We start from the raw sequence: 67,625 nt of genomic DNA, 5'->3' as shown, positions 1-67,625 counted from the left end.
GGGAGGAAGGGAGGAAGGGAGGAAGGGAGGAAGGAAGGAAGGAAGGAAGGAAGGAAGGAAGGAAGGAAGGAAGGAAGGAAGGAAGGAAGGAAGGAAGGAAGGAAGGAAGGAAGGAAGGAAGGAAGGAAGGAAGGAAGAAGAGAACACTGAGCCTTGAAAGATTATTGCTACACCAGCCCAGACAGCAGAAGGCAAGTCATTTTGGGAGGAGAAAGTGGGCCAAGCCTCAAACCTGCTGAATCCACGCTTGCTGCCTCCATCACCCACAATCACCATTTCCAAGATGGCCCTGCTTCATTACTGACCCTCTTCGATTCCCTTGGGGATACCAATCTGACCAAACTTCAGGTATGCCAGTGTTTGGGGCTGATATCACCAGGGCTTTTTGGATTGAGTGTGGGCACCCTCCCCATGCATCTTCTTTTCTTAATAATCAAGGGATATGTACATTAGCAAAAAGCATACTCCTAAGCTTATATGCAGCCAATGAGGGAACAACAAAATACTTAAAACAACTGCTAATAAACTTGAAGAACATCAATAGCAAAACAATAATAGTTGAAAAACTGCAATACTACTCTATAACCTCTTGAAAGATCAACCAATCTAAGACTCAGCGAGGAAATACTGGCTTTGCAGAAAGAAATGGATAGGAGGTTTAGTACACATATATAGATATTTTCATTTTCCAAAAGCTGAATACAAATTATTCTAGACAGATCACATGCTGGACTACAAAAAAACGCCTCCATAAAATTAAGAGAATATAAATTATATCAATGATCTTCAAGAGCATGAGACACTGAAAACAGAAGTGAATTGCAAAAAAGAAATGGAGAGGGGCCGGGCGGTGGCACTAAAGGTAAGGTGCCTGCCTTGCCTGCGCTAGCCTTGGACGGACCGCGGTTCGATCTCCTGGTGTCCCATATGGTCCCCCAAGCCAGGAGCAACTTCTGAGCACATAGCCAGGAGTAACCCCTGAGCGTTACCGGGTGTGGCCCAAAAACCAAAAAAAAAAAAAAAAGAGAAATGGAGAAATAACCTGGTAATTACATGGTTCATTATTGAAAAACCAGCAGGTCAGAAAGGAAATCAAAAGATTTTTTTGGTAGGGGCCAGAGTAATAACACAGCAGTAGGGTGTTTGCCTTGCACGTGGCTGACTTAGGAAGGATCGCAGTATGATCTCCTGGCATCCATATGGTCCCCCAACCCAGGAGCTATAGCCAGGAGTAACCCCTGAGCATCACTGGGTGTGACTCAAAAACAAGCAAACAAACAAAAAAGATTTCTGGTAACAGGGACCAGAACAATAGCACAATGGGTAGGGTGCATTTGCCTTGCATACAGCTAAAAAGGTCTGATCCCCAGCATCCCATACACTTTCCCAAGTGAATGCAGAGCCAGGAATAACCCTGAGCACCACCAAGAGTGCTCCCAAAACAAACGAGTACAAAAAGATTTCTAAAAACAAATGAGAATAAGGATAGGAGCTATCAGAATTTGTGGGAACAGCAAAAACAGTGTTAAGAGAGGAAAGTTTGTAGCTTTGTAAGTATTCATCAGGAAGAGATGAATACCACATAAATAGTTTGACTACACAGCTTAAGAAATTAGGAAAATTACCAAAAAAAAAATTAGCCAAAAGCAAGCAGGAGGAAGTAAATAATAAAATAGAGCAGAAATCAATGAAATGGAAAAAAAATATCCAAAAGATCAATGAAAGCAAGAGTCAGTTCTTTGGAAAATAAACAAGACCATTAGCAAGACTCAAAGAGTGTCCTAATAAATCAAATCAGAAATGCAGTCTGGATCCATTGGTGGAGGAAGGTTGACACTGGGAGTGGGAAGGGCCCTGACTCATTGTATATTTGAAATTAAATTATGAAGAACTCTGTAGTTCACAATTGTTTCAATAAAATAAAATTTAAGGGCTGGAGCAGTGGCACAAGTGGTAAGGCGTCTTCTTTGCCCATGCTAGCCTAGGACAAACCACAGTTCAATTCCCCCAATGTCCCATATGGCCCTCCAAGCCAAGAGCGATTTCTGAGCACAGAGCCAGGAGTAACCCCTGAGTGTCACAAGGTGTGGCCCAAAAAACAATAAATAAGTTAATTAATTAATTAAATTTAAATAAAAAGAAAATGGGGACATCACAACATACTCTACAGAAATTCAAAAGATAATCAGATTACTTTGATAAACATTATGCCACAAAATGAGAGAAAAATTGAATAAATTCTTGGATTCCTATAACCTCCCATGGTAGAACCAAGATGATTTGGAATACCTGAACAGACATATCACTATTGGGGAAATTGAAAAGATAATCAAAGGCTTCTCAAAAACAGAAGTCCAGGCTCAAATGGATTCACTAGTGAATTCTTTCAAACCTTTAAAGAAGACCTACTGCCAACAATCTGGGGACTTGAGGGACAAAGTAATAGTACATGGGTTCTGTTTTATTTTTCTTAATGTTCTTTGGCTGAAAGTTTAAAATTAAGGTGTCAGCAAGGGAACTTCTTCTGAGAATTCTGTTTATGGATGATCGTCCTTCCACTGTAACGTTACCTTGTCCTCTTTCTTTGCATCTTTGTTCTCATAATTAAAAATAAAAAATTAATAAAAAAAAAAGAAGATCTACTGCCAATATTTTTGAGGAAGTGGAAGAAACAAAAACATTCCCAAACATTTCCTATGAAGCTAGCATCACCTGATACCCAAATCATAGAGGGACCCACAAAAACTAAAAAAAAAAAAAAAAAAAAAAATCAGGCTGATATACTTCATGAACGCAGATGCAAAGATGCCACCAAAATACTAGCAACAGTATCCAATAATTCATCAAAAGATGATCTTGACCAAGTAGGATTCATTCGGAAGATGCAAGGATGATTTAACATATGCAAGTCAATTAACATAATACACCATATCAACAACAAAAGATAAACCCATATACTCATATTAATTAGATGCAAATAAAGCATTTGACAAGGTTCAGTACTCATTCATAAGAAAAGCTTCAACAAGATTGAAATTGAAGGAATTTTTCTCAATATAGTTAAAGTCATTTACCACAATCCCACAGCAAATATTATACTCAAAGGGAAAAACTAAAAGCCTTTCTTTCAAGTTTTGGCACAAGTTTGCCCACTCTCACTACTTCTATTTAATATAGTACTGGAAGTACTTGTTATAGTAATTAGGCAAGAAAAAGATATCAAGGGCACACAGATAGGGAAAAAAAGGAGTCAATCTCTCAATATTTTTTGGATGAAATGATACTGTATTTAGAAAAACTAGATTCTATAAATTAATTAATAAATTTTATGCTAATTTGGCAGGCTAAAAAATTAATATGCAAAAAATCCATGACTTTCCTATCACAAATAATAAAAGAGAAAAAAAGAGGTATTAAAATAAAATTCATAATGTGTCTCAGAAAATTAAGTACTGGGGTCACCGTTGTGGCCCCCAAACAAACAAACAAACAGCAAAGGGGCCAGAGTATAATGGGTAGGGTATTTGCCTTATTACATGTAATTGAACCAGGTTTGATCCCCAGCATCCCTCAAACCCCACAAGGAATGGAGAGCCAGGAGTAATCCTGAGGATGCCAGGTGTGCCTAAAATAAAATAAATAAATAAATAATATAGAACGGATCGTTCAGCCAAAAAACAAACAAACAAACAAACAAAAAAACCCAGTAAAGTCAATTACTATCTTTTTTTTTTTGGGGGGGGGTGTCCAAGGGTGTCTCCTGTCTCAATGTTTCAGGCATGGTTGGCTGGGCCAGTGAGGGCCAAGAAAGAAGAAGGAGGAAGAAGAGGAAGAAAAGGAGGAGGAGAAAGAGGAAGAGACAGGAAAGGAAGAGGAGGAGGGGGGAAGAGTAAGAGGAGGAGAAGAGGAGGAAGAGAAAGAAGAAGAGGAGGAGGAAGATTATACATTGAGTCGACTCAGTGACCTAGCTGTTCTAAAGAGTTGCTTGGTTCTTCCAACTACCAGGGAAGCCCTGCCATGCTACTTGCCTACACCATTCCTGCCGTCTTAGATACTGTCTCCAGGCAGCAAATGGGACACACCAGTGCATCTCCGGGCTCTGCAGAGTTGGCACTGTCCTATAACAAAACTGGTTCAATCTTTGTTCTCCTGGCTGCCCAGCCCTAGCAGGGAAGGTGGCACGAAGCAAGTCAATGTCATCAGTCTCTTAGACAACCAGGAGGGGGACTGGAAAATGACCCAATGCCTGGGTCTTTCCTCCCCATCGCACTGTAGCTTCTTCTCCTCCTAATTCTCATCCAAAAATGTTGGCACTTCTGGAGAGATAGCACAGCAGTAGGGCGTTTGCCTTGCATGCAGCAGATTCAGGACAGACGGTGGTTTGAATCCCAGCATTCCATATGGTCCCCCGAGCCTGCCAGGAGTGATTTCTGATGTGAACCATAAACCAAAATAAATAAATAAATTGGCACTAAAAAAAAGATATATTAAAAAAAAAAAAATAACAACTGCTCTCCTCCATACCCAAAACCTGCCTTCTGTGTATCTCCCCAGGTTTCCCTTCTTAGTTTCACTCTGTACTTCTCTATACCCAGTGGTACACTTAGTGTAGCAGTGTCTAAACTGGCAGAAAGGAAACTGCACCTGAAGGCTGAAGCGATTGCTTGTAGGGTGCTGAGCTTTACGCAGTTGATCCACATTCATGATCTAGACGATCCCCTGAGCACTGCCAGGAATAATTCCCAGCCAGGAGTAAGCTCTGAGTATCACTAGATATGGCCTGGAAGTTAAAAAAAAGAAAAAGAAAATCAGATCATATGCTTTATCTTACTTAACTCTTGCAACATCAAGCCCAAGGGCTTCTTTTTCTGGACTCTTTGTTTTTGTAGCCCGTCTATAAAGAACTACTCAATCCCCCAGGCACAGTAGTTGATCAATAAGCATTACAGGCCAGTGCTGTCCCAATTCTGTTGCAGGAGAGCCAGGCTGCCCTTCAGCAAGTGCTTTGGGGCATTGAAATCTCCAGATGAAGAAGCCTTTTAGATGATTATGGCCATGACCAAAAAAAAGTAGACTAAAAATGGGTCTATTAAAAAAAAATGGATCTATCATTTAGTGTAAATCTTTTTTATTTTTTAATTTATTTAAATTATTTTTATTTAAACACCGTGTTTACAAGGTTTATACTACATTTTCCCCCACAGATAAAGTTGTTTATAATTGAGTTGCAGACATATTATAGATATACAACAACTTTATCAGTGTACATTTCCCACAACCAATGTCAAAGTTTCCCTCCCACCCACCCTCCTCTGCCTGCTTCTGGGGCAGGCATTTTACTTCTCTGTCTCTGTCTCTGTTGCTGTCTCTGTCTCTGTGTTTCTCCTTTTTTTTTTTTTTTTTTTTTTTTTTTTTTTTTTGGGCCACACCCGGCGTTGCTCAGAGGTTACTCCTAGCTGTCTGCTCAGAAATAGCTCCTGGCAGGCACGGGGAACCATATGGGACACCGGGATTCGAACCAACCACCTTTGGTCCTGGATCGGCTGCTTGCAAGGCAAACACCGCTGTGCTATCTCTCCAGGCCCGTTTCTCCTTTTTTGACAATGTAGTTTGCACTACTGTTAATGAAGAGATGCCGTTCATGTCACTTTATCTCCTTTCAGCACCCAGTTCTTGTAGGGATATACCCTTGAAACACAAAAACACAATACAAAAATACTTTGTGCACTCCTATGTTCATCGCAGCACTACTTACAATAGCCAGAATCTGGAAGCAATCCAGATGAATGGCTAAAAAAACCCGTGGTGCATCTCCATGATAAAAAGAAAACTATGCAGCTGTAAGAAAAATGAAGTCATGAAATGTGCTGATACATAGATGAACATGGAGATTATTATGCTGAGTGAAATGAGTCAGAGGAGAGAGATAAACATAGAATCAACTCACTCATCTGTGAGAGTTAAAGAAAATAAAAGACTGAGTGGGGATGATATCCAGAGACAATAGAGATGAGGATTAGGAGGACCAGTCCATGGTAGGAAATTGCCATAAAAATAAATTTTTAAGGGGCTGAGGAGATAGCACAGCAGCAGGACATTGCCTTGCAAGCAGCTGATCCAGGATGGACTGTGGTTAGAATACCGGCATCCCATATGGTCCCCTGTGCCTGCCAGGAGCGATTTCTGAATGCAGAGCCAAGAGTAACCCTGAGCACCGCTGGGTGTGACCCCAAAACAAAAATAAAGGGGCCAGGAAGGTGGCGCTAGAGGTAAGGTGTCTGCCTTGCAAGCGCTAGCGTTAGGACGGACCACGGTTCGATCCCCCAGCGTCCCATATGGTCCCCCCAAGCCAGGGGCAATTTCTGAGCACATAGCCAGGAGTAACCCCTGAGCGTCAAACGGGTGTGGCCCAAAAACAACAAAAAAAATAAAAATAAAAAATAAATAAATACATACATACATACATTTTTAAACTTCAGATTCTGAAGTTAAAGTGTGCACTGATGGGCTGTAGACACGGTCCTTACCCCCAGAGGCCAGCAAGGTGCTGGAGGAAAACTGCCACATAGAATTATGAAGAAAAAAATAATAAAAAACAATATTATGCCTTCAATGTTAAAGGAGTTACATAAATTTTGTGGCTTTAGATTGCTTTGTGTACTGCTAAGAAATGTTATAATGTACTACAATCTGGGTACTTGAGGGACAAAGTAATTGTGCATGTGTTTTGTTTTATTTTTCCTTAATGTTTTTTGACTGAAAGTTCAAAATTAAGGTGTCAGCAAGGGGATTTCTTCTGAGAATTTTGTTTATGTGTGATTGTCTTCCCACTGTAACTTTACCTTGTCCTCTTTCTTTGCATCTTTGTTCTCATAATAAAAAAAGAAAAAGAAAAAGAGAATAATGAAGGAATCATGAAATTATCATTAAGAAATTAATATTAATAATATATATTTATTAATAATATATATTATTATTAAAAATAATGAAGGAATCATTCTTCATCATTCTAATCCATCTCATGCTCAAACTACCCTGTGGCCCTGATGGCAAGGTGTCAGGCCAAACCCTGCCAAAGGAGGTGGGGAGGACTGTACTGGGCCAGCCAGATCTTGCTTAACAGGAAAAGCTGTCTATCCATAACAGTGAGGTCCCAGAGGCCTCCCTCAGAAAATCCCAAGTTCGCTGAAAGTTCAAGGGTGCTGCCAATGGCAAGTGGAGTGAAAAGGGCAGGCTCCCCGCCTTGGCTCAGCTAGCTCAGAGGCCCTCGGCGACCGAACTACAAGTCCCGGCATGCCTTGCTGCAGGGCGGGCGGGAGGTGGTGCAAAGGATGCTGGGAGGAGGAGGAGCGGGGGCGGAGCCTCCGAGCTGTCAGGGGCAGCCTGGGGTGGGGGGGCAGCCGGGAGAAAACGGAGACTGCCATTGGCGGAGAGGCGGAAGAAGGCGGGACCTAAGGCGGGGCTTAAAGCGGTACGGCCGCTGCCATTGGCGGAGAGGCGCTGGTGGACGGGGCTTCAGTCGACGGGGCGTGGCCTCAGGCGGCGCTGCGGGTTCTGGCAGGCCGAGCGGGCGCAGGGCAGGCAGGCAGGCAGGCAGGCAGGCGGCGGGCCCGGAGGATCGAACCTTCCACTCGCGCGCGGAGCTGCTGCGTTCCAGCCTGGCCATGGCCGCGGCGCCCCTGCAAGTGTGCATCGTGGGCTCCGGCAACTGGTGAGCTGCGGCGGGTTGTAGCATGCGCTCTGCCTCCAGGAAGCCCTCGGGAGGAGGGCCCGGCAGCGTTGCAAGCTCCGGGCACCGCCGGGCACACGGGCTGGCTAGAGCAGCTCCGATCGGGCCGGGCATTTGCGTACCCCGAAAGACCGTGTCGAGGCACCAAACCGGGAGGCTCCAGGCCTCAGCGCTAAAGAGGAACCTGCCACCCACCCACCCTCGGGCCACCTGTCTGCAAACGGGCACCTGCCTATCTGCCCCTCCCCCCGCGCCCTTCTATTTTTTTAAGCTTCATGCACCCCCAAATGTGTGCCTCCGCCTTCTCCTCGCAGTTCCGGATCCCCGATCGCCGGTTCGAGCCATGCCAGGCCAGGAGGGTCGAGCACAGCTGTGGTGATAGTTGCCAGGTGGAGGAAATCTGGGAGTTGGCTAAAGACAGCTTTGTGCACCCCCAAAGTCGCGTGTCAAGGCGTGGGGTTTCTCTCTAGCTTGGGATCCCCATAGTGTCCCATCCTAGTAACGTTGTAGCCCTGGAAGGGTCAAGTTTCCTTGCCCAGGCCCGGCCCGCAGGAGGCACATGCGCTAGCAAGATGTTTGCAAAGCTTTGCCTTGCTACCATGCCAGGCTGCGTTTTGCTTTTGCATTTATTTGTCTTATACTTTATCCATATACTCGTGTTCCCACTGGGTAAATTCCAATCCTGTGCGTTGCACTTCTCAAGTGGAGTCAAGTTCCTTTCATGCCCCCAAACTCTTATTGATGGCTTTGCATGAGATTCCTGAAGGGATGGCAAGAGAGTGGGTGCAATAGGGCACAGGGTGCTGCGGGACTCAGTTTCTCCAGCGTTGCTCGGCTCTGTTTTGCCCACACCTCAGGCTGGTAGTAGAATGGTTGAGGGTTTTTCTTGCCTGAGCCTCAGTTTTCCTGACACTGCACACCCCTGGCAACATTGGCATCCCTGCCTGGGTGCCTGCAAGCTGGCCTTTTCTCTTTTAGTATTAACCTAGAAAACCTTCCTGGAGGAAATCTTATCTCTTTCCCTTCTCCCTCTCTCTGAAGTGGGTGGCCGTCCTCTGTGTTTCTGTGACTCACTTCTGTCTCTGCCAGGGAATGGTTTACTTCATCGGCTGTTTTTTCTTTCTCACCCAACTCTTGAGAATGACATCTTGCAGATGCTAAGGAAATACTCAGTGAAAATGAATTTTAAAAACTAATCTGACTTGGGCCTGAGCAATAGCACAGCGGTAGGGCGTTCACCTTGCACAAGGCTGACCCAGGACGGACCTGGGTTCAATCCCCTGCATCCCTTATGGTCCCGAGCTGGCCAGGAGCTATTTCTTTTTCTTTTTTTTTTTTTTTTTTTTTTTTTTTTGGGGGGGGGGTTTTGGGCCACACCCAGCGGTGCTCAGGGGTTACTCCTGGCTGTCTGCTCAGAAATAGCTCCTGGCAGGCACGGGGGACCATATGGGACACCGGGATTCGAACCAACCACCTTTGGTCCTCCGGGCCCCCAGGAGCTATTTCTGAGCGCAGAGCCAGAAGTTAACCCCTGAGCACAGTCGGGTGTGGCCCAAAAAACAAAGGGAATAAAAGGAAAAGAAAACTAATTTGATCAGGTAAACATATTTAAGACGTAAGGTTAAAGTGCTTGCTTTGCAAGTGGCCAGCTCAGTATTTGATGTTCCCCAGAACATCAGGAGTAATCCTGACAACAGAGCTAAGAGTAGCCGCCAAACCAAAATAAAATAATAAAAACTTTAAAAACCAAAGGGTGAGGCCAGAGCAATAGTACAGCGGATAAAGCTCTCGCCTTACAAACTCCTGGCCCTGGTTTGATACCTGGCATCCCATATGTTTCCCCAAGCACTGCCAGGAGTGATTCTTGAATGCAGACCCATGAGTAACACCTGACCACTGGGCACTGCTGGTGGGACCCAAAATTAAACAACAAAAACCAAAAAGGAGCCAAAAAGAAAATAGAAAAGAAAAGAAAAAGGATTCAAGAACTCAAACCAGTAAGACATCTTCGCCCCCCTCTTGGCCCCTGTGGTGCTTCCTGGAGAAAATCCTGTGTTAGAAGTTTCTTCTGGGCCCGGAGAGATAGCACAGCGGCATTTGCCTTGCAAGCAGCCGATCCAGGACCAAAGGTGGTTGGTTCGAATCCCGGTGTCCCATATGGTCCCTCGTGCCTGCCAGGAGCTATTTCTGAGCAGACAGCCAGGAGTGACCCCTGAGCACCGCCGGGTGTGGCCCAAAAACCAAAAAAAAAAAGTTTCTTCTGTTCCTTCTGGGAGAAATCTATGAAACTAAGAGCGAATGTTTTTCATTTATTTCCTGTTTTGGGGGGCACACCTGGCGGCACTCAGGAGTTACTCTAGGCTCTGTGCTCAGAAATCACCCCTGGCAGGCTCGGTGGACCATATGGGATGCCGGGATTTGAACCAGGGTCCATCCTGTGTAGGCTATGTGCAAGGCAAATGCCCTACCACTATGTTAGCCACTTTTCTGAATGCAATGTTCCCCTCCGATGGCTAAATTTTTCTGCACATGCAATGGAAAAATGTTTGGGCATTCAACTTGGCTGTTTCTTTCTTTGGGGTGTGTGTGTGTGTGTGTGTGTGTGTGTGTGTGTGTGTGTGTGGTTCGCGTGTGCTTGCATAAATGCAATGCTCAGGGGTTCTTCTCCCCCACCCCACCCCCATTTTTTTGACATCTGTCAGTCCTCAAGAGTCACTCTGGATTTGGGTTTGGTCACTTGGTGCTTTGGTCACTCCTAGCGGTGCTTGAGAGACCGTGTGGTTCTGGCGATCAAGACAAGGTCATGTACATGGAAGGCGAACACCTTAACTCCTCGACTATCTATCTCTCCTGCCCCAGGCTTTGCAACAAGGTTATTTGAATGAAATGTCAGCTGCCTTGTTGGCCACAGAAGTGGAAAAGCACCTTTTTAGCACGTGGTCTCATGCCATTGACACAGAAGCACCAAGGATGGCCCCTTTCCTTCTTTGCAAGGTGCCCAGAAGGTGTCCAGCTCTGCTGCTCTGGACGCCAGCAGCAGCAATAGTGAGGTGACCCGCCTGTCCCACAGCTCAGCTCTGAAGATCTTGGCTGTTTTCTTGGTCCTCTCCCACCTCGTGCAATGCAAGTGAACCTGGCTGGTGACATGGGAGCCTGTCAAGTGAGAATGTGCAGGCGGTTTGGGCAGCTGCCTGGCTTCATTAATTATGGGCTCTGTGAGAACACTTGCTGGCTTTCTTGCCACTGCTCCAGGGACAGCCACTCCTGTCCTAGAGAGGATCAGGATCTCCCCAGATTTTGGGGCCATGGACACACTCTGAAGAGACTCCTTCAGGGCCAGTCTATGCTCTGGCGGGCATTTAACTGTTTTTCCCACATAGATATTAGGGGATATAGACATGACAGGACACTGTCTCTGCCTTTATGGCATTTGCTCAGGTCTAAAATCAATAAGGAAGATTGATGCAAAAGAAACAAAGATACATCGATCACAAGATTAAATGATCCATTTTGTAGTTGCGTTGCAGGCTGGTGGGTTCCCCAAAACCACACATGGTGGGATGGTGGGCATGTGTACCAGGAATCCTCCCTCGGACCTCACACTTGCAAGGCTCTACCACTTGAGCCATGTCTCTGATCTCTTATAAATAGTGATTCTTGGGGCTGGAGTGATAGCACAGTGGTAGGGCATTTGCCTTGTACATGGCCAACCCCAGACGAACTCTGGTCCCCCGAGCCTGCCAGGAGCGATTTCTGGGCAAAGAGCCAGGAGTAACCCCTGAGCATTGCTGGGTTGTGATTCAAAATGCCCCCTAAAAATAATAGTGATCTTTGTGGGGTGCCACACCCAGTGGCACTCAGGGGTTACTCTTGGCTCTGAGCTCAAAATCACTCCTGGCAGACTCAGAGCATTATATGGGATGCTGGGGATCAAACCCAGGTCTGTCCCAGGTCAGCCATGTGCAAGGCAAATGCACTGACTGCTGTGCTATTGCTCCGGCCCCTAAACAGCAATTCTTGGGCTAGAGAGATGGCTTTGCCTTGCACATAGTCAGCCAGGACTCAGTCCCCTGTGCCCCATAGAGTTCCCCCACCCACCCACACTAGTAGTAATATTTGAGTTTAGAATCAGGTGTAAGCCCTGAGCACCCTAGTTGCTCCAACACCAATAATAATTTTAAAAATAAGAATGAATGAATCAGTACTCTTTCTTTCTTTCTTTCTTTCTTTCTTTCTTTCTTTCTTTCTTTCTTTCTTTCTTTCTTTCTCTCTCTCTCTCTCTCTCTCTCTCTTTCTCTCTTTCTTTCTTTCTTTCTTTCTTTCTTTCTTTCTTTCTTTCTTTCTTTCTTTCTTTCTTTCTTTCTTTCTTTCTTTCTTTCTTTCTTTCTTTCTTTCTTTCTTTCTTTCTTTCTTTCTTTCTTTCTTTCTTTCTTTCTTTCTTTCTTTCTTTTTTTTTTTGGGTCACACCCGGCGGTGCTCAGGGGTTACTCCTGGCTGTCTACTCAGAAATAGCTCCTGGCAGGCACGGGGGACCCTATGGGACACCGGGATTCGAACCAACCACCTTTGGTCCTGGATCGGCTGCTTTCAAGGCAAACGCCACTGTGCTGTCTCTCTGGGCCCAGTACTGTGGGCCCAGTACTGTTTCTTTCTTTGCAATCCAAAGTCTGCTTGCATCAGTATACCAGTGAAGCTCCACTTGCTAAATTGTTTCAAGGTTTTCCCTATAGGACTTTAGCCTTTCTCTAATCTTGAAAGAGATTATGAAGCCCTGGCTCTATGCTTGATAAGGGCTCTCTCCTATGGAATGTGATGTTGCCTAAGCGGTATTTGTGCTTGGAACTTTGAAGTAGTTCAGGATAAATAAAAATGTTGCCACATCTAAACTTTAGGCTGGTACCTGAAAGGAATCACACACACACACACACACACACACACACACACACACACACACACACACACACATACACACACGTAATATGATCATCAGTTGGAATACCCCTACTCAGATATAAGAACACCCAAACCAGGCAGTTGTGTTAAGTGCCCTTGTCCCATTCTTTAGGCCTTGGCATGGGTCAGCTTCTGTGCTGGGTGGCACAGGGAAGTACTTCCTAGTTGGCCTGGCTTTTCTTTTTTTCTTTTTTCTTTTTTTTTTTGGTTTTTGGGTCACACCCAATGACATTCAGGGGTTACTCCTGACTATGCACTCAGAAATTGCTCCTGGCTTGGGGGACAATATGGGACGCTAGGGGATCGAACCCCAGTTTTTCTAGGCTAGTGCATGCAAAGCAGATGCCTTCTGCTTAAGCCACCACTCCAGCCCCTGGCCTGGCTTTTCATGGCCCCAGTGATTAAGGAAAAACAATAGAATGGAGGGGAAAAACTCAAAGCTGAATAAAAGTTTTTCCTTCATCTTTTTTTTTTTTAGAGGCAGACTCAATTCTTAGGGATTGCCCCAACCAATTCTGTTCAGGGATCACTCCTGGCTGTACTTAGGGGACCCTCTACTATGCCAGGATCAAACTTTGGGTTGGCTTCGTGCGAGGCAAATACCCTACTCGTTGTACTATCTCGCTTGTCCCTGAAACAAAGTTTCTTCACCAGAATCTTGGGGTGATCATCCAGACAGTGCAAAATTTAGTTCTAGACTGAAAAATCTCAGGACTTTATTTATTACTTGCCAGGGAGCTATGCCCAGAAACCCATCTCCAAGCTTCTCTGGAGAGAGGGGGAGACAGTGGCGGAAGGAGGCCTGGAATTCCCTGTGCTGGACCTCTACCTAACATGACTGAGGCATGGAGCAACCTACTTCTCTCCAAGAATCAGTGCTTGCTTGTCCTATGGCTCCTGCTATTTCGGATTATGATTAGAATTTAATGAGCAGTGATGGCAGCCTGGGATTCTCCATCTCAGTTGCTATTATTATTATTATTATTAGTTTCATATTTCTTTTGGGTTTTTTTTTGGGGGGTGCCACCCCCGGTGACACTCAGGGGTTACTCCTGGCTATGTGCTCAGAAATTGTTTCTGGCTTGGGACCATATGGAACGCCAGGGAATTTAACCGTGGTTCGTCCTAGGTTAGTGCATGCAAGGCAAACACCCTACTGCTTGCGCCACTGCTCCGGCCCCAGTTTCATCTTTCTTGACCTACAATGTATTACTGAGTACTAAGTTGATCCAGGCAAAGAAGGAAGACAGATAAGGGACCAAGACCACAACTGATGTGCAGCTGGGAGAGTTTTAGCAGTTGTTTGTTTATTTTGTGTCCTTGGTTTCACCATCACCCCGCAGCTTGACCCTTGAGACTCAAGGTTGGAGAGTGCATGATACATGAAGTACAGAAGCTGATGCATAGGGAAGCTGATGTGTGAGACTTGTTCCTTCAGTGGGGGTCGGTCTGCTGGCTCCCTTGGAATACTTGTCTGTGCTGCTCCCTTCTCATATCCTCCCACACAGAGAGCTCAGAAATAGTTTGTGTGTCTGGTAAATTAGCTCCTTGAGGTCAGAAATAGTCCCTTCTCTGTGACACCTACATCTGCTTTGGAGCTGAAGGGAGCTTTAATGAGAGAGAGGACAGAGGGTTGGGGTGGGACCAGGACAGGATCCTGAGTTCCCTGCCCCCAGGGTCAGTCTGAGCTAGTTCCCTAGATCTGACAATCCAATTGGTGCCTACTTGATGCCTAGTCTCCAGCCTTTACTAGAAAGAAAAGTCAGGACTTGTATCATGCTGGATTTTCTCTTCTTTGTTTTAGCTTTCTTTTATCATTCTCCACTTACCCCCTCCTGAAGGGGGAATCATCAAAATTACAATGACCCTAAACTGCTCTCTTTCCTTTCTTTGTATTCTCTCAGCTCCTTCCATAGTCAGGTATTTGTCAGTTTAACTCTCCTCACAGGTCTTTGTGGTGCTTGTGGTTTTATGCCCTCTTCTACATGATGGACTGAGACAGAGAAAGGGTTCCAAGGTCAGTGGTTAGAAAGGGAGCTGTGGAGCCCAGGTCTTCCATGCTCTAGCACCCCTGCAATCAGACACTCTTATTTTTTTGGTCTCAATGCCACAGCCGGCAGTGTGTGGGCACTTCTCATGGCTCTGTGCTCAGGAACCCTTGCCATGTCAGAAGGGAATCTAGGTTTCCTGTATGTGTAGCATGAGCTTGGACCACTGAGCTATCTCTCTGGTCCATGTGTACTCTTTTTTTTTTTTTTTTTGGTTTTTGGGCCACACCCGGCGATGCTCAGGGATTACTCCTGGCTGTCTGCTCAGAAATAGCTCCTGGCAAGCACGGGGGACCATATGGGACACCGGGATTTGAACCAACCACCTTTGGTCCTGGATCGGCTGCTTGCAAGGCAAATGCCGCTGTGCTATCTCTCCGGGTCCCTCCATGTATACTCTTAATCACCAATTCTAGGGAGAGACCTGTTTTTATTTAAAGGACACTTCACATCGCCAGGAAAGTTTTTCCCTTAGGAAAAATCCAACTAAGGGTTGTGAAAATATCACCATGGACAGCTATTTCCAACTCAGTTTTGCATGCAGGAATCCTAGGGTTGCTGACACCTTCAAAGAAGTAGCCCCAGGTAGCACTGAACCAGAAGTAGCAAAGGGAAGGGGAAAAGGAAAGAAGAAAGAATTGATTGAAATGGGTATTTAAAACTTGGTGAGTTCAGATCCCTTGCAAGCAAACTCAACAGAGGTCTATTTTTACAGCAACTGATCCAAAGAATAAGGGCGCAGGAAAATTATGAGAAAAAAGCTTATATTTGAATCCAAAATAGAGGGCTGGAGCGGTGGCACTAGAGGTAAGGTGTCTGCCTTGCAAGCGCTAGCCTAGGACGGAACTTGGTTTGATCCTCAGGCATCCCATAGGGTCCCCCAAGCCAGGAGCAATTTCAGAGCACATAGCCAGGAGGAACACCTGAGTGTCATCCAGTGTGGCCAAAAAACAAACAAAACAAAACAAACAACAACAACAAAAATACCAAAAATCTAAAATAGTCTTCTGCTTCCAACCTCCACTCTTTTGGGGGATCACACCTGGCAGTATTTAGGGGTTACTCTTGGCTCTGCACTCAGGGGTCATTCCTGGCGGTGCTGGGGACCATATGGGATGCTGGGGTTCGAACCTGGGTTTGACAAGAGCACAGTCTTGTCTAAAGCATTGTTTCCTAATGAGGGACCATCTTACAGGGAAGTTACAGGGGGTACAGGAAGGAAAGAATCACAGCTGGAGAAGGCTGAAAAACACTGTTCTAGGTCTGGGACCTTGGGAGAATTTTCTGTGCCCACTCCCTCTGGGCAGGTGCTAGGAGGTCAGTTCTGGCTCCTTCCCTCCCCCCTCAATCATTCCTCTCCCTTTCTTTCCTCCTCTTTGCCTCTATGCTTAGTTACTGCAGGAACTGGGCTCAGTGAACCCCTTCAGGCCATGCCTCGTTGTCCTCATTCTTTGAGGCTCAGAGCTTTTCACTCCTGGGACTGGCAACTGCTTCTTCGTCTCTTGTTCCTCCCAGATCTCTTCCAAGGGAAATCAATCATCCAGCATTTGTCTTTTTGGTTACTGGCTTATTTATTTTACTTAGCATAACATCAAAGCTCCTTAGTGTTGTGTAATCTATGTAAGAATGGCCTTCTTTTAGGGAACAGAATGATAGTACAACCAGTAAGGTGTTTTCCTTGCACAATCCAGGTACAATCCAGGTTTGATTCCCCTGAGCCCACCAGGAGTGATCCCCGAGCATAGAGCCAAAAATAAACCCCGAGTAGTGCCAGATGTGGCCCAAAACAGCCTAATACCACTGCTACAAACAGGGCTCTATTCTGGCCCAGCCTCTAATTCTTTTTTTTTGTTTTGTTTTGTTTTGTTTTTGTTTTTGTTTTTGGGCCACACCCGCTGGTGCTCAGGAGTTACTCCTGGCTGTCTGCTCAGAAATAGCTCCTGGCAGGCACGGGGGACCATATGGGACACCAGTATTCGAACCAACCACCTTTGGTCCTGGATTGGCTGCTTGCAAGGCAAACACCGCTGTGCTATCTCTCCGGGTCCAGCCTCTAATTCTTTAAGATGCATACACTAACGTGGTATTGTAGAATCAGATGATAATTCTATTTTTAGGTTTTTTTTCGACCACCATATTGTTTTCCGTAATAACATTTACATTCTCACCAATAAAGCTCAAGATTCCGTATTTTCCCAGACATTCTTAGAGCACATGATTTTTCTCTTCTTTCTCTCTTTGCCTCTCCTTTCTTCTCTCTTTCTCTGGAATTCTCCCATATTTCTCGCCTATTTTTAAAGCCATATCTAGGGTGCTCAGGGACTACTCAAGGCATAGTGTTCATGAGTTCCTTTCAGTGTTGCTCAGGAGACCATGCAATGCCAGGATCAAATCTGGACTTTCAGCATGAAAACAAACAAACAGAAACAATAACAAACAAAAACATTTGAGCAACCTTCCTGACTTTTGGAAATTTTTTTTCCCCTCTTGAGAGGAACCATCCTAACAGCTATGAAGTGGTTTGCATTTGTGATTTGCCTGCCCAATTTTGCGTCCTGATTGTTAGCTGTAACATGCTATCTTAAGCTTTTTCCTCTGAGGTTTGAGTTTTGACCGCCAGAAGTCTTTGTACAATTCCACCCTCATCTTTCTTTCTAGGAAGTTGTTCCGTTGATCTTTTTGCCTCTGTGATTTCTTTCTTTGATTTTAATCTTCGAAAGCTTCCCTATCTAGAAATCAAACTGATATTCGCCAAGTTGAACCTATTTTTAAAAAACTTAATTTCTGACATTTGCATCTAAATCTCTGGCCTTTGATTGTACTTTAAAAGCCCTTTAACTACAAAAGAATTAGTACAAAATGTTAACAATGGCTCTCTCTGGGTGGGGTGACTATTCATAATCAAAGTTTTCTTTTTTTATACTGCTCTTATGAGAAAGTGGATATTTATTACTTTGTTGCTTTGGGGGTCACACCCAGTGATGCTCAGGAGTTACTCCCAGCTCTGCACTCAGGAATTCTTCCTGGTGCTATCTATCAGAGAATTCAGGGATCCCAGGATTAAACCCAGGTCTGCCATATGCAAGACAAACTACCCCCCTACCTGGTGCACCAACTCTCCAGCCCCCCAAAATGAACATTGACCAACACTCCCACTCAAGATCAGCTTCTGAGTAAGACAATCTATGTACTTAAGATGGAGATTTTTTGGAACCAGAGAGAGTACTGCAGGTAAAGCACATACCTTGCACGTGGCTGATCTGGGTTTGATCCCTAGCATCCCATATGATAACCTGAGCACCATTCCCTAAGTGTAGAGTCAAGAGTAACACCTGAGCATCGATGGATGTGCCCACCCCACCCCCAAAAGATGGAGATTCTGGTTGAATCCTTGTTCATGTTCTTCTCCCTGAACCTCAGGTTTTTTGTTTTGTTTTGTTTTGTTATTTTTGTTTTTTGGGTCACACCTGGCAGCGCTCAGGGCTTACTTCTGGCTCTGCACTCAGAAATCGTTCCTGACAGGCATAGGTGACCATTGGGATACCGGGGTTCGAACCACCATCTGTCTTGGATTGGCTGCATGCACGCAAACGCCCTACCACTGTGCTGTCTCTCTGGCCCCCTCCCTGAGCCTCAGTTTTATTGGTAGAAAGAGAGAGCCTGTGGGGTCCTGTTCAGCTCAGAGAGATTCTGCATAGCATGAAGGTTCATTGACCAGGGTATGGACTACTTGCTGGGTAGTTATTCCCTGGTGCTGCCATTGCATCCCCTGGGATTAAAACAGGGTCCCCTTTTAGAGTTAGGATAGGCAGCTGTGGCAGAGTGTGCCTCTGGCACGGGGAATGGGAGAGGGAAGGCAGATTGAAGTTTGGACAACAGAGCTGAATGATGGTGCTCAGGAGATCAAACCAAAGTTGGTTTGTATCTTTGTGCCTTTGTTTGAAAAATGGGGCACAAAAAGTGCTGAGACTTTGAAAAGTTGGAATTCAAAGCCCTGCTGTCCTATGCTAATCAGATCCACTATTTCAGTGTATCCAGTGAATTCCTTGAACGGCTTAAACTTCCACAGTGTTTTATGTCTTGAAAACCAGAGTGGGCCTCCAAGCCAGCACCAGTCCTTGCCTCATCCTCTCCCTCCCCACTTCTCCACATCACCCTCTCTCCATCTCTCTACAGGGTTTAGGAGCCAAAGCAGGAGCTTCTCTTTCCTGCACCATTGGCTCCCTTCTCTCTCCCTTGAAGCCCTTGCAACCTCCCCCATCCCAAAAAGCTGCACAGCCTTTAGAGTCCAACCCTAGTGGTGCTGACTGCCTGCCAGTTCTCCCCTAATATCCACTGAGCGTCATCTGCTTCACCACTTTGATCACTGTCGCCCCATCACTGTCGCCCCACTTCTTCCCTTTGAGTGTTTGTGGGGAGGCAGCATCCGGTTTCATTTCCTGGTCTCCCTGTGGGCAGGACCTAGACAGCCCCATGTGTATTTGTTGATGACTGTTTGCTCAGGTAATTCTGCTCTGCCAGGCAAATTCAAGGAGCCACACAGTCTAAGCTCTGAGCTAGATACAACTCAGTCTTCGTTTTCTTCTGTAAAGTGGGGACAATGGGCACATTCCTGACACATACTGGCAGCATTGACGTCTACCAATGTTATCCTAGAAAAGCACAGAATAACTGACTAGAAAAAAGTGTCAGGTCTTTCCTGGCAATGAAGCCACTTTAGTAGGCAAGAATGTCGCTCCACATGAGCTAGAGATGAACTGCAGGGGACATGGGTCCGATTTTATGCTCAGCGGAGGTGAAGTGACGTCATAGCTTAAACACATTCTAGTTGTTTTCTGGGAAATTTGAACATGTTCCTGGGGGAGAAGAGAGAGCATGCTCGGTTGAGGAGTATACAAAGAATGTATTGCATATACAGAAAAATGGCAGAGAATGGTTATGTATGTTAGTAACTAAATGGCAGGCTAAGGAGACTATAGAGGTCAAAAGTCTCCACAAGCTGGTACCGACTAGCCAGGACCTAAGCCCTTATCGGTGCAAAATAATTTGTAAGGTTTCACTTTGGTTCATCTGAGCCAATAGAATGCAGTGGGGCAGTTTGCTCCAGAGGAAGTTAACTGCAACCCTCAGGCCAGCTTTTCCTAATCCCAGAGAGTCCTTCAAATTTTTGGAATGGGAAATGGAAGGAAGAAAGGGGGACAAACTTAAAGTTTTGAGTCTGTCTAAAGTGTGAGGCCCGAGACTTTCCCAGGAGAGACATCCAACAGGCCTCTCCCAAACCTGCCATTCCTGGTTGCCAGACCACAGTTCAAACAGCCTACCTGTTGTCAGGAGTATTGCATTCATGGAACTTGTCTAACATGGACACTGTTAGGACCCTGACATGTGTTTGGGCCACCCTCTGCACACATGGACAGTGGCTATTAGGCTTCACCACTGAGCTAAAGAAAATTTGATGTAGCTTCAGTTGGTCAACCCTGCAGAAGGCAGACACTGCTACAACCTGGAATGAAAAGAACTTAGCACCCTTTCTTTTTTTCTTTTTTTTTTAAGTAAAAACTAGTTTGGAAATGTGGAGGAAGAGGAAGGAGAGGATAAAAGCAAGTAACTCATTCAAGAGAGAACATAAGGTGGAGAGAGTGTCCCACTACACATCCTAGCATGAAAGTAGTAAAGTGTGTAAATCCACATCTCAAGAGAAGAGATGTGGTGACATGTGCATGTGGACGCCATATGCATGGGCCCAAGGAACACGTGTGTGCCAAACTTAGAACATTGTTACCAGATTTTCTGCTGCGCTCAGCCTCTGAAATCTCTTGTGCTTGGTGAAGGAAGCTGGGGCCAACACAGGAACCCCCAGTCACCCCAGTTGCTCTCCCCCTGGCCCCCACTGCTCAGCCACACAAATGAAAAGGTGGTTGCCTTTGAGTTTGCATTCATTCCATTTTTCACACTTGACTGAGGATACCATGTTTGAGGCATCTTGACAAGACCAGTGATACGAAGCCCCCCCCCCCCCTTTCTTCTTTGAGTTTTACAGCATCAGATCATTAAAGACTTAAGTTTTTAATTCATTTTGAGTTGATTTTTGTGCATGGCATGAAATTCAAATTCAGTTTCACTCCTCAGCTTGTGATATCCAGGTTGTCCCAGCACCATTTGTTCTCGAGACTGCCCTTTCCCCAGCTGGATTCTTGGCATGCTGTCTTAGAAGATCAGGTGGCTGAATGTGCATAGGTTTATTTCTGGGCTTTCTATTCTGTGCCAATTGGCTTATTTGTGGTTTTGTGCCAGTATGACTGTTTTTCGTTTCTATAACTTCTTAATCCATTTGCCCTTTGAAAAGCATAGTTTTGAGCAATGTGTATACATTTATGTGTATATCCCCCCAATAATTACACTCCATAGTCAGAGGTCCTGCATTTACATCGTTAGGTTTGGTTGACTGAAGCTACAGATGGGGTACTGGGGAATTCAGAGGATGAGCATAAGAATTTTCTTCAGATTTTGCTGTGGGAAGGTGTAGCCTGAAATCAGCTGCCCTCAATTATCAACAATGGCACTAGTTAAATTGGGAAGGAGCCAAAGTTCGGTCTTTTTTGATTTTTAGAGAGAATAAGGGGACATACCCCCACCTCCTCTTCTCTCGTCTTTTGAGAGTCAGGTTTGTGGGGCTGGAGCCTTAGCACATGAGCACACAAGCCTTTGCCTTGCACATGGCTGACCAGGGTTTGATCCCCAGCATCACGTATGGTCCCCACGCCTGCCAGGAGTAATTTCTGAATGCAGAACCAGGAGTAATTCCTGAGTGCCAACCAGGTGTGGCCCCTCCCTCCAAAAAAAACAAACTCAGGTTTATATTTTGAAAAGAAGCATATGACCTTTATCATTATTTCTTGAGGTTCTTAGGAGTATCTGTTGGTCCACATGAATTTTAGCATTTTTATTTCTTTTTTTTTTTTCTTTTTTTTTTCTTTTTGGTTTTTGGGCCACACCCGGTGACGCTCAGGGGTTACTCCTGGCTATGCGCTCAGAAGTTGCTCCTGGCTTCTTGGGGGACCATATGGGACGCCGGGGGATCGAACTGCGGTCCGTCCTAGGCTAGCGCAGGCAAGGCAGGCACCTTACCTCCAGCGCCACCGCCTGGCCCCGCATTTTTATTTCTTTCTATTTAAAAAAGATATTGGGGGGAAAAAACTATATTGGGAACTTGAAAGTTAGTAAGCAGATAAAGTTCTTATCTTGCATGCTGCCAACCTGATTTTACTGCCTGGCACAACATATGATCCCTCAACCCAGCCAGGAATAAGTCCTGTACACAGCTTGATATGGCCCCCAAACAAGCAAACAAAAATCGGAAGACTGAAGATTGCAGCAGTTGCACGCTGCTGACACTTTTGCTATCCTGAGCACTGTCAGGTGTGGCCTCCAAGTCCAATGTCCCAAAAAAATGTTATTGGGACTTTGTAGGGGATGGTATTGAGTTTATGGTTCACTTTGGGTAGGATAGACATTTTTGTTTGTTTTTGTGTGGGGTAACATTTTCCTGGTGGTGGTACTCACGGGACCACATAGGGTGTCAGGAATAGAACTTAGGTAGGACATGTGCAAGGCAAACACCCTACCTGCCATACTAAAGATGGGCTTTTGTCATTTTTTTTCTTTATGGTTTTTGGGCCACACTTGGTAGTGCTCAGGACTTACCGCTAATTCTGTGCAGGAATCACTTCTGGGAGAGTTCCAACTTGAGTCAGCTGCATTCAAGGCAAGCATTCTAGATGCAATACTATCTCTCCAGTTCGGGTATGTTTTTAGTAATACTCAATCTACCAAGCCCTGCGTAAACAGACTTCATTTACTTGCATTGGCCCTGATGCCAAGTTCTGTAGTCCTACCAGTCTTTTATCTTCCTCGTTGAGTTTCTTCCCGTTTTCTTCTCTTTGATAGTTTTCTTTTTACTGCTACTATAATAGACTGTTTTCCTCAGGTGCCTTGTGGAATAGTTCTTTGTCAATGTATAATAATGCAATCGATCATTATAAAGTTGTATCCTACTACCTCATTGGATTTTGTTAGTTCTAACAGGATTTGTGTATGTGCACACATCTGTGATTGTAGGGTATTGAACATACAGGATCATACCATCCACTAAATGAGTAGTTTCAAGTTTGTCTTCCTGGGGCTGGAGCTGTGGTGCAGTGGTAGGGTGTTTGCCTTGCATGCAGCTGACTTAGTACAGACCACGGTTCAATTCCCCATGCACACACCTATATGTGTCCTATATGGTTCCCAAGCCAGGAGCGATTTCTGACCCCAGAGCCAGGAGTAACCCCTGAGTGGCATCGAGTGTGGCCCAAAAACAACAATAAAAAGATTTTTGTTTTCCCTATGTTGTTGGTTTTTTTTTTGTTTTTTTTTTTTTTTCCCTGCTTGGATTATCTGCTAGGACTTTCAGTCCTGTGTTGAGTAAAAGTAGGGAGCCTTGGTATCCTGGGTGTCTTGGTTTCTGGTATCCTGGTTTTCTTGTTCCTGATCTGAGAGGAAGAACTAGCTTTCAGTGTTTTGATCACCTGGTAGGCTAGCTGGGAGCTTGTCATTTGCCCTCTATTATGTTGAGATGGTCAGACTTTTTGAGGTCTTAAAAACACAGAAGGAAAGAAGAAAAAAGATTGGAGAGAGAGCATAAGGGTTACAGCACACTTGCCTGACCTGGGTTTGAGTCCCCAGCATGACCAGAAGTGATTCCTGAGGAATAGTCCCTGTGAATAGTCACGGGGTATGACTCAACTGCCTCCCCAAAGGTAAATAACAAAGAAAATATTTGATTCAAGATTAAGGTCTTGGGGCCAGAGAGATAGCATGGAGGTAAGGGCGTTTGCCTTGCATGTAGAAGGACGATGGTTCGAATCCCGGCATCCCATATGTTCCCCCGAGCCTGCCAGGAGCGATTTCTGAGCATAGTCAGGAGTAACCCCTGAGTGCTGCTGGGTGTGGCCCAAAAACCAAAAAAAAAAAAGAAAAAAAGAAAGAAAAAGATTAAGATTATGCTAAAAGAGATTAACAGAGAAGAAAGGAAAGATAATTATTTCAGTTATTTCATTCTTTAATTTTGATTTGGGCAATACACCAGCTGTACGCCTAGCTGTTTGCCCAGGGATTATTCCTAGTGGAATTTGGGAGGACCTGATGGGGTGTTGGGGGTTCAACCCATTTCACACGCGTGCAGGCTAAATATCTTTCCTACTGAGTTATTTCTCTGGCCTTGTTTTTGGTTCTATTCTACAAAAAAGTGGGTTTTGGGTTTATTTTCCAATGTGGTGGGGTTCATACCTGGCATGCTTGGGGGTCACTCCTGGACATGTTTAGGGGACCACGGCGTCCCAGGAAAATGAAGCTAGAGTTCTTGGTCCAAAACAAGGGCTTCAGTTCTTTGAGCCACTTCCCAAGCCTCAGAAAAGATAATTATATAAGCTTAAAAAAATTTTTTTTCCCGAGGTTGGGCTTTGGGTACTAGAATGTTTTGTTCCTTTCCTTGCTGGCTTTGCCTTTATTTCATGCTTCTTTCCCCAAACCTACTCCCTGTTGCTCTGAGGTTTATTGTGCATTCCTGTTCCTTAACTGTGGATACTCTTTTTTTTTTTTTTTTTTTTTTTTTGGTTTTTGGGCCACACCCGGCGGTGCTCAGGGGTTACTCTTGGCTGTCTGCTCAGAAATAGCTCCTAGCAGGCACAGGGGACCATATGGGACACCGGGATTTGAACCAACCACCTTAGGTCCTGGATCGGCTGCTTGCAAGGCAAACGCCGCTGTGCTATCTCTCCGGCTGTGCTATCTCTCCGGGCCCAACTGTGGATACTCTTAGAGTCCGAATCTCCTGGTTGGCTCTTGGCCTGGCTTGGCCCACTGGTATGCCTACAGGTCAGTCAGCTCTCCTGCTCCTCCTGACCTCCAGCCCTTCTTGCTTCTCAGGAGAGGCATAATGTTTTTTGTTTTGTTTTTTGTTTGGGGGCCACACCCAGTGGTGCTCAGGAGTTACTCCTGGCTCAGCACTCAGGAATTACTCCTGGTGGTACTGTGCTTTTGCTCTGGCCCTGAGGGGCACAATCTTCTCTGTCTTCTTCCCATGCTGTTGGACTGTGGTCTGGCCTTTCATTCATTCCTATCTCAAAATGAAGGCCCAGAGCTGCTCCTGCAGAACCATCGGTGATGGCCAAGTCTTGTGTCTTAAATTCCGTCTGAATTTAGCCTACCCTTTCTCTTCCCCCTGACATCATACACAGGACTAGAAATTAGAAATCTCTGTTGTCCGGTTTCTTTCTCTGAGTGGGTGGTAGGCTTGTGTGAGCAGCAAATGCTTGGCCTTTTTTATTTTTTTGTCTTATCACCAGAATCTTGCTCAATGCCCGAAATTCCTTGGGTACTCTGGAACTTGAAAACTGAGATAAGTGAGTGAGTGAACATTGTTAACTGATGAAAAAAGCTTCTGATGGGGCCGGAGAGATAGCACAGCAGTAGGGTGTTTGCCTTGCATTCGGCAGACTCAGAATGGACCTGGGTTCGATTCCCTGCATCCTATATGGTCCCCCAAGCCAGGAGTGATTTCTTTTTGTTTTTGTTTTTGTTTTTGGGCCACACCCGGTGACGCTCAGGGGTTACTCCTGTGGCTATGTGCCCAGAAGTCGCTCCTGGCTTGGGGGACCATATGGGACGCCTGGGAATCGAACCGCAGTCCGTCCTAGGCTAGCGCTGGCAAGGCAGACACCTTACTTCTAGCGTCACCGTGCCGGCCCCCAGGAGTGATTTCTGAGCAAAGAGCCAGGAGTAACTCCTGAGCACAGCTGGGTTTAGCCCCAAAACAAACAAACAAACAAACAAACAAAAAGCTTCTGATGACATCACATGAGTACATAGTGGAATAGGACTTCTTTTTGGTCAGTTTGAAACACCACTGGACCTTCGAAAGGTGTTAAGATGTGGCAGTGCTGGCCTTATTTCTTCATTTGTCACAGTTCCAAATGACATTTGAATTTTCTATTTCAGCAGGTGCTACAGGATTGCTTCTGACAACAGGTTCTTGGATTTGCCAAGAAGCTGCTTGATTTTATTTGGTTTGGTTTGGTTTGGGCCATACTTGGCTGTGTTCAGGGCTTAGCCCTGGCACTGTGCTCAAAGATCACTTCTGGTAGGCTTGAGGAGCCATATAGGATGCCAGGGATCGAACCTGAGTCATCCGAGTGCCTTATCCATCTCTTCAGGCCCCTCTAAGAGGCTTTAATGGAAAGGGAGGAGTGAGGACCATCGTAATAAGTAGTACAGCAGGCAGGGCGTTTGTCTTGTACTGGCTGACCTGCGGTGGATCTCTGACATTCCTTGTAGTCCCCCAAACACCAAGAATTACCAGGAGTAATTCCTGAATGCAGAGCCAAGAGAACCCTAAGTATTGCTAGATGTGACCCCCTAAAAATAAAGGGAGAAGCAAGCATATTCTTGCTTCAGTAAGATCTTAAGGTTTATGATTTCATTCTGTGTTCCCAGGAAGTTTGCTTAGTTCCCAGAATCCCTCCCACACTCTGGCTGTGTGTAAATGTAGTGAATGATGCCAGGGAACACTTTGAGCCAGAGATGTTATCTGCTAGGTGTGCAGATGTTTTCAAGATTCAAATACACCTAACAGGGGCCTGAGTGATAGCACAGCGGTAAGGCGTTTGCTTGCATGCGGCCAACCTGTAACAGACCCCAGTTCGATTTTCAGCATCTTTTATGGTCCCTGGAGCCTGCTGGGGTGACTTTTGAGTGCAAAGCCAGGAGTAATCCCTGAGCAGCCCCACCAGTTGTAACTCAAAAACCAAAACCAAAACAAACAAAAAAGGGACTGGAGAGATAGCATGGAGGTAAGGCATTTTGCCTTGCATGCAGAAGGACGGTGGTTCGAATCCCGGCATCCCACATGGTCCCCCGTGCCTGCCAGGGGCGATTTCTGAGCATAGAGCCAGGAGGAACCCCCCAAAAACCAAAAACCAAACAAACAAAAAAACACCTAACATTGTTCAGGTGGTGTCTGTGGGGGGTTTTAAATCTGTGCACAGCACACTCCTTCACCCCTGGAATATCTCTCCAGCCCCTACAAATTAGGGTTTTTTTAAAATTTCTCAGTTAACTCTTGATGTGCTGCTAAAGTGGAGAATCATTGCTTTAGTTTATTCAGATGCTTGATTTTAGGCCTTATTTATAAGTCAAAATAAAGTCAAAAGTCAACTTCCACTTGGCTTGACTAAAGTCTTATCAGAGCCTGGTAAACTCTGTGATTGGAATCAAAATCAGAAAATGAATGACATTCCATTCAGTAATGGACATGTGTACATGGATGACATTCAGATTCTTTTTATCTTCTGCTCAGTTGAGTTCAATAACATTTTTCTTTTTTCCATGGTTGCTTTTGTAGGGGGTCAGCTGTTGCGAAAATCATTGGTAACAATGTCACGAACCTTAAGAAGTTTGCCTCCACCGTCAAGATGTGGGTCTTTGAAGAAACAGTTAATGGGAGAAAACTGACAGACATCATAAATAATGATCACGAGAATGTGAAATATCTCCCTGGGCACAAGCTGCCAGAAAATGTGGTAAGAATTAAAGATGAGGGCCCGGAAAGATAGCACGGAGTTGTTTGCCTTGCAAGCAGCTGATGCAGGACCAAAGGTGGTTGGTTCGAATCCCGGTGTCCCATATGGTCCCCCGTGCCTGCCAGGAGCTATTTCTGAGCAGACAGCCAGGAGTAACCCCTGAGCATCGCCGGGTGTGACCCAAAAACAAAACAAAAAAAAAAAAAAAAAGAATTAAAGATGAAATGTTTACCCATTAAATTCTCCAAGTGACACGTGCTCTGTCCTTATGCCCAAAACTTAGAAGTGGCAGATCTGCTCTCTTCCCTTCCCTCTGTCCTTCTGAGCTGGTGGTTGCTTGAATGGTTTTTGCTTCTCTGGCTCTGAAAGTTGGTTTATTTGGGCTACTGCTAATGCAGTATAGCAGAGCAAGTTACTTAAACACCAGGCATTCATATTTGTTTTTTTTATTTAGTCCCCATGAAATTACAAAATTATTTATGATTAGGTTTGTAAAAACCAAGAACCCCTCCCCCCATCCTAAGAGATAAGGAACTCTAGACTAGGACGAGCCCAAATCCTAGTCAAGTGGACTTTCCATTCCTGGCTGAAGGGCAGAGAAAGAGTTAACTCAGAAATCAAATCAAAGTTGGTGCCCTCCAGGAATAAGGAACTAGGGGTTGAGTGAGCTTGGAAAGAGGTGCCCTTGACAACCAGAGTTTGAATCAGAGTAACCCTTGACAGCCAGGGTTCAAATCAGAATAGCCCGCCCCCCGCCCCCCCCCACCCCAAATCAGGGTTCGAATCAAAATATCCCTTGACGACCAAGGTTGAGCCAGAAAAATCAGTGATTCATTAAGACATCTATACAATGAAATGATTATACTGTTAATGTTCTGCTACTGCTTGTAATTTCTATATAAATTGCTCGGAGATTTGACTCAGTGTCCTTATCCCGAGTGGGATGAGGCTCAGACCTTGGTTAACCAAATAAACTCCCTTTTGCACCTGGCATTATCAGAGGTGATCTCTGACTCTCAGCTCGGTGTCAACTCGAACCCTAACACGTTTCAGGCAGAGGATGTTTCAACACCCATCCGTACCCCAGTGTCCACTTCCCTCTACCATCCCTTTCTCCCCCCGACCACCTCAATCCCATTTGCCTCCCATCCACTAGTCTGCTTCTATAGGAGGCGCTTTCTTTCTTTTTTTTTTCTTTTTGATTTTTACACTGTGGTTTATAATATAGGGTTTCATGCATAATGAAATATGGGTTTCATGCATAATGCTTTACCACTGTCAGCATAACTCATTTTCTTTTTTTATTCTATGGTTATTATGGTTTAAATAACATGGTTGCAATTGTGTTCATATTTTAAGGTATGGATGTACAAAGCTACTATATCCCATCCCCAACAAAGTGCCCTGAACCCTACCTACCTACACATACATATACACTGGCCTGATGTCACTCCTAGGCCAATCCTCATTCTAACCTCCAGCCATTTGTTAGTAAGTCTTGTGTAAAACCATCCACGTGCCGTATTTTCAACCCCAGGTGAACAAGTCTGAATCAGGGTCACACATGAAATATTCTAAACCAGTCTGGCAGTCTTCTACCTACCACATCTCTCCACTAAGCTGCCTGCCAGAACCTTTTATTGAGTCCAGAGAACACCCCCCTGGGTGGGGCAGTAAGGACAGTGTAAGGACCGAAAGCTCAAGCTTTGTAAATCACCCAGGTTTACAAGTAGGCAATCTCTGTTTGGGGGTAAATCCAAGTTGTAAACAAACGTACAAAGGAACCAGGGATGATCTTTGTTTTAGGTAAAAACAAGGTGTAACCTAACAATCTTGTGATCCAAAGCCCAGGCGTGAGTTTTCTCACAATTCTGGAGACTTTCAGTCCAAGATTCAGGGGGCTTAGGCAGACTGGGTTTTGCCTGACATCTTCTGACTGTCATTCCTATGCCCTTGCCTGGTTTGCTTCTGTAGTTCCTCCTGCTTTTTCCTCTCAGGACCCTGCTCACCTTACTTAGGTCTGCTCTTATGGCCCATTCCTCATTCCGTCTATGTCTGCTCTTGCAAAGACCCTTTTTTTTTTTTTTTTTGCTTAGTTTTAATACTTGTAGAGGCCTGGTCCCTTTAGCCAGTGGTCCTCAAACTACGGGCTACATATTGTATTTGTTCCCATTTTGTTTCTTCACTTCAAAATAAGACATATGCAGTGTGCATAGAAATTTGTTCATAGTTTTTATTTTTACTATAGTCTGGTCCTCCAGTGGTCTGAGGAACAATGAACTGGCCCCTGTTTAAAAAGTTTAAGGACCATTTAGCCATGATGCAAACACCTATGCGAGCTCACTTTCCTATACTCTCTGGGGCTCACACCCAGTAGCTGTGATGCGAGTGCACCCCTGGTCACAGAAAAGCCGGAAATTTTTTACGGCACTAGTGATCACAGACAGAACAGCCAGGGTCATGCTCAACACATGTGGGCAGCACCCAGGGTTGACATTCTGGCCTCAGGCTGCTATAGCCACCAAACCATCTCCTAGCACCTACCCACACCCCCTTGACCTCGTTTTTATTGAATTACTCTTTCAAAATAATTCTTATTTATATTTTCCTTCTGCCCTCTCCACCTCTTTGCTTCTTCTCCCTTTGGCTGTAATGATTTGGGAGGTCTCATGGTAGATTACCAAGCTGGCCCACTTTTCTTCAGTTGTGGTACTCAGGGGGCTATGGAGAAGTGGTGCACTTGAGTTGTGGTCATGCAGACTTTTGCCAGGCTTAGTTGTATTGGGGATGGTGCACTCTGTGGTGGCATCCGTGACCCCAAAGAGCAAGGCTGCTAAATTCACTGTTTGGCCATGTGGACAGTGCCAGGGTCAAATCCAAGAGCTGATGCATAGAAGGAAGACACTCCCATAGAGCCAACTCTGTGTCCTCGTCATCATGGCTTTAAAGAGCCTCTCTGGGGCTGGAGTGTAAAGAGAGTAAAGCATTTGCCTTGCATGCATCCAACACAGAATTGACCCGGGTTCCAATCCCAGCATCCCATAGGGTCCCTGGAGCCTGCCAGGAGCGACTTCTGAGCATAGAGCCAGGAGTAACTCCTGAGAGCTGCTGGGTGTGACCAAAAACCAAAAAATAAATAAAGAGCCCCTCTGTTGGTGGCTCAGAGATTCTGAGATTTAGCATATACATCATCATGTGAGAAGTGGGGCACATGGTTCACCCCACGACATTGCCTTTGGCAACTTGTGTACCTGAAAGCATCTCAGTGCCCACTGTGAGTGGGTGGAGTCGGATGGGCTCACCAGGACAGCTGGTACCTGGATCTGGGATTTAAATCCAAGCCAAAGCCGCCTTTCCTAAGAGAGAGACAGAGAGAAGAAAAGAGAATGTTGTAAACTGGCACTTTAAATTTCTAGTTCTTTAGCTGTAGGAGGAGAACACAGAAGCCATTGCCCCTGGCCACATTCCTGTGACCTGCTGCCAGGAGGAAAGGAAGGAAGGAAGTGGGGGCAGGAGAAAGGGCCTCTCTGTGCTGGCCTGCCTGTGGCTTTTCACTCCCTGGTGCCAGCCTCTCCCCAGGGGTCTCGTTCTAATAGACTGTTTGAAAGGCAGTCTGTGCGGTAACCCCATTCCTGTGACTCCTGACTCATCTCCGTGCTTAGGGATATCTGTTGCTGGTTAGAATGATTCTAGAGACACTCAGGGGTAGCCCCTGTGTATGCAGAGCAGGGCAGGGGTGCAGGCGAGGGTCAGAGAAGCTGCTTCCTTCTTGGAAGCTGCAAGGGAGGCAGATTTGTCTCCTGACATAGGGTTGAGAATCCAGAGGGCTGGTTTGCTTGGTTGTAAAATTCAGCCACTCTTCACGTGCAGATTCAGTGTTGTGCTGAGGTAGGAAAGTCCACTCGATTTTCTGTGGTTAGGAGAATTTTGAATTATGGGGGGAAATTGTAGGCTCAGAAAAGTTCCAGAACCACACTAGCTGGTTGGTGAGGCAAGTTGGAATTCTCAAGCTCCTTGATCCATCCATTCTGGGGGTGATTTTGTCCCCTTCGTCACTTATCTCAAGCCAACAGTGTAACCCTGTTGACTAAAATAATAAAGAAGCCCTTTGGATGGGCTTGGATGGAGGTGGATGGTGATGGAGGCCTTTCTCCTCCAGCCCAGGACCATGTGGCTCTAATCCCCTTCAGCCTACGGGTAGCAGGATTCAGGAGAGCAGCGGGTAGAAAACTCACATGCAGTCAGTCTTCCAGAGAAATTATCTTTATTCAGCCCTGGCCAACATATGTAGCCTATATTCTTAAACCTATTTAAGCATGGTCTTGTCAGCTTGCCCAGCATCTAGCTTCTTTCAGCCATCTCTCCTCCAACCTCCATTCATTTTAGCCCCTGAGGTCAAACCTTTTGTAACCTCCCCAAGACCAATCCCAGAAATGGGAGGGTCTTTCTTGTAGGTAATGTTACAGGAAGAACGGGGGTGGGGTAACATGGCCCCAGATCCTTGGAGGTGCAGTTGGTGGGGATAGAAAGGCCTAGAGGTCTCTGACTATGGCTGTTTAGGGGTTTCTGTATTGAATGGGAAAACTACTGGAGTTGTCTGAAATCCAGGCCGGGGGCAGAAGACTGCACACCCAGTGATGCTGAGGGGTCACTCAGGAATCACTTCTTGCGGGGATTAGGGGACCATATGGGTAGGATGCTGGGGATTGAACCCAGATCAGCCACCTACAAGGCAAGAACCTTAAACTGCTGTGCTACCATTCCAGCTTCAATAGCTCCTAGCTTTTCTGGTGAATCATTTTTCACCGGCATTTCAAAGTACTTCCACTGTGTTCAGTTGAAAAGAAGTCTTCGAGGTCCTCCCACTAAAGAGGAAAGGTGCCTTTTAACCCCATTGCATTCTGGGTGAGGGAGGCTAGAAAGGTGCTTTTCAGCCACATCCTCTGTTGGGGTGAGGGAGGTCAGTGTGAAGATAGATGGCTTTCGGGTCCCAGGCTGCCCAGAAGTAGATGTGGGCACAAACTGGAATTCTGGGAGCTTCCCTTTGTCAGAAAATGCTCTGACAGGCACCAAAAGAGGGAGTGCATGAATGTGTGTGTGTGTGTGTGTGTGTGTGTGTGTGTGTGTGTGTGTGTGTGTGTGTTTTGGAGGTGGGTGGGAAGAGGGAAAACAACAGACTGAGAGATGTGGGCAGGTTGTACTGAAAATTCAGGCTGCAGGCTCTAGTGAAGGAGAGGAGAGAGCTGAACATCCTTCTAGTAGGGCTACACCATACAGGCCAGTATTACTGTGTTAGGAAACAGCAGGAAGAATGGGTGGGAGCTCAGGTGCCCACACAAGCACCATGGACTCTGGCCACGCTGCGGCGGACTAGTATAGAAGCACTAAGACACTCACTAACAAGAAATGCTTTTCCTCGGAATTAGACTCTCCCGATGCCTGGGCAGGTGTAAACAGGTGGATAAATCCATGCCACAATTCGATTACCTACTGGAAGAAGCCCCTCTAAAAGGAGAACCAGTTTCCCTACACCTTCATGGGTGTAAATAAAGCCTTGCCTTATGGGGAATGACTCTGGCCTGCCATGGAAGGACAGAGATGTGGTTCAGTGACAAATGTTTGCCTTGCATGCATGAGGCACTGGGGGGAGGGAAAGGAAACCAACAAAACTAAAAGCAGATATAGTCTGAACCTTAGTTTTAAGCCATCATGGCACTGGTTTGCTTTGATAATGTCAGCAAGGCTAGTTTTCCTCTTGTTTTTCCTGTTTTCCAGAGTTGGTTTCGTTCACACGAAGTGGGGAACCCTGGTTCACATGTTGCCTCTCACTTATAAAATAGTTGCAGCTTTTCCGTATCTCACAACCTTATCCCATACTGTTCCAGAAAATAGCCAACCATTCCTTGGAAGCACAAGCAAATATGTTCTTGGCTGCAACTATGCAGCTTTTATGCCCTTCAATTTGAACAGTGCTCGGAACAGGAGACGGGCCACATCCCTGCCAATAACTTAGTTACAACAGGAAAACAGGGAGAAGGCAGACAGCAACAGACACAGGGAAATAAATAGTCCAGAGAAATCTTTCCCCGGGGAACAGAGTGAGGCAAGGAAAGACAAAGGGGGGACAGGGAGAGCAAGGCAGAGCAACCCTTGCACTATTTCTATGAATGTTCCATGACTTCCTCTTGCAGTTGGGGAAACTGAAGCATGGTGCAAATAAGTCACTTGTCCGGGGACAGAGAGAGGCTGCAGAAGTCGGGACACATACCCTGTGTTGTCTGTCTGTCTGTCTGTCTTACAGGGTTCTGTGCTGAGCAGCTGTGGACCTCAGGAATGGGCGTGTGGAGGGGTTGTGGGCACATTTGGGAACATGAGTAAGTCTCCTCCCTCTCTGCCACAGGTTGCTGTCCCGAACCTCAGCGAGGCAGTGCAGGACGCAGACCTGCTAGTGTTTGTCATTCCACACCAGTTCATCCACAGAATCTGCGATGAGATCACCGGCAAAGTGCCCAAGAAAGCCTTGGGGATCACCCTGATCAAGGTAAACTGAGTCCACAAGAAGAGCAGCTGGACCTGAACTCCAGGAACCTTCCTTCTTTCCCTTTCATCTGGAGATGTGGCACGCAGGGGGTGTTGTAACAGCTTTTCGTTTTCCAGTTGTTTTTAAAATGCCTGGGAGGGCCAGAGAGATAGGACAGGGGGGAAGCAACTGCCTTGTCTTTGGCTGAACTTGGTTTGATTCTCGGTATCCCATATGTTCCCCCAGAACCCACCAGGAGTGGTCCATGAAACACAGAGTCAGGAGTAAATAAGGGCTGTGGTGGCCACAAACCAAACCAAAGGCTGCTGCTCCATATCTCTGCGGTAGCAGCAGGGATGTGGTGTGTTCCTCTGAACAGTCCTGCATTTAGGGAAGCTTTTCTTTTATCTTTTAAGTAAGTAATTTAATTGAATCGCCATGAAATACAAAATTACTAAAGTTGTTCATAACTGAGTTTCAATCATAGGATATACAACTACCTTCATCAGAGTTTCCTGCCACTAATGTCTCCAATTTCCCTCCCCTTCCTGCCCTCCCCCCACGCCCTGCCCTATGTGGAAGTGCTTTCCTGGCCTCACATCTCCACCGATATCTGATAGTTCCTGGTGATTTGCCTTGGCTGGAACATGAACTGCCCTGAGTATGCCAGGAGGCTATGAACTGCCCAGAGATGGATGGTGGAGGAGGGCCTCCAACGCTGGAATGAAATTGCATTTATTTTTTTTCCTCTTGATCTCTAATGGAAATGAGCCTTTCCTTTATTTTGGGTTTTGGATCACCACAGCAGTATTCAGGGGACCATGGAACTGTTAGTGATGAGCTAATAGGGTTCTCTGCATGCGAAGTGAGGACCTGAACTCTGTACTTTCTCTCCAGTCCTTTATTTATACATGTAGGCCACAGCCAAGGAAGTTCTCCCATAGCCTTTTATAAATGTTTGTTTGCTTCTTTTTCCTCTTCCTCTTCCTTCTCACTGAGTTCTAACCCTGGGCCCCAGGCTATCAATCACAATATTATTAGAATGACCTTATTGTCAGTGAAAATCACAGATCAGGGGCTGGAGAGATAGCATGGAGGTAAGGCGTTTGCCTTTCATGCAAGAGGTCATCGGTTCGAATCCCAGCATCCCATATGGTCCCCCGTGCCTGCTAGGAGCAATTTCTGAGCATGGAGCCAGGAGTAACCCCTGAGCACTGCCGGTGTGACCCAAAAACCACAAAAAAAAAAAAAAAAAAAAAAAGAAAATCACAGATCAGCTTTCTAACCCTTTACAATGGCTGCAGGTATATCAAAATATCATTTGTCCTTATCATAACATATTTTTCTATTGTATTAATAAGACAGCATTAAAAATACATTTTAGCAAGCATTTTTTATTATAACTGGCATCAAATAATCATATATTTGCTTTATGCTCATAAAATTCTTAGAATAAATCCATAACTTCACAAAACTGCCAGGGGGATTGGCATCTGAATGGTACAGTCCACAGCATCTAAATGTTTCAGAATCCCTTAGAGACTTTGGTTAAGTCTTAATAGAATGTTTATTTAAAAAAAATGAAGTGGGGCCCGGAGAGATAGCACAGTGGTGTTTGCCTTGCAAGCAGCCGATCCAGGACCAAAGGTGGTTGGTTCGAATCCCGGTGTCCCATATGGTCCCCCGTGCCTGCCAGGATCTATTTCTGAGCAGACAGCCAGGAGTAACCCCTGAGCACCGCTGGGTGTGGCCCAAAAACCAAAAAAAAAAAAAAAAAAAAAAATGAAGTGGAAGAGGCTAGAGCAATAGCACAGGTGTTTGCCTTGCATGCAGCCATCCTGGGACGGACCCAGGTTCCATCTCTGGCATCCCATATAATCCACCTGAGCCCACTAAGATCGATTTCCAAGCATAGAGCTAGGAGAAATTGCTGAGCACTGCTGGGTGTGGCCCCAACCCAAACCAAACCAAAGTGGAGTGCCCAGAGAGATCTACAACTGGTAAGACTTTGAACGAGGGCCCGGAGAGATAGCACAGCGGTGTTTGCCTTGCAAACAGCCGATCCAGGACCAAAGGTGGTTGGTTCGAATCCCGGTGTCCCATAGGGTCCCCCGTGCCTGCCAGGAGCTATTTCTGAGCAGACAGCCAGGAGGAACCCCTGAGCACCGCCGGGTGTGACCCAAAAAAAAAAAAAAAAAGACTTTGAACGAGACCAACCTGGGCTCCCCATCGGATCATCACCAAGAGTGATCCCTGAATGTAGAGCCAGGAGTGAGCCCAAGCACTGCTCAGTATGGCCTCAAAAGCAAAAGGAAAAGAAGAAAAGAAAAATCAACAACAAAGTAGAACAGCCCAGAAGCCAATCAGCTACAGAACGAATAAAAGAATGGCAAGCTATTCATTTTTGGACTACAATACAGCAGTGAACAGAAACAAATCAAAACAGGTTTTATAGCCACAGGATGAATGTTTAAAATAATTATGTTGGGGGGCCGGGCGGTGGCGCTAAAGGTAAGGTGCCTGCCTTGCCTGCGCTAGCCTTGGACGGACCGCGGTTTGATCCCCCGGTGTCCCATATGGTCCCCCAAGCCAGGAGCAACTTCTGAGCACATAGCCAGGAGTAACCCCTGAGCGTTACCGGGTGTGGCCCAAAAACCAAAAAAAAAAAAAAAAAATTATGTTGGGGCTAGAGCGATAGCACAATGGTCAGTGTTAGGGTGTTTGCCTTGCACGCAGCTGACCCAAGATGGACCTACGTTCGATCCCCAGCATCCCATATAGTCTTCCAAGCCAGGGATGATTTCTGAGCACATAGCCAGGAGTAACCCCTGAGGGTCACAAGGTGTGGCCCAAAAACCAAAAAAAAAAAAAAATATGTTGCAGAAAGCAGAGATAGTAGTGTGCCAGGGAAATCGCTCAAATGGCAGACCACATACCTAGCAGGTAAGCTCTTGGACATTGTATAATGCCATTCCCCCTGCCCCAACATTGCCAAATGTGATCTCTAGAAAGTAAAACATAAATCACAGGTATAATAGTATATTATTTTTTTTATTTATTTATTTATTTATTTATTTATTTATTTATTTATTTATTTTGGTTTTTGGGCCACACCCGGCGTTGCTCAGGGGTTACTCCTGGCTGTCTGCTCAGAAATAGCTCCTGGCAGGCACGGGGGACCATTAGGGACACCGGGATTCGAACCAACCACCTTTGGTCCTGGATTGGCTGCTTGCAAGGCAAACACTGCTGTGCTATCTCTTCGGGCCCCGGTATAATAGTATATTATTTGGGGGTATATGTGGCAAAGTGATTAAGAGAAGTAAAACACACAGCATCCAGACTGAACATAATAGTTCATTCTTGTGTCAGGAAGAATATGGGAGAAGAAGGTGAATTTAGGGGATTTCAGTGTCAGATTCTGCTTCTGTGGGTTGGGAGGTTTGATATGGTTTGAGTTGGGGCACACCTTGCTCTGAATTTAGGGATGGAACTCGGGCCTCCTACAGGTGTGCTCAGCACATTTTTTTAGGTAAAAAATAAATTTTATTTGGAGGTAACTGAGGATGGAGAGGGAGAGGATGATAAAGAGAGAGAACAAGAGTGATGAGTAATGTCCTGGTTGGTATGTACCCCAACATGGAGGTAGGAAGGTCCACATCTCAAGAGAGAGATTTAGGGGACATGTACTCAGACAACTCATGTGAACCACTCAGGCCTTCAAGCTTCCTCTCTGGCTGACCTTGTCACATGGGGGTGGTCAAGTCTCCATTTTCCTCTTATTGCTTCTCTTGAACAGGCTGTGCCTGTGGAACTTGGGCTAAAAGTCACTCCTAAAGAATGCCTGCCCTGCACGTCTCTAGAGTGTGTGGCTTTTTTTTTCTTCTGACCTCCCACATCTTCACAGGGCATCGACGAGGGCCCCGAGGGGCTGAAGCTCATCTCCGACATTATCCGGGAGAAGATGGGCATTGATATCAGCGTGCTAATGGGTGCCAACATCGCCAGTGAAGTGGCTGCGGAGAAGTTCTGTGAGACAACCATTGGTGAGGACCCAACCCCGCTCTTGTCAGGGCCCTGAGGGTGACTATCAGTGGGGAGGGGGTATTGACCTCAGGGGCCCTTCTGTAGAACTGAAGTGTTGCAGCAGCCTCCAGCAGGTAAAGCCAACATGATCTGAATGGCACAGATCTAAAAACACATTGTTAAGGTTCCCAACAAGGACTGGAGAGATAGCACAGTGGTAGGGCATTTGCCTTGCATGCAATCAAACCAGGATGGATGGTGGTTCGAATCCTGGCATCCCATATGGTACCCTGAGCCTGCCAGGCATGATTTCTGAGCACAGAGCCAGGAGTAAGCCCTGAGTATTGCCAAGTATGACCCAAAAACAAAAACAAAAATAAAGTTCTGGTTCAAAGGAGCAGGTGGATTCCCTGCAGGGGGTACCATGCTGACCTTAGTAGCCCTACTTTTCTTGGGGCTTGAGGAAGAGTGAAGGCACATGCTTGGTTCCATCTCCTGATACTGGCACAGCATCTGATCCCCCAAGCCCTGCTGGGAATGATCCCTGAGCACAGAACCAGGAGTAAGCCCTGAACAGCCCTAAGTGTAGCCAAGACCTCCTTACCCCCTCCAAAGAAAAAAAGAAACTCCACTTTTTTTGGGGTTAGGGGGTCACACCTGGCAGCGCTCAGAAAACACTCCTGGCAGGCTCAGGGGACCATATGGGATGCTGGGATTCGAACCACAATCCTTCTACATGCAAGGCAAATACCCTGCCTCCAAGCTATCTCTTTGGCCCCCACTTCCTTTTTTTTTTTTTTTTTTACCTGTTTTGCCCATCTTTTCTTGGATCCCAGTGCAATCTAAAATTTGAGAGCAGGTACCAAAGATCTAGTACAGGAACTAATTACATGCATCTGACCTGGAATTTGATCCCTAGCATCCTCCAAGTGTGATCCTTGAGCACAGAGCCAGGAGGAAGCCCTGGGCAAAGCCATTCAACCACACCAAAAAAAAAAAAAAAAAAAAAGATTTAAAAATAAAATGTGAGGAACTGGAGTGATAGCACAGCGATAGGGCATTTGCCTTTCACGTGGCCGACCCGGGACCAAGGGTGGTTCAAATCCTGGCATCCCATATGGTTCCCCGAGCCTGCCAGGAGTGATTTCTTAGCACAGCCAGGAGTAACCCCTGAGTACTGCTGGGTGTGGCCCGAAGACCAAAAGAAAAGAATTACAAATAAATAAAATGTGATATGGATGATGTTCATTTTCAGATAAGTCAAGGCTCTGAGCCTAAGTTAACTGCTCCAAGTTTTTGCTACTATTTCAGAGCCCAAGCATGAATGTGTTGTCCCAGATCTCTTCCTGCCAGAGAACTCACTGCTCATACAACTCGGGTGCTTGGGAAATATTCATTTCTTTTGAAAGGGTTCTGCTTATACTCAAGTGTTCTTCTACCATATGAAAACACTATTAGGAAAAGCAGATTCCATTTGTACAGGTCCTGAAAAGGTTTGTTCCCCCTTTAGACCATACTTTCAACTTTGCTAAACACAGCAGCAATGTGAAGTATCTCACTGCAGCTTTATAAAAAACAAAGCTGTGAAAAGTAGGTCTGGAAAGGAAATAAAAGGCATCCTTGCAAAGTAGAAACTGTCTGGGAAATATCACTCCAGAGGCTAACATATCACTTTCAAAGGCCATCAAATTAAGACCTTTAGCTTTTCTCTCCTTTAATTTAGGCTTTAACTTTATTTTTTGTTATTTTTTATTTGGTGACGGGGCATACCCAACCATGCACTCACTCTTAGTGAGGCTCAGAGGACCATATGAGATGCTGAGGATTGAACCTGGGCCAGCCATGTATAAAACAAGTGCTCTGTCCACTGTACTATCTAGCCCCCATTTGTCAAAACCTTTTTTTATTATCTCCTATAGTTGCATGATTTTATTTGCATAATTTTGTATAGTTGTATACCACTTGTAGTTGCTTTGTGTAGTCAGTGATTTTTTTTGTGTGGGGAGCACATTTCACTATAGTCAGAGTTTACTCCTATTTCTACACTCAGGAATCATTCCTGGTGGGCTGGAAGGACCATATGGTTTGCAGTATTAAACCTGGGTTGGCTGTGTGCAATAGAAGAGGCTTATTACTGTACTATCTCTTTGGCCCCACGTACTCAATATGTAAAAACAATTTTCAAAGTAGCACCACGTGCATTTATATATGCATAATATTTCACCGATAATCCCCATATCTGGGCACTTCAAACTTGCTTTGTGGGAAACAAAATTTTGGAGAGAAGTATCATAAATTATATACAAGAAAACAAGATGGCTTAGAATATTATTATCCAGGTTGACAAGCAAAATATATACACAAGAAAATTCAGGGCCCGAAGAGATAGCACAGTGGCATTTGCCTTGCAAGCAGCCGATCCAGGACCAAAGGTGGTTGGTTCGAATCCCAGTGTCCCATATGGTCCCCCGTGCCTGCCAGGAGCTATTTCTGAGCAGACAGCCAGGAGGAACCCCTGAGCACTGCCCAAAAAAACAAAAAAACAAAAAAAACAAAAAAAAAAAAAAAAAGAAGAAGAAGAAAATTCAAACAGTATAAGACGGTATAAGATTAGAATTGGTGGGGCCGGGTAGGTGGCGCTGGAGGTAAGGCGTCTGCCTTGCAAGCGCTAGCCAAGGAAAGACCACGGTTCGATCCCCCAGCATCCCATATGGTCCCCCCCAAGCCAGGGGCGATTTCTGAGCACATAGCCAGGAGTAACCCCTGAGCATCAAACGGGTGTGGCCCAAAAACCAAAAAAAAAAAAAAAAAAAGATTAGAATTGGTTGTTATTTCTTACCTATTCTCTCTTCCCAAGGGAAATTACTATAGAAAGTTCTGTACACATTCATTTGCCTATTTTATAGGTTTATATTCTTTCACAGCTTAATTTGAAGCCACTTCAAATTTAATTTAGCTTATTTTGGGGATGTGAGACCACACCTAGGAGTGCTTAGGGTTGACTCCCAGCACTTGCTTGGAGGTTACTTCTAGCCAAGCTCAGAGAACTATTAAGTATTTAATATTTAATTTAAGAATTTAAACAAAGACCTCTGCATGCAAATCATTTACTCAAAATCTGTTATTTTAGTGTTGCTGATGAAATTATTTCAAAATATATTTTTAAAATAAAAGATATCTGGAGGAGGCCAGAGAGATAGCATGGAGATAGGGTGTTTGCCTTGCATGCAGAAGGATGGTGGTTCAAATCCCGATATTCTATATGGCCCCCTGAGCCTGCCAGGAGCGATTTCTGAGCGGAGCCAGAAGTGACCCTGAGCACTGCCAGGTGTGATCCAAATACCAATAAATAAATAAATAATAACTGGAAAAAAACGTATTTGTGGTAATCAAAATTTGTAATCAACTTATACTAATCAAAATTTGTAGTTTTGCCAACTAGTTGGTTGGAAACTACTGTCATTGCCATTTTTCCTGGCTGGTAGCCACAAACTTTCTATATGGTAGTCCTTCATTTAAACCTTTTTTGTTTATTTGTTTGTGTTTTTTTGGCCACTTCAGAGATGTTTACTCCTGGCTCTGCACTCAAGGATCACTCCAGTCAGTGTTCAGGGGACCATATAGGAAGCTGGGATTGAATCTGGATTGGCTGCTTGCAAGTTAAATGCCCTAATTTCACTCCAGTCCCAGCTTCATTTCAACTTTGCATTTAAGGCCAGAGATACACTACTGGGATTAAAATATTTGCTTTGCAGATGGTCAACCCCTGTTCAATTCCCAGAACCATAAGTGCCCCACAAGCACCACTAGAGTGTACCCCTAAACATAGAGAGTCAGGAGTAAGCTCTAAGCATCTCTGGATATGGGACCAAAATGTAAAGAAACAAAACTTTGCTGTGATACCTGGACACTTTGGCTAGGATTTTTTTTTTTAATCTGCCTACAACCCTGATAATTGATAAGACAATTTCCAGATGGCTCCATTAACTTTTGTTTCATAAAAATACAAATGCATATAAGTCGGGCCCGGAGAGATAGCACAGTGACAATTGCCTTGCAAGCAGCCAATCCAGGACCAAAGGTGGTTGGTTCGAATCCCGGTGTCCCATATGGTCCCCCGTGCCTGCCAGGAGCTATTTCTGAGCAGACAGCCAGGAGTAACCCCTGAGCACCACCGGGTGTGACCCAAAAAAAAAAAACAGATGCATATAAGTCATGTCTCTCCCCCACATCTTCTGCTTCCAGGCCTCCATAGGTGGGACTATGTTGGCAGGGGCAATGTTAGTTAAATAAAATATTGAACGAATACAAAGTCACTGTTTCTAAAGTTGTCTTATATAAACTGATTTTAATCATGAGGAAATACAGGACAAGCCAAGAATTATGGGTAGGTAAGGAAAAAACAAACTTGTACTTCAATTTTTTTTTTCTTTTCTGACCCACTCCTAACCCCCACACCCTTCCAACCTGTACTTCTAAACAGTGTCAATATTATGCAAGACAATGAAAGGCTAAAGTGATCAAGTTTCTGGCTGCAGTATGCTAGATGAAAGGAATTCAAGGGCCTGATTGGAGGAGACTATAGACAACCACTCACTACAGTTTGGGGTCCTGGGCCAGGAGAGGGGGAAGGTGGCATGACGGATAGATAGCACAGGATGATAGAGGTTTGCTTGTTTGCTATCAACATGAAATTGCCCTTGTGTGATCATTGCACTGTTCTCTAGATCACCCTTCTCAATGATGTCCACTTGTAATTCATTTTTCCTCAAGGTGGATTCAGGAATCTTAGCTCTCTGGATTCTGGAAGAAGCAGAAATGGCATTGCTTTCAGTTGTTGGGCGAAGATGTGCCAACACAGTGAACTCTGGTGTCCTCTAGTGGTGAAAGTTTCCTTGGTTGGGGGGACTGACCACAGTCTCTCACTGCTCAGTGGTCCCACAAGATTTTTCAAACTCTATTGTGTATCAGGCTCATTAAGTGTAAGCAATACAGAAGCTTCCGGGGGAACATCTAAGCTTCTGAACAAGTTTGGATCAGACAGGAATGAGGGTGTGTAGGGAAGATTGTCCTGCCTTTTGCTTCTGTATGAGTTTAAGGCTGCCCTTCCACATGGCCCATGGAGATTCTGTTTTGTGCCAGACACCATAGGTCCCTGCTTACCATGTGACTATAATGACCTGCTGAGCACTTCCTTATAATTTTGCATTTTCTAAGGGAAAATTGAGGAAATAGGAGATGCGGGTTTTCGGCCATGGAAGAATTGATAGATGCAGTGTGGATAAGCACCAAACGAAAAGGTCCCATCTCCTGGTCAATGATCAAATTTCTAGGTAAAGTCAGATGAAAGGCACTTGAGGAAAAGGTTTGTCTATCCCTGAGCATCTCTCAGTTGGAGGCATTTGAGCAGTGGCCCATTGTGGGGAACAAGGGAGAAAGATAGTGATGAAATTATGTGGTGGGGCCAGGGCTATTTTTTGCTCAACCCACTTGATGAAATAACACTGAAATAGCATAGAGTCAGCCACATGGTATGTTCGAGACCATTTGACACAGTTGACACAGTTCCAGTCTTTGGGAAAAGGAGAACTTGACTTCCTGATAAGTAAAATTAATACTTGTAGAAGAGGGGCCAAACCTGTAGAGGAGCGATAGTACAGTGGTAGAGCATTTGCCTGGCACACGGCCAACCCAGGATGAAACTGGGTTCGATCCCTGGAATCCAATATGGTCCCCTGAGCCTGCCAGAAGCAATTTCTGAGCACAGAACCAGAAGTAACCCCTGAGCGCTGCTGAGTGTGACCCAAATAACAACAACAACAACAAAACAAACAAAAAATACCTGTAGAAGAGAAAAATAGGTTTCTAGTAGAAATGTTCTCTGAATGCATTCCCCTGGTCTTCTATTGAGGCAAGGAAATTGTGTTATGGGGGACCAGAGAAATAGTACAGGGCATCGTACAGTGCTTGCCTTGCACTCTGCCAACCCAGGTTCAACACCTGGCCTCCCATATGGTCCCTGAGCCCATCAGGAGAAATTCCTGAATGCAAAGCCAGAAGTAATCCCTGAGCATCATCGTGTGTGGCACAAAAGCAAAAACAAACATGTGGTGTGGATCAAGTCTCAGTGGCCATGGTAATTCTGAATAATAAACAATCTCAGAATTTCAGTAGCAGACAAAAATAAGCACAGGCTGGAATCCACTGGTCTTATCTGTGATTTCCCTTTCCCTCTTGGCAGAGACCTGGTCTCACAGAGATTGGGCGAGCGTGGGAACCCATCCAACTGTGCACAGTCTCTAAGCTTCCATAGCATTGTGTCTGTTATTAACTTGCCCTGCAAGTCAAGTGGATGAGCCCAAAGTTAATGGTAGATCTATTCAAGCCAACTCCCACCCCAAATCCCTTCCCCATGGTGCAGTTAAGCCTAACTTCAATTAAAAAGAGTATTTATTCTCTTCCTAGGAAATGTGTGAACACTGTTGAACAGTAACTTACAGATGTAAACATAGAAATTGAACTATAAACTTGCACAGTAAAAAAAAAACAATAGAGGGCCCGGAGAGATAGCACATCGGCGTTTGCCTTGCAAGCAGATGATCCAGGACCAAAGGTGGTTGGTTCGAATCCCGGTGTCCCACATGGTCCTCCATGCCTGCCAGGAACTATTTCTGAGCAGACAGCCAGGAGTAACCCCTGAGCACTGCCGGGTGTGGCCCCCTATTTAGCATGATGCATGAACACAGGAAAATATTCTACAGGCTGTTTTGGTTGTCTTTTTTTTCATTTGGGAGAACATTCCTGGCTCTCCTGGCTCTGTCCTCAGGAGTGCTCAGGAGAGACACTCATTGATCAAACCAGGTTTGACTGACGTGACTAAATGCAAAGCAAGCAAGTGTCTTACCTCTGTACTATGTCTGTGGCCCCTGAAAAGGCATTTCAAGTGACATTCAGGGACTGGAGAGATAATACAGCAGGTAAGGCATTTGCCTTGCAAAAGAGCCAAATTGGGATCAGTCCCCAATACCTTGGTTCACCAAGCCCTTCAGGAGAGATCCGTGATAGCAGAACAGACCCAGGAGTAGTCACTGAGCATCACCAGGTATGATCTGCCCCTCCCAAAATGATGTTATCAGATGTCATATAGAGGCTGGAGCGATAGTACAGGGGTTAGGCACTTAGTTGCCTTGCACAAGGCCAAACCCTGAGCATAGAGCCACAAATAGCTCCTGAGCTGTGATTACCCAAAAACTGGGGGACAGGGGGAGAGAATAAAGGAAACTCACAGAAAATTATTCATGTCATAAATGGAATAATTGTGGAATAATGGAATAATATTGTTATATTGGAATAATAATAATTATGAAATAATGGAATAATAATGTTTGTTTGGTTTTTGGGGGTCGCACCTGGCAGCGCTCAGGGGTTCCTTCTGGCTTTATGCTCAGAAATCACTCCTGGCAGGCTCGGGGGGACCTTATGGGATGCTGGGATTCGAACCACCATCCTTCTGCATGCTAGGCAAACAAATGCCTTACCTCCATGCTATCTCTATGGCCCTAGGAATAATGAAATAATAATGGAATAATTATTGTTAAACCACATATCCATTCTATTCTATTTATTTTGAGAAGTGTTGTGGAGATTCAAATATGAGTAAATGAAAGAGGTAGAACAAATTGTTTATGAACACCTAAGTCCCTTGAAATTTTGGTCAAATTATAGATCATTGATAAACAGAATCTTTTTTTTATGTTCTGTGTCTATTCCTATGAAAGTTTTCTGTGACAAGCATGTTGCTTTTTACAAGAAAAAAGTTATTCTAAACTGCTCTCGAGTGTGAAAACTTAGGTGAGAAATTTTTTTAATAAAATCTTTATTTGGGGGGCCGGGTAGGTGGCGCTGGAGGTAAGGTGTCTGCCTTGCAAGCGCTAGCCAAGGAAGGACCGCGGTTCGATCCCCCGGCGTCCCATATGGTCCCCCCAAGCCAGGGGCGATTTCTGAGCACATAGCCAGGAGTAACCCCTGAGCATCAAACGGGTGTGGCCCAAAAAAACCAAAAAAAAAAAAAAAAATCTTTATTTGGGGCCGGTGAGGTGGCGCTAGAGGTAAGGTGTCTGCCTTGCAAGCGCTAGCCAAGGAAGGACCGAGGTTCCATCCCCCGGCATCCCATATGGTCTCCCCAAGCCAGGGACAATTTCTGGGCACTTAGTCAGGAGTAACCCCTGAGCATCAAACGGGTGTGGCCCCAAAAAACAAAAATAAAATAAAATATTTATTTGGGGGCGTAGAGCAATAATATAGCGGGTTGGGCATTTGCCTTGCATGTGGCTGACTTGGATTCTATCCCCAGCGCCCTATTGGGACTGATCCCTAAGCACAAAGCCAAGAGTAAGCCCTGGTATTGCAGGGTATGGCCCAAGAACAAACAACAAAATATTTTTTTGCATTAAAAAATGTTTATAGGGGCTTGTGAGAATAAAATGCTCACTTGCGCGCAGCCAACCGGAGTTCAATCCCTAACATCCCATATGATTCTTTGCACAGCATCAGGAATGATTACTAAGTGCCAAGCCAGAAGGGATCCCCCGAGCACCACCAGACGTGGCGCCAAAACCAAAAAATAAAAAAGCGATTTTTAAAGTTTATGAATGTTAAGGCATTAGCTTCCATGGTTAGTTAATCATTGAGCTTCAGGTTTACAAAGTTATTCATAGTTGGGATTTTGACGTACAGTGTTCCAGCACTGGTTCCCACCCCCCACCATGTCAACTCTCCCTCCACTGGTGTTCCCAGGTCCCCTCTCCCACCTGCCCACCCCCAATCTTGACAGACACCTTTTTTTAATTGAATAAGAGTTAAACAAGAAAAAAAAAAGTTGTTACTGGTGAAGAATTTCAACATCCATCCCTTTATCCAAGTTCATTTCCCATCACCGAAGTCCCCAGCATTCCTCCACCCCCAGCAACCTATCTCTATGACAAATACTTTTCTTCTCTCTCTTTTTGTTTGTTTGTTTTTTGTTTTTGGGCCACACCCGGTGATGCTCAGAGGTTACTCCTGGCTCTGTGCTCAGAAATCACTCCTGGCTTGGGGGACCATATGGGACGCCCGGGGATCGAACTGTGGTCCCTCCTAGGTCAGCCACGTGCAAAGCAAATGCCCTACCACTGCGCCACCACCTGGCCCCTCTCTTTTATTCTTTTCTTTCTTTGTGTTTCATTTGCAACTCTGTTCCTGAGAGAGCAGCATGTATGACACTGCCTCCTTTCAGCACCCTCCTTTCAACACCCATTCTTGTCCAGGGTGATCCTTTCCAACTCTCAAGTGGCAGGTACCTTTTAGGATTTGGTGGTTCAAGTCTGGGTCTCATGATTTCAGTATCGCTTCCTTTTGCTCACCTTTTTTCACTAGGCAGCAAAGTAATGGCAAATGGCCTTCTCTTCAAGGAGCTCCTGCAGACTCCAAATTTTCGAATCACCGTCGTGGATGACGCTGACACTGTTGAACTATGTGGTGCTCTTAAGGTAAAGTCAGCCTGTTGTTTCTGCTCTGGAGTGACTTCCCCTGCACACATCATTGAATTGCCTCCAGAACAATGGTCCCTGTGTTCTCTGGGCTCATGGCAGCAAAGAATGGTGAATTGAAATCCTTGTCTTTTACTTCCTGCTTCTCCTAGACTTCATCCTGGGTGTTTCGAGTTTCTCTCTCACTTATGTTTTGCTTTGATTTGTGAATCGGGAGGATTGTGGTATGTTGTTCTTTGGAAAATTGGCAGTATTAATATTTGGAATGCAGAGAGAATAGCATGATTGTAGAGTTTCCCTGGGCAGCAAAGTAGCTTATTTGTTCTTATATTTCTCCAACTTATTATCTAGAACAGGTAAAGGAGCTAGAATCCCTTACATACTATTCTCAAGGCTTAGAGGGTTTTTTTGTGTTTGTTTTCTTTTCTTTTTTTTTTTTTTTTTTTTTTTTTTTTTGGTTTTTGGGCCACACCCTGTGACGCTCAGGGGTTACTCCTGGCTATGCGCTCAGAAGTTGCTCCTGGCTTCTTGGGGGACCATATGGGATGCCGGGGGATCGAACCGCGGTCCGTCCTAGGCTAGCGCAGGCAAGGCACCTTACCTCCAGCGCCACCGCCCGGCCCCTTTTTTTTTTTTTTTTTTTTGGTTTGGTTTGGTTTGGTTTTGGTTTTGGTTTTGGTTTTTGGGCCACATGGGAGTGCTCAGGGTTACTCCTGGCTCTGTGCTCAAAAATCGCTCTTGGCAGGCTCAGGGAACCATATGGGATGCCAGGGATCAAGCTGAGGTCCATCCCAGGTCAGCAGTGTGCAAGGTCCGGTTTTTTTTTTTTTTTTTTTTTTTTCCTTTATTCAAGGAAAAATGCTTGACTACTGGCAGAGGTATTTCTAAGAATGATTTCACCTATGCTGGGAAAGAAAAAAAGTCAAACTAAGAAAGCAGCTTCTGCTGACCAGTGACTTGATAAGGAAAAAGGGAGTTTCAACTCTTGGTGACCCAACTTATCCGCCTTTACCCTCGCTTTCCTTGGAACCAGAGCTGTTTGTTACTCTCTCACCTCAGAAATAGAGGGAACAAGCCAACACTTTACAAAAGCATTTCCCTTTTATGAATTCAGCCACTTCCTTTCTAGCAAAAGTTAACTTGCAGGAATTGTGAGGGCCCAAGGAAGGGAATTTAGCAATTTGACTTTTGTCTTACTTCGTCAAGGTAAGGCTTACAGAGATTAAAAGAGAGCCTGCCACACTTTCTCTAAATTGTGCATTCTTCCTTAAATTTCTTTTTTGGGGGAAGTGGGGACTACATCTGGCAGTGCTCAGTGCTTACTCCTAGCTCTATGCCCAGAGTCCACTAGCTCACCCCGGCAGAGGTCAGGGGATCATATGTGGTTCTGGGAATTGAACCCAGGTACGCCATATGCAAGTCAAGGGCCTTACTTATCACTATACTATCTCTGCACCCCTTTTTTCACTCTTGTTTTTGTTTTTTGGTTTTGTTTGGTTTTTTTGTTTGTTTGGTTGGTTGGTTTTTGGTTTTTGGGTCACACCCGGCAGTGCTCAGAGATTACTCCTGGTCCTAAGTTCAGGAATTCGCTCCTGGCAGGCTCAGGGGACCATATGGGATGCCGGGATTCGAACCACCATCCTTCTGCATGCAAGGCAAACACCTTACCTCCATGCTATCTCTCCGGCCCTCCTTTTTTCACTCTTTTTTTTTTTTTTTTTGGTTTTTGGGCCACACCCGGTAACACTCAGGGGTTACTCCTGGCTATGTGCTCAGAAGTTGCTCCTGGCTTGGGGGACCATATGGGACACCGGGGGATCGAACCGCAGTCCGTCCAAGGCTAGCACAGGCAAGGCAGGCACCTTACCTTTAGCACCACCGCCCGGCCCCCTTTTTTTCACTCTTAAAGCAAGAACAGAACATTACTTTCTGGAACAATGACAGCATGTGACTATGGTCATATGTCCTCTAAGATGAGAATTTCAAAAATGAAGCCAATTATAGGTTTGAACACAGCACCCATCTGTATTTCTCCAGGCCTGTGAGGGTCTTCCTGTCACATGCAGGTCCTATTATACATTCAAGATGCTGGTTTCACAGCTTGTTTATTTTTGTTGGGATGTTTATGTGTTTTTAATAGTCCTTCATTAAACTAATGACCACTTGACAGCAGGGGTACCGTGAATGCCTAATTGCTCTGCACTAGTCTCTGCCTTTCCAAAGCTGTTTTTAAGTGACTGAATAAGCTGGGGCGGTCAATGAAGAGACTGAGATCCTGCCCAGAACGAAGGGTGCTGGGGTAGAAGAAAGATTCTTGGAGAGGCACTCCGGAAAAAGCGCCTGCTAATGGGGACCCAGGCCCGTCCATGTCCGTCTGACCTTAGCACAGCCTTTCATCTCTTTTGGCAGGAAGTCTGTGAGTAGGTCTGTGCCTGCTTCCAACCCAGGAAGTGGTGTATGGGGAGGCAGAGGGCAATCGGGGTAGAGGGCCACTCACCATCCTTTCTCTGGCTGGTCTTTGAAAGCGGATTCATTGCCATTCTTCTTGTCAGCTTGCAGAAGAGATGCAGTTTTGCAAATGGAGACTTTAGCAGTCTTAGAGTCCAATCGCCCATTGTACAGGGAGAGGGAAGGATTCAAAATGAAGTGGAATTTCCCAGTCAGAGTGAACATGGGTTTCAGAGACTCTGAGCATAGTTTTTGGGGTTTTCTGTGCAGACTGACGTAGAAGTTTGGTTCATGTGCCCTAGAAGCCAAGTGGACAGAAACTTTCCTGGTCAGTAGCTAGCAAAACAAGGAGTAATAGAATTTTTTTGAGTGGGGTCACACCTGGCAGCTCTCAGGGGTTACTCTTGGCTCTACACTCAGAAATCGCTCCTGGCAGGCACAGGGGACCATATGGGATGCCGGAATTCAAACCACCGTCCTTCTGCATGCAAGACAAACACTCTACCTCCATACTATCTCTCTGGCTAGATTTTTTTTTTCTTATGGAATCATTTTGCTTCTTCCTGACTGTGAAGCATGCACATTTCAGATAAGTAGAAGAATTCAAGTGAAAGTCTGATAATTTCTACATATAAATTTTTTTTTTTTTTTTTTTTTTTGGTTTTTGGGCCACACCCGGTAACGCTCAGGGGTTACTCCTGGCTATGCGCTCAGAAGTCGCTCCTGGCTTGGGGGACCATATGGGACGCCGGGGGATCGAACCGCGGTCCGTCTCCTAGGCTAGCGCAGGTAAGGCAGGCACCTTACCTCCAGCGCCACCGCCCGGCCCTCTACATATAATATTATATGCATGTCTTACCTTTTTGTTTTCTTTTAATTTGGGGGTGGGATTGGGTTACATGGCCAGGCCTTACTCCTGGTGGTGCTTAAGAATGCTGTAGGTCTCAGGCCAGAGAGATAGCACAGCAGTAGGGCTTTTAACTTGCATGAAGCCTATCCAGGATGGATGGTGGTTCGAATCCCAGCATCCCATATGGTCCTCCATGCCTGCCAGGAGCCATTTCTGAGCACAGAGCCAAGTAACCCCTAAGCAACACCAGGTGTTGTTCCTCCCCCCAACCCCGGGCCAAAAAAAAAAAAAGAATGCTGTTGGTCTAAATTCAACCCAGGTCAGACATGTGCAAGGCAAGCACCCTACTTTCTCTTCTATTGTTCTGGCCCTCATCTTTTTATTTTTCATATATTTTAATTTTGAACCATCGCCCACAGTGTCTGGGAGGAACCAAGTGTTCCTCCAAACCACGCAGCCCTCTCCTCCTTCTAGCACATGTATGTACTTGTATTTCTCTTTTTAAAAAAAAGTGGCTGCAGAGATAGCATAGGGGTTAAAGCGTTTGTACATGACCAACCCTGATTCAATCTCCAGCACCATATATGGTCCCCCAAGTGCTGCTGGGAGTGGCCCCTGAAAACAAAGCTGAGAGTAAGCCCTGAACAATTCCAAGTATAACTCAAAAAATAAATTTGGGTTAGGAAGATACCACAGAGGTTAAGGCATTTGCCTTGCACACAGCTGACTTGTTCAGTCACTAGTACTTTTAAGTGTCCCCAAACCTTGCTAGGAATGATCCCTGAGTGTAGAATGAGGAGTAAGCTCTGAGCACCACTAGATGAGGCCTCCAAATCAAAACATGCATACTAAAAATGATTGGGTCTTACTTTTCAAATAGTTTGACCTGCTTTATTTATTTATCTTACACATTTTTTGTTTTTGTTTTTGGGCCACACCTGGTGCACTCAGGGGTTACTTCTGGCACTGTGCTCAGAAATTGCTCCTAGCAGGCCAGGCAACCATATATATGGGATGCCAGGAATTGAACCTGAGTCTGTCCTGGGTTGGCCACATGCAAGGCAAATGCCCACCTCTGTGCTATATCTCTGGCCCTACTTTTATTTAGTTTTGTTGCAGTACTGTGTTTTATAATATAATTTTATAATTTTCATGTATACATCTTTCCAGCACCACATCTACCACCAGTGTCCACTTCCTTCTGCTAGTTTTTTACCTGTTTTTTATATAAATAGCTTTCGATCATGTTCTCCACACCAGCACATTTTTAAAAATTACTATCTTTTGTATATGTGTGTACATAAACATTTGAGAGTGTATTCTAGAAGGCTCCCTAATTGTTCTTTTTGTGGGATAGAGGGGTAGAGAAAATGAGTGGGGTCCAATGTGCCCTGTTTCGAATGGTGAAGTTGCTCTTGGAATGGACATGGTCCCCAATCGCTGCCTTAATCGGGAAATGGAGTGGGATTGGAGTCCATCTCTCTCCCAAACATCATAGTATTTTTAGCTCCAGAATCATTTACAGCAGGTTTAAATGCACAGTGGCTAATGATAACTTTCACAGCTGAGCGAGATCCGAGGACATCTGCTCAGATGCTGTTTCAGACACATTCTGAGTTGCTCAGTGAATTTATTCTCCTTTTGATAAAGTGATTGCAAGGGCGATTAACTTGGGCTAGGGCCAGGGTCCCCTTAGAAAGGGAATTAACCCTACAATCCCCATACAACACACACACACACACACACACCCCTCTAGTGGAAGCCCAGAGTTCTCTGTCTCCCCTTAGAAAGGGAATTAGCCCTACAATCCCCATACAACACACACACACACACACACACACACACACACACACACACACACACCCCTCTCTAGTGGAAGCCCAGAGTTCTCTGTCTAGTGGGACCCATGAAGTAATGATGACTGAAGAGAGAATGAATATCTGGTCCCCTTAGAAAGGTAATTAGCCCTACAATCCCCATACAACACACACACACATACACACACATACACACACACACACACACACACACACACACACACACACACACACACACACACACACACACACACACACACACACACACACACACACACACACACACACCCTCTCTAGTGGAAGCCCAGAATGAATACCTGGAGCTCTCTGATGATCCTTGGCATCCACATTTATCCTTTTTCCAAGTGCCATGACCCGAAGTACTGTTTGGAGCTCCAGGCTCAGCCCTTTCACTTGTATTAGGATGCCTCTGGTGATGGAGAAATAATACAGAGAAAAAAGGCACTTGTTTTACATGTGGCCTTGGCTGTGACAGTGATTTGAACTCCAGTACCACATAGGGTTCCCCGAGTATTGCCAAGTATGATTCCTGAGTGCAAGGCCCAATAACTGCCCAGGTGTGGCCCAATAAATAAAAAAACACAGTAGACAGGGCCCGGAGAGATAGCACAGCGGTGTTTGCCTTGCAAGCAGCCGATCCAGGACCAAAGGTGGTTGGTTCGAATCCCGGTGTCCCATATGGTCCCCCGTGTCTGCCAGGAGCTATTTCTGAGCAGACAGCCAGGAGTAAGCCCTGAGCACTGCCGGGTGTGGCCCAAAAAAAAACAAAAAAAAAAACACAATAGGCACACAAAAATAAATGCAGAAAAAAAGGTTAAAGTTGGGGCCAGAGAGATAGCACTGCAGTAGGGGTTTGCCTTACAAGCAGCCAATCCAGGACAGACAATGGTTCGAATCCCAACATCCCATATGGTCCCCCGTGCCTGCCAGGAGTAACCCCTGAGCACTGCCAGGTGTGACCCCCCCCCCAAAAAAAAAAGGTTAGAGTTATTCCAAGCAGCAGCTAATCAGAGACAGCTATTGGCTGACCTGACACGCTGGCTGATCCAACTCCTCTATTTGCATCTCCTTCCAGGCCACCTAGCCTGGTGGTCCCCAAAGTGGGACCTAGAAAGACTTGTCCTCTCTAAAAAATCAAGACCCAAACTAGAGCCCAGGGCTGTACGTGGCATCCAATACAGAGCCCCCACACCCCACTCCACATCCTGAGCTACAGGTCCCTTCTTCTCCTTCCAGAATGTCGTGGCTGTGGGGGCTGGCTTCAGCGATGGCCTCGGATGTGGAGACAACACCAAGGCAGCTGTCATCCGCCTGGGGCTCATGGAGATGATCGCCTTTGCCAAGATCTTCTGCAAGGGCCAGGTGTCCACGGCCACTTTTTTGGAGAGCTGCGGTGTGGCTGATCTCATCACCACCTGCTATGGTGGCCGCAACCGCAGAGTGGCTGAGGCCTTCGCCCGAACAGGAAAGGTAACACTGACCTGCTCTCTCCAAACACACCCTGGACTGGGGAGCCAGCTGAGGTCTCCTAGACTGGTTCTGTTCCCCAGGAATCTGCCCTTGAAAACCTTTATTTGCCTTTCCTGGGCTTGCACCAGGGGGTTGGCCCCTCCCAACTCATGTTTAGCAAAGAAGGACCCTCCTTCTTTAAAAAAAAGGCTTCTCCTTGGGGCTGGAGCCATCGCTTAGCAGCAGGGCATTTGCCTTGCACACGGCCAATACAGGACAGACCCCAGTTCGATTCTCGGCATCCGATATGGTCTCCTGAGTCTGCCAGGAGATATTTCTGAGCACAGAGCCAGGAGGAACCCCTGAGCACCGCCAAGTGTGACCCAAAATTAAAAAAGTAAAATAAAGCAACCCATAAAAAAAGGCTTCTCCCCTCTGGGCCTGGAGAGATAGCACAGCGGCATTTGCCTTGCAAGCAGCCGATCCAGGACCAAAGGTGGTTGGTTTGAATCCTGGTGTCCCATATGATCCCCCGTGCCTGCCAGGAGCTATTTCTGAGTAACCCCTGAGCATCGCCGGGTGTGGCCCAAAAACAAAAACAAAACAAACAAACAAACAAAAAAAAACATGTATGTTTTCCATTGTTTTCAAGACCATTGAAGAACTCGAGAAGGAGATGCTAAATGGACAGAAGCTGCAAGGACCTCAGACATCAGCTGAAGTGTTCCGCATCCTCAAACAGAAGGGACTGGTGGACAAGTAAGTCTACAAGACCCTGGAACCCCTGCAAGATAATCATCCTCCCTCTGCTCCATGTTGCCTATTTGAGGTCTGGGTAGCCTTACATGGCAAAAATATGTGTTAGAATTTTACAGGTTAAGGGGGCTGGAGAGATAGCATGGAGGTAAGGCATTTCACTTGCAATCAGAAGGTCAGTGGTTCGAATCCTGGCATCCCATATGGTTCCCCAAGCCTGCCAGGAGCGATTTCTGAGCATAGAGCCAGGAGTAACCCCTGAGCGCTTCTGGGTGTGACCCAAAAAACAAAAACAAACAAGACAAATAAAAAGCAAGTGCCAACTTGTATTTGATTCGTGGCATCCTATATGATCCCCCAATAACCTGAGAACCACCAGGTATGACCCCAAAACAAATAAACAAAAAAATTGCTATGAGCCAGAGGAATAGTACAGCAGGAGAAGGTGCTGTATCCTATATTGTCCCCTGAGCTTGCCAGGAATGATTCTTGAGTGCAGTGCCAGGAGTAAGGAGTAACACCTGAGCACCATAAGGTATAGCAAAAGGAAAAAAACTTAAATCAGTCAGGCACAGAGACAGAAGTCTTAAATCAGCCTCTGAAGAACAGGACTTCCCTGCCAAAGAAAGATGGAGGTACTATCGTTATGTCTTCTATGTTCCTGTGTCTTTGCAGCCTTGATGGTCACCCATCTGTGTTCTGGACTTCTTCCTGGCTCTGTGAGGCTCAGGGTGCCAAATAGAAAGTGGGGGATCATATCGGGTCAGCTGCTTGCAAAGCAAGGATGTCAATCTCTGTGCTATCTCTCCAGCCTGTCATTATAGAATTCTAACTAATTTATGGTCAGAATAGCCTTTGAGACTACATTCTCTCAAGCTAATCTGTATATGGTCATTGTGTTTTATGTCCTTTTAAATACTTGTTTGAGGGGCTAGAGAGATGGTACAGAGATTAAGATAAAGACCTGGTTCAAATATGTGCCACCATATCGGGTTCCCCCACCACCACCATATAGTGTTCTACCAGGCATGGCTTCCGAGTACAGAGCAGGTTGAAGTTGGCTTATTTCCTTAGTGATTTCTGCTGAACCCATTATCCCTATCCCTTGGGATAATATTATCTTTTCTTACAGTACTTTGGCCCATAGTTTTATGACCTTATCTACTTCAAGCTTTTATTTATATCTTTGTTCACATAGAGAAAGAAGGGAAGAATAAACAAGACTTCATATTTTGGGATCAGTGTTAAAGTATTTGGGGGATACGTGTGAAATATTTGCCTATATATATATATATATATATTTTTTTTTTTTTTTTTTTGGAGGTGGTGAACCACATCCAGTGGTGCTCAGAGGCTATTTCTAACTTTTGTGTTCAGGAGTGACCCTTAGGGATGCTCAGGGACCCATCTGTGATGCCAAGAATAGAACCAGGGTTGCAGACATATCAACAGATATGTTCATTCATTTCTCCCATTCTGTCTCTCCAGTCCTCCAATCATTTAAATGTTGACACATTTGAACAAGACTTGACCAAGCACCTGAGCCATCACAATTTTCCTGGAAGGAGTGTCATGAGATCTTTTTGTAGATATATACTTTAAACAGGCAAAATAGGGGATAGGTGGTCCCAAGATTGCATACCCATAGGTCAGATCATAAGTAGAAGGCAGTCATTTGGTTTTCTGGGAGTAGAAAATGGAAACTGCTATCTGTTAGGTGGTATGGAAAAGCTGGCATTATAAATGAGGTGACTTATTTTCCCTTCTCCCAAATAGGTTTCCATTGTTCACTGCAGTCTACCAGATCTGCTATGAAGGCAAACCCGTCCAGGAAATGCTGTTATGTCTGCAAAGACACCCAGAACATTTATAAAATGAATCCCATTGCGAGTCAAGAAAAGCTCTCCCTTTCTGATCAATCTTTTGGAGAAACCAGAACTTGGCAACCAGATGTTGGCTTGACTTTAATCCTATCAGGGAAATGTGTGAATTTGTACAGGTTCATTTTTGGATGGTGAGGTATGGTTTGTAGGCTGAAATCGCTGGTCACACACCAATACAAAGGCATGAGCCTGCGTTCCTTTCTCCTTCTGCAGATGTTCCTCTGAACCCAAATTCAAAATCCTTTTTAAAAATCACTTTGGAAATTCTCCCACTTATGGTGGAGCTTCTAAGATTGGAAGCGTGTCAGCTCAGTGTTTTAGATCTGATACATAGGTGTTTGAAGGAATTGTTTTCCTTTTTGAGGATGTTAAAATATAACCAGCACTAACCTGGCTGGATTATTCCCAAATCAACATACTGTAACTTTTCAACGCTCTCAAAGCCAGCATAATTAACTATTTGGATTGCAAGGTGATCTTTTTAACTACTGGTTGTTTGTAACTAGACAATCCATTTCCCTCTCATCCTCTTGCTGCAGTTTTCTGCCATTTTCACCACTTTTCTCTCAAGTGGCTACCAGAATGTGCATTCACTGACAGAAAAGAGAAAGTGTACCCCATTCTTTCTGACAGCAACAGATCTATTCTGTTCATGCTCGATACTTGTCTGATACTTTTGCTTAGGGAGTACTTTTGTGTAGATATTTCCCTGAGGCCTCACCAATCCCCTGAGCGAGACATTCATTCACAGTGCCTGGTCCCCTGAGTGGAGCCGAGCCAGAAGATCAGTCCTCTTCTCTCCTCCCAACAAGGGACCAGGACTTCCTGACATTTTACTGGGCTGATCTGATTTCCAGCGATTAGGTGGTGGCAAATGGCATGGAGAGCCTTTCCCAAGCCACAGGAGGGCTTTCTGCCACTGTGAGGTGTGGTCTTGTCCAGACATGCTGCCCATTGTGGCCTTGGGCCCTGCAGTGACTATCTTGGCATCCATGCAGACCCTAGGAAAGGGCAGGGTCTCTGCTGGGCCAGGCCTTCCCTGCCGGCCCCTTTCTGGTGCCCACTAAAGAAAAGAACCACTACTACTTTGAATGATTATTTTCTAAACTGTTCTGTAGAAAGGGGGATCCTATGAACCCAGGAGCTGTTGCAGATGTCCCACAAAACCAGCCTTGTTGGGGAAAGGCCGCCTTTTGGAGACAAGAATATGTGTTAGCAGGTCAGGGTTCGTCTCATCCAGCACGCTCCAGGCTCTTCAACCAGGGAGATGATTTTGGCAAGAAAACTGGCCAGTGTTAACAGCTGAGGTGACCTTAAGCCAGCTTTTATATGTTCTTCCCTCCCTGCCAGAAATTAGGATAAAGAACTGCCTCTGAAGCTGTTTTCTGGGAACATTTGCTGGTCAGTATGGCCATCAAGCTTTATGGTGACTCTGGGCTGTGCCATCTAAGAGAAGCCAGCCTCAGAAAAATGCCCATGATGTCCATTGAGTACTGTTCCAAGTTTAGTACAAGAATCAGCTCAGGGATCACTGCCTCCAATGTAATAGGACTGGTTTTAAGAAAGTATTGCACATACCTGTCAAAGGACTGGCCAGTGTTAAGGGAAAGGAGGAAAGTCACTTGCGCATTCTTGGCTTTTCAGTCACTTCGTAAGATTTTAACCTTTTTTCATTTTCCAGATCGGGGCTTTTATTTCCCCCTCTTCTCTACCTGAAGTGATTATAGAATAGGTTTTTTTGGTGGGGATTTTTAAAACCCAATCCAGAACACTTTAGGGGAACTTCTCACCCTCCTAATGAAAACTTTATGCTAAAGCACAGAAAATTGACTCCAAGTTTCACTGATTCTAATACCACTATTGAATCAATCCATTTTTGTCTGTCTCACGAGGAATCATTTTAAGTTTGTACATAGGTAACAGTGTGTTACTTTTTAAGAAATTTCAAGGGCTGTGAGCTCATTGTGGTGTCTACTCGGCAGGATAATTAGATGGGAGAAATTCAGATTTTTGTCTCGTGTATTCTCATCTGTATTCAGATTTTGACCCTAGGTTTAATAGTTAAGTGTTTTTCTTTTTCTAAGAGGGATCTTAGACCAATTTATCATTTTCTGAACGCTATGGAAAAAGATAAATTTCCTAAGCTTGTGCTCTGCTGATGATAGATATTTATTATTTTATGAAATGTTTTATAACCACCTGTGGTTCATCTATTTAAATTCATGTTTCTTACAAATCATGGTAACTGGGAGGGAGTCATCTAGAAGAAAAGCTTAATTTGTACACTTTTAGCCAATCTGTGAATGTAAAAATTACACTGATGCCTTGGTACAATTCATTGCTATAACTTGGAACCAATATCTGGTTTTTAGAAATCTCTCCTAGTGGGTGTGGGTTGGGCTAGACCCCTTCTGGGTTTTCTTTTAACTCTCAGCTGGAACTGGCCTCTGGCTCCACTCACGAGTGGTGTGGTGCCTCATTTCCCAACAATCTCGGCTTTTTCCACTTGTTCAAATCAAAGAACCTTGTACTTGTATGTGAAATATATTTGTATACAGACTGTGGATATCATTTAAAAGCTTAAAAAGCTTGGTTTAATAAACGTCTAACCCCAACCAACTCAGTGGAACTGATCCTGTGTATTAAAAACTAATTTTAAGGGCCAAAGCAATAACACAATGGGTAGGGCGTTTGCCTTGCACATGGCCTTACCTGGGTTTGATCCTCAGCATTCCATTTGCCTCACCACCACCAGCCTGTCAGCCTGATTTCAGAGCATAGAGCCAGGAGTAACCCCTGAAGGCAACTGGGTGTACTAAAAAAAAAATAATAATAACTCTTCTTAGATAAGAGTTTTATTTATTTGGGTTCCTTCTCTCCCCTAGCCCCTGTATTTGTTTCATTGACAATAATAAAAAATCATTTTTCCAGAAGAAAAGCTTCTAATCTCTATAATCTCATGACTCAAACATCAGTTTCATTGGCCCGTTCTTTCCAGTGCTCACTGATATTTTTTTATGTAATTGTAATCCTAAAATGCAGTCCATGCTATGTCAGCCATTCAGTGAATTAATGAGTCTGAAATCATCCCACACACACCACTGAGAGACTATATATATGTGTGTGTATGTGTGTATAGTATATTATATGCAGGCCTGTGCTCACAAAAATTTTAAGGAAGTTGCTTTGCACACTGCTGACCCTGATTTGATTTATCGGCACCCCATATGATCTTTGAGCCCTGTCAAGAGTAATCTTTGAGCAAGAGACAGATGTGGGCCCAAAGCAAATTTGAGGGGTATCTGCAGGAAATTGAGTGGCGTGTAACTGAATGAAGGGTCAAGCCAGGAACTGTGTGACCCCATGAGGCACAAGGGGGCATGGGCTCCACTGTCTAGGGTTTAAGTGGTGACGCTTGAGTAGAAAGTTCACCTCCACCACCACTCTGCACCCACAAAGGTTGTGATGCTGGGTAGAAACAGGCAAAAAGGAATTTCTCCACTGAAAATTTGTCAGGTTATGGTTTGAATTTATATTTCCAGAATAATGCAAGTCAAAAGCTATTATAAAGATGGAAATTTGAGATCCAGAGTGACAATAGTACAACAGGTAGGGTCTTTGCCTTGCCCTGTACCAAGTCAACCAGAGTTGGATCCCGACCTCCCATATAATCCCCAGAGTACTCAGGACTAATACCTGAGTGCAGAGCCAGAAGTAACCCTTTGAGCACTAACAGAGTGAGACAGATTACAAAAGGGGTCTAGGGAGCTACTAGGGAGCTTACTCCTGGCAGTGCTCAGGGACTGCATGTGGGCAAGAGATTAAAGTGTTTTTCTTGCAGCTGGCCAATATAGGTTTCATCTCTTGCCCACATGCAGTCCCTGAGCACTACCAGGAGTAAGCCCTGTGCACTGCCAGGTATAACGCATGTGCATCCAACACTCATGTGTAAAGGAAATATAAATGGCACAGGGGACAAAGAGCTTACCTTGCACATGGCTGATTTGAGTTTGAGCATGGCATATGGTTATCCAAACACTGTCAGGAATGATCCCTAACTACAATCAAATATGACCAAAAGACTTAAACAGTAAATGAGAGGCCAAAGCACAACGAGTAGGGCATTTGCCTCGCATGCAGCTGACATGGTTCAATCCCCAGCATACCAAGCCTGCCAGGAGTGATTTCTGAGCACAGAGCCAGGAGGAACCCCTGTGTGCCATTGGATGTGGCCCAAAAACCAGAAACAAAAAGTAAATGAATAAAGTTTGTTTTTTTTTTTGAAAAAAGTTTTTTAAGCAGAACTGGAGTTGAAGTACCAAACTGGAAATACATCTGAAGATGTTAATAATAGCAAGGAAAATATTTGAGAACTTAAGAAGTGAGACTAGAATAAGTCAATGCAATATACATTTAATATGAGTTCCAGAAAAGAGGGAGAGTAAGTTTTAAAAAATAAAGGCACAGGGGCCAGAAAGATAGCATGGAGGTACGGTGTTTGCCTTGCATGCAGAAGTACGGTGGTTCAAATCCCATATGGTTCCCCAAGCCTGCCAGGACTGACTTCTGAGCACAAAGCCAAGAGTAACCCCTGAGCACTGCCGGGTGTGACCCAAAAACCAAAATAAATTAAAAAAATAAAGGCACAAATCCCTATTTAAAATTGTATGCAATAAATTATATCATTCCCCTGTATATATCTAATATTTTGCCATGCTGTCTTATTTGCTAAGTTGCTGGCAGCCTTTTTTTAGGAAATATAAATCTAAGAATTAATAAGCACAATATTCTGTTAATATTAAGAATATTGATTTGTTATTTATTAAATTATTCTTGGTAAACAATGTTCACAACAGTCTTCTACTTCAGGTTTCTCTGGGCCAAGACCTGAGTTCTAGTTTCTTTGTACCCATGTAGTTACCTCTTCTTTCTGTTTTGTATGTTTGTTTTATTTTTGTTTTGTTTTTTGTTTTGGGGCCACACTCGGTGTCACTCAGGGTTACTCCTGGCTCTGTGCTCAGAAATTGCTCTTTAGGGAGAGATAGCACAGCGGCGAGATGCGGCGTTTGCCTTGCAAGCAGCCGATCCAGGACCAAAGGTGATTGGTTCGAATCCCGGTGTCCCATATGGTCCCCCGTGCCTGCCAGGAGCAATTTCTGAGCAGACAGCCAGGAGTAACCCCTGAGCACTGCCGGGTGTGACCCAAAAAACCAAAAAAAAAAAAAAAAAAAAAAGAAATTGCTCTTTACAGGCTCAGAGGATTAAAAGGATTGCCGGGGATCGAATGTGGGCCAGTCCCAGGTCTGCTGCATGCAAGGCAAATGCTCTATTGCTGTGCTATCACTCCAACCCATCCTCTTCTTTGATACGCCTAAATGATATCCTTGCAGTACAACTCACAGTAAGAAGATTACAAGACTGTCACAGGAGGAAATCTTGACTTTTTTGAGGTGAAAGAACTCAAACTCAAGTCTACACACAAGACAAATATTTTACTGTTGAATCCCTTTACCGACTGAAATCATAGCATATTAAGACAAAAAAATCATATTAGTGGAGCTGAAGAGAAAGTACCAGCAGGTAGGGTGCTTGCTGTTGGATTCCCAGTACCACGTAGGGTCTCTATACCCGCCAGGAGTAAACTCTGAGCACTGGAGGTGTGATCCACAAAAAGGCTGAAATCAGGTTGAGTTAAATTCAGGTTCCAAACAGGTGGAGGGAGGACAACATTGGTGGTGGGAATGGGAATGGCCCTGATTCAATGCCACTATGTACCTAAAATATTGCTGTAGGGCCCGGAGAGATAGCACAGAGGCGTTTGCCTTGCAAGCAGCCAATCCAAGACCAAAGGTGGTTGGTTCGAATCCTGGTGTCCCATAGGGTCCCCCGTGCCTGCCAGGACCTATTTCTGAGCAGACAGCCAGGAGTAACCCCAGAGCACTGCCGGGTGTGGCCCAAAAACCAAAAAAAAAATTGCTGTGAAAGATTTGTAATACGCTTTGGTCAAAATAAAAATTATATTAAAAAATTAATACAAAAAATAAATTAAACAACATTAAAAAAAAGAAATTATAGCACAATTAAATTATAGAAAATTTTTTTAAAGTTTAGGTTCCAATGAACTATAATCTTCCTGGCCACTAGAGGTCATTCTTTGGAATGACTTTTCTCTAAGCAGCCTGTAAAAATCAACATCATTTTTTTTCCCCCTTGGGTTGTTTTGTTTTTGTTTTTTATCTCTTTTTCTTTTTAGGTCTCACAAACAGTGTTCAGGGGGGGTTCAGTCAGGGATTGGAGGTGCCTCCACTATTCTCAGTAAACTGCACCAAACTGCACTGTTCAGTGCTAGGACCTCAGGATAATATTGCTCAGGTCCAGGGGTTACCTGGGGGGCCCGGTGATACTCAGAGAACCATGTGATTCTGGCATTCAATCAGGGCCAGCCACATGTAGGGCTTCTGCATGAGCTCCTGTGCTATCTCCCTGGCCCTAGCCAAGTCTTTGAAGGATGCACTTTTCTGATAAAGATGCCCAGTGTGTGAAGCTAGTGTCCAGAATGCTTCATTCTGACCTTTTCATTCAAAACCAACCACATACTTGGCTATACAGAAACTTTACTTTCATACTGGCCTGTTTCTTAGACATATGATTGATTATTATATCATCTGACTTCCCCTGCCTTGTTAAACCTATAATTTTTATTTATTTATTTATTTATTTGGTTTTTGGGCCCTACCAGGTGACACTCAGGGGTTACTCCTGGCTATGTGCTCAGAAATTACTCCTGGCTTGGTAGACCATATGGGATGCTGGGGGATGGAACAGAGTTCTGTCCTAAATTAGTGTGTGCAAGGCAAATACCCTACCGCTTGTGCCACCGCTCTGGCCCATAAACCTATCTGGATTATAAACTTTAGTCTTTACGGTCTCATTCTGGCACTGACATGCTGATCAAAGCTCATATCTGTTTGCTTGTTATTGTTTTTTCCTACTTGGGAGAGTACTAGAAACAAAAACTTCTAAAAATAGAGGTTCTCTGTTTGCCTTACAAGCAGCCGATCCAGGACCTAAGGTGGTTGGTTCAAATCCCGTTGTCCCATATGGTCCCCCATGCCTACCAGGAGCTATTTCTGATCAGACAGCCAGGAGTAACCCCTGAGCACCGCCGAGTGTGTCCCAAAAACAAACAAACAAACAAAAAAATAGAGGTTCTCAGACTATGCCTCCTATGGCCTCATGCCCACTTCCCAGAAAACAAAATCAACACCCCCTCTCGAAATCTACCTTCCTTGAGTGAAAAGCATAAAGTCCCCCAATTACACCAGGCTACAACCCCCTGGATTGTTTCGGACTTTGAGGGCTATATCACCATCCATTTTGGGAAACACTGTATCATGGTGCTACATTTTAGGAGGTTAGGGGGCTCCCAGCTATGTAAGGGGCATGTGTTCCCAATTATATGAGGACAACAGTCCCAGTCATATTTGGTCAAAGTGCCAGAGAGTTCAATACATATAGTTCCATGATGGCTGGTGTTTGGTCTGCTCAGGGCAACCAGAACTCCATCTGACTGTGCTGGGTGTAAGGACCCAGAAAGTGTTGGGGATCAAACTCAGGGCCTTGCAAAGGTACTATGTGCCCCATTTTGAGCTGTCTTCCCATCTCTCTTCTTTACATCACATTCAACAAGGAGATATGGACAGGGACCCGAGAGATGGCAAGTGGTGGGGTGTTTGCCTTGCATGTGGCCGACCTGGGAGGGACTTGGTTCAAGTTCCAGCATCCCATATGGTTCCCCAGTGTTCCAGGGGGCAATTTCTGAGTACAGAGCCAGGAGTGACCCCTGAGCACCACTGGATGTGGCCCAAAAACCAACCACTCAATAAATAAATAAAGTTTTTTAAAAGAGGAGATATGGACAATAAATAGTCTTTTTGTTTGTTTGTTTGTTTTTCTTGTTGTTGTTTTTTTGGGGGGGTCACACCCGGCAATGCTCAGGGGTTACTCCTGGCTCTATGCTCAGAAATCACTCCTGGCAGGCTCAGGGAACCATATGGGATGCTGGGATTTGAACCACAAACCTTCTGTTTTTGTTTGTTTTTTGTTTTTGGGCCACACCCAGCAGTGTTCAGGGGTCACTCCTGGCTGTCTGCTCAGAAATAGCTCCTGGCAGGCACGGGGGACCATATGGGACACCGGGATTCGAACCAACCACCTTTGGTCCTGGATTGGCTGCTCGCAAGGCAAACGCCGCTGTGCTATCTCTCCGGGCCCTGAACCACAGACCTTCTACATGCAAGGCAACTGCCTTACCTCCATGCTATCTCTCCAGCCCCAATAGCCTTTTTTTTTTTTTTTTTTTTTTTTTTGGTTTTTGGTTTTTGGGCCACACCCAGCAGTGCTCAGGGGTTACTCCTGGCTGTCTGCTATCTCTCTGGGCCCAGCCTCTTTTTTTTTAAACAATATTTTGGACACTGGTTTACAAACTGTTAGATTTCATACATGAATTATTCCAGCACCACACCCTCCACCCAGGTGTTCTCGCCTGCACAACCATGCAGTGTCCCTCAACACCCCACCTCCAAGTCATAAACTTCCTACTGAAGACAAGTTCTAGTTTCCATTGCCTTCGAGCATTTGTTATTCCTCTATTCTGTTAAGTTATACCCCATATATGAAAATCCAAGTTTATTTTTCTTAGTTAAGGGAATACAGGCTTTTTTGTTTGCTTTGTTTTGGGACCACACTCAGCATGCTCAAGGAATTACTCCTGGTGCAGCTTGGGGAACAATATAGGATACTAGGCATTCAACCCAAATTGGCCACATGCAAGGGGCCAGAGTCATAGCACAGCAGTAGGGCATTTAATTGCACGTGGCTGACCTGAGATGAACCCAGGTTCGATCCCAAGCATCCCATATGGTCCCCTGCCAGGAGTGATTTCTGAGCACAGAGCCAGGAGTAACCCCTGAGTGACACTGGATGTGGCACAAAAACCAATTGGCCATGTGCAAGACAAGTGCACTACCTACTGTACTATCATTCCAGCCCTAGGAACACAGACTTTGGAGTGGAAGAAACCTAAACCATTGGTTCAGAAATGGAAAAACAGACTTTTCAAAATGGTAGGGTCCATTCGGCTTCTGTCACTTCCAGAGCTCAGTGGTGACCTATTTGCTGCCTGTTCCAATGGAGTGAGCCAGCGAGACAAGAACCATTAAGGATTCAAGTTTTCTGTATATGTAGGAAACTGAACAAGTTGGGGATATGGGAAAAGAATAAATAAAAGGGGCTGGAGCGGTGGCACAAGCGGCTGGGCGTTTGCCTTGCTACACGCTAACCGAGGACAGACCATGGTTCAATCCCCCAGCATCCCATATAGTCTCCCAAGCCAGGAGCAGTTTCTGGACGCATAGCCAGCAGTAACCCCTGAGTGTCACAGGGTGTGGCCCAAAAAGCATAAATAAATAAATAAATAAATAAATAAATAAATAAAAGATTCCCACTATAAGAGGAAATGTCACTAGAAAACAGTGCTGATGTTTGAAAAATTAAGGATAGGACTTAGGACTTCTGGGGCCAGAGAGATAGCAGGACCGTAGGGCATTTGCCTTGCACACAGCCAATCCAAGACAGGCAGTGGTTCAAATCCTAGAATCCCATATGGTCCCCCAAGCCAGGAGCGATTTCTGAGTGCAGAGCCAAGAATAATCCCTGAGCACTACCTGGTGTGACCCAAAACAAAAATGAATAGGACTTCTTTATAATCTATTGATTCCACTTCTTAGCCTCTATCTTACTAACATAAAAACATTCATTCTAAAGAATATTTGCATCCTTGTGTTCATTGCAATACTCTTCACAGAAGTTGAGACTGGAAAAAATACAAATGCCCAACAATAGATGAGTGGATAAAGAAGTGGTTTGTAGTTACAAAGAAGTACTACCTGGCAATGAAAAATGATGAAACTTTAGCCATTTTCTGAGCTTGGAAGTCAGGTGGGGTTCAAATGTTGGCCTCTGTGACTTTGGGTAAGTAATATCTTGCACTTCTATTTAAAAATAAATCATATCGGTGGGGCCGGGTAGGTGGCGCTGGAGGTAAGGTGTCTGCCTTGCAAGCGCTAGCCAAGGAAGGACCGCGGTTCGATCCCCCGGTGTCCCATATGGTCCCCCCAAGCCAGGGGCGATTTCTGAGCACATAGCTAGGAGTAACCCCTGAGCGTCAAACGGGTGTGGCCCAAAAACCAAAATAAATAAATAAATAAATAAATCATATCGGGGCCGGGCGGTGGCGCTAGAGGTAAGGTGCCTGCCTTGCCTGCGCTAGCCTAGGACGGACCGCGGTTCGATCCCCCGGCGTCCCATATGGTCCCCCAAGCCAGGAGCGACTTCTGAGCGCATGGCCAGGAGTAACCCCTGAGCGTCACTGGGTGTGGCCCAAAAACCAAAAAAAAAAAAAAAAAAAAAAAGTAAATCATATCGAGCTGGAGACACAGTACAGCAGGTAGGGCTCTTGCCTTGCATGCAGCTGACCAAGGTTTGATCCCAGAATCCTATCTGGTCTCCTACGTACTGCCAGGAATGATTCCTGAGTGGAGAGTCAAGAGTAACTCCTGAGCACCACTGGGTGTAGCCCTAAAATAAAACAAAACCAAAAACATCTGTAGTCTCAAAGTTTCTTGAAGATATTAGAGAACTTCAAGGTTCTCTGATTTCCAGCTCCAGGCAGTCTCCTGGACCCTCTGCTTTGGAGAGTTCCACTTTTTTAGTTCCATTTATTTGTTTTGTGTTTTGTGTTTGGGCCACACCTGGCAATGCTCAGAGCTGACTCTGTGCTCAGGGATAACTCCTGGCAGATCATGGGGGATATAAGATGCAGAGATTAAAATCAGGTCAGCATGTGCAGGCTTTATCCCTTTATCCCTGTTCTCTCTGTGTCTCTCTGTCTCTCTCTCTCTCTCCTTTTTTCTTTTCT

General features: G+C 45.1%; 1 protein-coding gene across 1 annotated transcript; it reads left to right on the top strand.

The window, feature by feature from the left end:
- The first annotated feature begins 7,567 nt into the window (after positions 1-7,567).
- Positions 7,568-56,773, top strand: GPD1L (glycerol-3-phosphate dehydrogenase 1 like). Its single transcript, XM_049766434.1, has 8 exons — positions 7,568-7,711; positions 27,173-27,350; positions 33,751-33,891; positions 37,778-37,916; positions 47,311-47,423; positions 53,796-54,029; positions 54,661-54,767; positions 56,541-56,773. The coding sequence occupies exons 1-8, from the start codon at positions 7,665-7,667 to the stop codon at positions 56,635-56,637; spliced, it is 1,056 nt and encodes a 351-aa protein (XP_049622391.1). The 5' UTR covers positions 7,568-7,664; the 3' UTR covers positions 56,638-56,773.
- Positions 56,774-67,625: the final 10,852 nt, after the last annotated feature.

Source organism: Suncus etruscus, chromosome 20 (assembly GCF_024139225.1).
Source record: "Suncus etruscus isolate mSunEtr1 chromosome 20, mSunEtr1.pri.cur, whole genome shotgun sequence".
Lineage (NCBI taxonomy): Eukaryota > Metazoa > Chordata > Mammalia > Eulipotyphla > Soricidae > Suncus > Suncus etruscus.
The sequence above is the reverse complement of the archived record's forward strand: the minus strand, read 5'-3'. Positions and strand labels throughout refer to the sequence as shown.

Bases quoted from the DNA above. Each gene is read 5' to 3' on its own strand.
- GPD1L (XM_049766434.1), top strand. From the start codon at position 7,665: ATGGCCGCGGCGCCCCTGCAAGTGTGCATCGTGGGCTCCGGCAACTG. The intron at 33,892-37,777 runs GTAAACTGAGTC...ACATCTTCACAG, and splicing joins TGGGGATCACCCTGATCAAG to GGCATCGACGAGGGCCCCGA. The intron at 37,917-47,310 runs GTGAGGACCCAA...TTTTTTCACTAG, and splicing joins GTTCTGTGAGACAACCATTG to GCAGCAAAGTAATGGCAAAT.